This window comes from Chrysemys picta, chromosome 9, assembly GCF_011386835.1.
Source record: "Chrysemys picta bellii isolate R12L10 chromosome 9, ASM1138683v2, whole genome shotgun sequence".
Classification (NCBI taxonomy): domain Eukaryota; kingdom Metazoa; phylum Chordata; order Testudines; family Emydidae; genus Chrysemys; species Chrysemys picta.
The window spans coordinates 100,255,608-100,327,065 of record NC_088799.1 but is presented as its reverse complement, the minus strand read 5'-3'; the positions used below and the strand labels follow the sequence as shown (position 1 = coordinate 100,327,065).

General features: G+C 41.8%; 3 protein-coding genes and 2 non-coding genes across 21 annotated transcripts in view; 1 reads left to right on the top strand and 4 right to left on the bottom strand.

Annotated features, from left to right (window-relative positions):
* Positions 1-16,657: 16,657 nt before the first annotated feature.
* Positions 16,658-35,695, bottom strand: LOC101941493 (PABIR family member 2). Of its 9 annotated transcripts, XR_010590447.1 has the most exons (11): positions 32,221-35,695; positions 30,058-30,136; positions 28,113-28,169; positions 27,637-27,680; positions 27,504-27,558; positions 27,198-27,299; positions 25,660-25,748; positions 24,855-24,919; positions 21,709-21,864; positions 19,951-20,047; positions 16,658-18,684 (listed from the first exon to the last, which is right to left on the bottom strand). XR_010590447.1 is itself a non-coding variant. In XM_065557343.1 (10 exons), exons 1-10 carry the CDS (start codon positions 32,778-32,780, stop codon positions 18,534-18,536), a joined length of 1,299 nt encoding a protein of 432 aa, XP_065413415.1. In that variant the 5' UTR covers positions 32,781-35,695; the 3' UTR covers positions 16,658-18,533. The 9 variants fall into 9 exon arrangements, 6 of the variants coding, with proteins under 6 accessions (XP_065413415.1, XP_065413416.1, XP_065413420.1 ...); XR_010590449.1 differs by lacking the exon at positions 27,504-27,558; XM_065557343.1 differs by lacking the exon at positions 21,709-21,864.
* LOC112058715 (small nucleolar RNA U109) lies at positions 18,764-18,912 on the bottom strand. The gene has a single exon (XR_002887864.2). It is a non-coding gene; the product is annotated as a small nucleolar RNA U109 (small nucleolar RNA).
* Positions 21,687-21,815, bottom strand: LOC112058716 (small nucleolar RNA U109). Its single transcript, XR_002887865.1, has one exon. It is a non-coding gene; the product is annotated as a small nucleolar RNA U109 (small nucleolar RNA).
* An 87-nt stretch (positions 35,696-35,782) lies between the features above and the next one.
* On the top strand, positions 35,783-63,432 carry LOC101941219 (P2R1A-PPP2R2A-interacting phosphatase regulator 1-like). Of its 7 annotated transcripts, none has more exons than XM_065557349.1 (10): positions 35,783-36,252; positions 44,192-44,270; positions 50,820-50,876; positions 53,287-53,330; positions 53,412-53,466; positions 54,021-54,113; positions 54,964-55,052; positions 56,366-56,430; positions 59,516-59,612; positions 61,321-63,432. In XM_065557349.1, exons 1-10 carry the CDS (start codon positions 35,798-35,800, stop codon positions 61,478-61,480), a joined length of 1,194 nt encoding a protein of 397 aa, XP_065413421.1. In that variant the 5' UTR covers positions 35,783-35,797; the 3' UTR covers positions 61,481-63,432. The 7 variants fall into 7 exon arrangements, with proteins under 7 accessions (XP_065413421.1, XP_065413426.1, XP_065413422.1 ...); XM_065557354.1 differs by having other exon boundaries at positions 35,784-36,252; positions 60,405-63,432; XM_065557350.1 differs by having other exon boundaries at positions 35,786-36,252; positions 56,369-56,430.
* A 7,450-nt stretch (positions 63,433-70,882) lies between these two features.
* Positions 70,883-71,458, bottom strand: part of MOSPD1 (motile sperm domain containing 1) — a 19,974-nt gene continuing 19,398 nt past the window's right edge. For all 3 annotated transcript variants that reach the window (XM_065557358.1, XM_005301063.5, XM_065557357.1), the window contains exon 6: positions 70,883-71,279. In XM_065557358.1, the coding sequence (XP_065413430.1) occupies positions 71,248-71,279 (32 nt within the window). In that variant the 3' untranslated portion in view covers positions 70,883-71,247. The remainder of the gene's footprint in view (positions 71,280-71,458) is intronic.

Genomic DNA, 71,458 nt, shown 5'->3' with positions numbered 1-71,458 from the left:
CCGGTATAAGCTACAATGTGAATTTAAACTGATACGGTTATCAGCTCCACTATGGAGAAACTTATTCTGGAATGAGTGGGTTATTTCAGGTTTCAGCATAGCAGCCGTGTTAGTCTGTAGCCTCAAAAAGAACAGGAGTACTTGTGGCACCTTAGAGATTAACAAATTTATTTGGGCATAAGCTTTCGTGGGCTACAGCCCACTTCTTCGGATGCATGCAGTGGAAAATACAGTAGGAAGATATACTTATACACAGAGAACATGAAACAATGGGTGTTACTATACACACTATAAGGAGAGTGATCAGTTAAGGTGAGCTTTTATCAGCAGGAGAGAAAAAAACTGTTTGTAGTGGTAATGAAAATGGCCCATTTCCAGCAATTGACAAGGAGATATGAGGACCTGGGGGTGTGGGTGGGGAATAAGCATGGGGAAATAGTTTTACTTTGTGTAATGGCCCATCCACTCCCAGTCTTTGTTCAAGCCTAATTTAATGGTGTCCAGTTTGCAAATTAATTTTCCAATTCAGCAGTCTCTCATTGGAGTCTGTTTTTGAAGTTTTTGTTGTTGTAATATTGCGACTTTTAGGTCTGTAACCGAGTGGCCAGGGAGATTGAAGTGCTCTCCAATTGGTTTTTGAATGTTATAATTCTTGACGTCTGATTTGTGTCCATTTATTCTTTTGCGTAGAGACTGTCCGGTTTGGCCAATGTACATGGCAGAGGGGCATTGCTGGCACATGATGGCATATATCACATTGGTAGATGTGCAGGTGAACGAGCCCCTGATGGTGTGGCTGATGTGATTAGGTCCCATGATGGTGTCCCTTGAATAGATATGTGGACAGAGTTGGCGATGGGCTTTGTTGTAAGGATAGGTTCCTGGGTTAATGTTTTTGTTGTGTGGTGTGTAGTTGCTGGTGAGTATTTGCTTCAGGTTGGGGGGCTGTCTATAAGCGAGGAATGGCCTGTCTTCCAAGATCTGTGAGAGTGAGAGGTCGTCCTTCAGGATAGGTTGTAGATCCTTGATGATGCGCTGGAGAGATTTTAGTTGGGGGGCTGAAGGTGATGGCTAGTGTCGTTCTGTTACTTTCTTTGTTGGGCCTGTCCTGTAGTAGGTGACTTCTGGGTACTCATCTGGCTCTGGCAATCTGTTTTTTCACTTCAGCAGGTGGGTATTGTAGTTGTAAGAACGCTTGATAGAGATCTTGTAGGTGTTGGTTATTTCAGTTTCTTGTGTGTCATTTTGGAAGGGGTTAAGTTAAATTAAAAAAAGCCGCTCTTATGCCAGAAGAAGAATGACCAGGGAGTTATATAGGTTTAACTCTTGCAGTTTAATTACACTGATATAACTGGTAAAACTTCCTGTGTAGACAAGCCCGCCCTTTATATGCCATTTGATATATTATATAACAATCTGTTTGCACAGCAGAGCCCAAGTTCTCCGCATCCAGCTACACCACACAATAAAATGGCCGGCAACAAACCAGACCAGGGAGGTGAAGGCATTTTACTGTCACTGTTCTGCTGAGTCGTTTTGAAATCTCCAGCACTTCTCCCCATGCTCTCTCTCTCTGCTGGTCTGATGCTGTACATGCGGTTCCAGTGGGCTCCTATCCAGAAGCTGAAAGTTTTCCCAATATTGTTCAGAGAACAAGCTAGAAATAAGAGCAGGCATCAATTTTCCAGCATCAGGATTAGAAACATGTGACCAGGTGCCAACGTAAAGAACCTTCCTCTGATCCAAAGCTGGCCACATACCTAGCTTACTGAGACCAAAGGAATGCGCACACAGTCAGATTTCTGTTAACGCGCATGGGATAAATATTCTGTCCTCCAGCAGCGTGGCATTTGCCAGGAGTTGAAAGTTGCATTAGCCATGCTTCAGTGGGGCGCAGCCTTCCGTCTGCAGAAATGGTATGTCCTAGCAACAGACGAAATAATAAGTGTTGTCAACCACTACATTTTTACGTTATTCATTTAAGTGGCACGGTGTGGTGCCCTGGAATGAATCCTCTCTGTGGCCATTGCATTTGTATTTAAGATGAATAACTCGGAAATATCCTTTGATGGCCACACATGCAGTAGAGCGGAGGCTACCGGTGGGGACCCTTTGGTGGACATGAGTGAGTTCAGGGCTAACCATTCACAGAAGTTATATCTGCCAAAGAGCAGCTTTAAATCATGCACCAGAATTTTCCCCCCCCACTGTTTGTTCACTTTCTGGAAGAGGAAATCTATGTAAGTTTCTCACTTTGGGCATTTCCACCCATTTTTGTGTCTGTTTCCTGATTCCTGTAGAAGAAGTTCATCTGCTTTCCTTACCCAGCTCTGTGCTCAACACCAATTGTTTTTCTTAAAAAAAAAAAAAAAAAAAAAAGTGAATTGATATCTTGGCGTTTGTTTTGAACAGAAATAATGGCAGTGAGGAGATGCTTTTCAGTTACATCATTTCACAGTTACAACGGCGTTGCCTCTTCTCTTGTCAGCCATCGCACTAAAGTGTGGACAATGATAAAGGCGAGATATAGATTAAAATAAAAAATGCCAGCAACAAGGTGAAATCAGCTTTCAAATTCTAAAAAGGGATCCATCTTATGTTCAGTAAATATCATCAGATCCTAGGATGGTTCTAGACAACCACACAATAATCAGTATATTTTAACATAGTATTATTTATTTATTTGTATTACTGTAGCACCTAGAAGTTTCAGCTGAGATCATGGCCCCATTGTGCTGGGCACTGTAAAAGACAGTACCTGCCAGGAAAGGTGTGAGAGTGGAAATATTATTATCCCCATTGAATGGCTGGGGAACTGAGGCACGGAGAGGCTAAGTGACAAAAGGGCTGCCAGTTATGAGAGAACCTCTGCTTACCACCTGAGATGTCTGCTGGATCTAACAAGGACTGTACCAGGGGAAAGGATTGGGCCCAGACAAGGAAGGAGTCTAGTCTGTGAAAGGTTTCAGAATAGCAGCCGTGTTAGTCTGTATCCGCAAAAAGAACAGGAGAACTTGTGGCACCTTAGAGACTAACAAATTTATTTGCGCATAAGCTTTTGTGGGCTACAGCCTACTTCATCGGATGCATGTAGTGGAAAATACAGTAGGAAGATATATATATACACAGAGAACATGAAACAATGGGTGTTAGTATACACACTATAAGGAGGGTGATCAGTTAAGGTGAGCTTTTATCAGCAGGAGAGAAAAAAAAAAGGTTGTAGTGGTAATGAAAATGTCCCATTTCCAGCAATTGACAAGGAGATATGAGGAAATGTGGGGGGGAGGGGGTAATAAGCATGGGGAAAATAATTTTACTTTGTGTAATGGCTCATCCACTCCCAGTCTTTGATCAAGCCTAATTTAATGGTGTCCAATTTGCAAATTAATTCCAATTCAGCAGTCTCTCATTGGAGTCTGTTTTTGAAGTTTTTTTGTTGTAATATTGCGACTTTTAGGTCTGTAATCGAGTGGCCAGGGAGATTGAAGTGCTCTCCAATTGGTTTTTGAATGTTATAATTCTTGACGGCTGATTTGTGTCTATTTATTCTTTTATGTAGAGACTGTCTGGTTTGGCCAATGTACATGGCAGAGGGGCATTGCTGGCACATGATGGCACATATGTGATGTATGCCATCATGTGCCAGCAATGCTGAATTGGAATTAATTTGCGTGGACCAGACCCTGGGTCTGTGTTGCAGCAGGCTAGCGTGTCCGGCTCAACAAGACAGGGTTCTGGAGTCCCAAGTTGGCAGGGAAAACGGGCTCAGCGGTAATTTCAGCACATCAGGTGACAGTCCCAAGGGGGTCTCTGTGACCGAACCCGTCCCAGCGTACAATAGTGATTCAGCCCCCCCTTTACACAGGTAGATGGCCTGCTTGCAATTATTCACAAATGGAAATGTAATAAGGCTGATTATCCCTTTACAGCTGGGTCACAATGCTCCTTTCGCTCTGAAAGAGACTTGCATACAGCAAACGCAACATGAGTCTGGCTTTTCTTGCTGCCATGGCCCAGATGATTTTTCGGTGGTGTACACAGGGGCATCGCATCACAGAGATGGGAGGACTCGCAGCCGGTCTTCTCAGCCTTTTGTGTGAGAGCAAATATAATCATTCATAGTCTCCATTGGGGGACAGACTGCATAGGAACTAACTCTGGTAAATCTGGATCCTTCTCATCTCTAACTACTATAAACCTATGAACAGAGAGCCTTACACACACTAGGGCATGCCACTCTGCCTTTATACTTAAAAAGGTGATGGGGGGGGGAGTCCTAGCAAACCCTCTAGTGGTCTCAAAATATAGAGACGTGGGATGTTAATAGACTGGTACACATTGTAATTGTTTGTTAGGCATTGTTGATATTCAGAGGTAATGGAAATCAGTGGGAGGATCTGGGACAGTGTTGCTTCATGTTCTGAAGTAATGAAGAGAGAGAATTAATGTTCTTAAACACTCTTAATTTGATGTCCAGTGGCTAAACTCCACCTTCATTTAAGTTGTGTATAGTAATAATAATAATAAACTACAACACGGGTCAGCCAAGAACTGTGCACAAGGTCACACACGAGTAAACCCAGATCTCCTTACTTCCCATCCTGTGTTTAGACCAAAAGACCATCCATCATCCCCTTAACTACTTTCTCTCGATTGCTGTGTTTCCTAGTCTGTTCCTTCACTGCTTCTGTGTCCATATACCACTCAGTCTATTGATCTAAGGTGCTCTCTGCTCCAGCAGTTTTGTAAAGGTCTGAGAAGCTCTGACAGTTATTAGTGAAAAGTTCCTTGCAGTAAAGAATGAGACCTTAGTGTCCAGGGGGGGTTGCTGTGTGAAAGCAGAGATTCATTTCCAGCTGCTGATCCGTGGCAGTACTCAGCCTTTGGTCAAGTGCCCCCACTGTGCACAGATGACTTGCATTGATGAGCAATAATAGTCTGTTCAAAAATAACAGTAACGGTGCCTGCCCGCAACTTTCCTCGCATAATCCCCTTACATTCCATTTGATTTTGATTTATACACACGATGCAATAAAAGAGAGAACATAAGAACGGCCATACTGGGTCAGACCAAAGGTCCATCAAGCCCAGTATCCTGTCCTCTGACAGTGGTCAATGGCAGGTGCCCCAAAGGGAATGAACAGGCAGGTTATCATCAAGTGATCCATGCCCTGTCACCTAATCCCAGTTTCTGGCAAACAGAGGCTAGGGACACCATTCCTGCCCATACTAGCTAATAGCCATTGATGGACTTATCTTCCATGAATCTATCTAGCTCCCTTTTGAACCCCGTTATAGTATTGGCCTTCACAACACTCTCTGGCAAGGTGTTCCAGAGGTTGACAATGAAAAAATACTTTCTTGTGTTTGTTTTAAACCTGCTGCCTATTAATTTCATTTAGTGGCCCCTTGTTCTTGTATTACAAGAAGGAGTAAATTACACTTCCTTATTTACTTTCTCTATACCACTCATGATTTTATTAGACCTCTATCATATCCCCCCTTAGTCACCTCTTTTCCAAGCTGAAAAGTCCCAGTTTTATTAATCTCTCCTCATACGGAAGCCGTTCCATACCCCGAATAATTGCCTTTTTCTGAACCTTTTCCAATTCCAATATAACTTTTTTAGATGGCGCAACCACATCTGCACACAGTATTCAAAGTGTGGGCGTACCATGGATTTATATAGAGACAATATGATATTTTCAGTCTTATTATCTATCCCTTTCTTGATGATTCCCAACATCCTGTTGGCTTTTTTGACTGCTGCTGCACACTGAGAGGAGGATTTCAGAGAACTATCCACAGTGACTCCAAGATCTCTTTCTTGAATGGTAACAGCTAATTTAGACCCCCATCGTTGTATATGTATAGTTATGATTATGTTTTCCAATGTGCATTACTTTGCATTTATCAACATTAAATTTCATCTGCCATTTTGTTGCCCAGTCACCCAGTTTTGTGAGATCCTTTTGTAGCGCTTCACAGTCTGTGTTGGCTTTAACTATCTTGAGTAGTTTTGTATCATTTGCAAATTTTGCCACCTCACTGTTTACCCCTTTTTCTAGATCGTTTATGAATATTTTAAATAGCACTGGTCCCAGTACAGATCCCTGGGGGACACCACTATTTACCTCTCTCCATTCTGAAAACTGACCGTTTATTCCTACCCTTCGTTTCCTGTCTTTTAACCAGTTACCAATCCATGAGAGAACCTTCCCTCTTATCCCAGGAGTGCCTACTTTGCTTAAGAGCCTTTGGTGAGGGACCTTGTCAAAGGCTTTCTGAAAATCTAAATACACTATATCCACTGGATCTCCGTTGTCCACATGCTTGTTGACCCCCTCAAACAATTCTAGTAGATTGGTGAGGCATCATTTCCCTTTACAAAAACAATGTTGACTCTTTCCCAACAAATTATGTTCATCTATGTGTCTGACAATTTTGTTCTTTACAATAGTTTCAATCCATTTGCCCGGTACTGAAGTGAGGCTTACTGGCCTGTAGTTGCCAGGGTCACCTCTGGAGCCCTGTTTAAAAATTGGCGTCACATTAGCTATCGTCCAGTCATTTGGTACAGAAGCTGATTTAAATGATAGGTTACAGATGACAGTTAGTAGTCCTGCAATTTCACATTTGAGTTCCTTCAGAACTCGAGTGAATACTGTCAGGTCTTGGAGACTTATTACTGTTTAGTTTATCACACGTTCCCTGCTGTAAGCACGCCTGACCATGCCATAAGCATGTAAATTATGATATAGACAGCGCCTCTCTTCCCCTTTTCAGTGAGTAATCAAAGTATCAACAGCTGATGGTGGCCCAGCAGCAACAGCTGTATTAGCATATGCCTTCTGGGGGATGAATGAAATTGCTGGAGCACGGGCACCATGGGCCCATATAACTCGCCGCCCCTGAGAGCACCAGCTCTGCACTGCGGAGGCCTCTCCTTTGCCCTTTCTGGGAGCACAAACATTGATTGTGTCTTGGCCTTTGCAGGAACAGAAAGGGGGAGATAGGGAGGCCAACTGCACCCTCTCCTTCCCTTGCATGCATGCACCGGTCCTTTGGGACTGGGAGTAACCTGAATATTATTGTGATTTTGGGCAGTAAGGGACCATCTATCTCAAAGGCAAATTTGCCTGTGTGGCAAGAGAGACTGGAGTACCCAAGAGGCCTGTCTGTGACTCCATGGTTAGGCTGTTGTAGTGCTTGAGGAGTTCACACTTGAAACTTGGTTGGTGAAATCTAAGAATAGAACTCACAACCAGTTTGGGGTTTGTGCCCTGCTTCTTGACAGTTTGCCCTGGAGTTGGTATTCACGCTCCTGAGCTGCTCCAGACAGCCCGACATACACATTTCAGAGGATAGGCCAATGCAGATTTGAATCACCAATGAATGACCTTGTGGGGTTTCTCACTCCAACCAGAGTGAGGCAGCACCTGAGTTCCATTCAGATTGTTCTAATCGATATAATAATGGATAAAATTTAAATGGTTCAATACACAGGAACACTGCACTGGATTCAATAACTCAAAGTCTCCACAGAACAGGGACATTGCCTCTGCTAGACAGTTTTAGCTGATTAGGGAGGAGCCTTGGAAAGTTGTGATCATCCATAAAACTTTCTTTAACCAGTTTTAACTTTGGGGCAAGTTGGCTATAATGTGTTGAATTCATCCCTAGGGCAACTCCACCAAATACAGAGAAGCTATAGCAAGGACAGATTTGGCTGATTGCCTTTACATTTTTCCTCTTTAATTTCCATTTTTAATGTGCACGCACCTGTGCTGAACTATCAGTCAAGGAAGGGGAAAGAAATTCTATGGAATGAAAGGAGTATGGATGGATGCTCCACAATGAAACTACGGATTCTACCATAAATGTATGCTATTTGGAAGGCCTGACAACAGAGAAGGTTGCACTTCTACAAACATACAATATACAGAGATTGTAACTGTAAGCCAGTCGGATACTGATTCCACCAGGCAGCACAATCAATCACACTGCCAGAAGTGGAAATGTCTAATATAGTTTGTTTTAGCATGGAATGGCCTAATTCATCTGTGTGATTCTATTGGCTCTGTGGTGTTACACTAGGGATTCGTTTGCCCTTATAGGTCTACAAGTTCTGGGCCTGTAATATCAAACACAGGTTGTTATGTAGAGCAGGTAAACCCAGTTTGGATTTTACATAGATCCCTTCTTATAAGGAGAGCTATTTGCATGTCAAGTGAGGAACTAAAATCTCGCACAAAATCCCTTTCATCTGACTCTGAGATCATCTTAAAACAAATTCAGAAACCACGCCGGACCAGACGTCAAGGTGATGGAAGTTCCATTTCAGTAAGGGGTGTGAATCCCTGTAACTAACAAGCCAAAGGGGTGTGAGGGTGAGTTTCTAGTAGACAAAGCAGCCAACAGGAGGGTGTAAGAATGTTCAAGCGTGGGCTGGCCACCTTTTCACCTCACACTTTAACACTCTGGGTGGTTGCCTGTCAAGCGACCAGCCCCCTTCTGCTCCCCTGGGGCATAGTACGCTCACTCCCCACCTTGTGACATACACCAGCTTTTAAGTTGCTTCAGAATTGGGTCTGCTTGTCTAACCCTGCTCATGATCCAACAACCTGAGGATGCAGTCGCCCCTGGTCCGCTCCTTATGTACTCCCTTTCGGTAGTTACCATGTAGTTACCTTGAAAGGGGGAGAGTTTAAATGGAGAGTGGTGTGTAGTGATCAGAGCAACAGACTGTGTGTCAGGACTCCTGAGTTCAATTCCTAGGTCTCTTGTCCACTTACCCTCCTTGTGCTCCATTTACTCCTCTGTAAAGTAAAAATACCGACTTTTGTGAAGATTGTCCTTCTCTAGCACCTTTCGTACATTAATCAAAGAGTTATAGCTGTGAGCTCTCAGGAGTTAACATTTAGCTTCATGTGGCTGGTGAGTTGGAAACAGGAGAGCTCAGCTCAGTCCCTGTCTAGGTCAGAAATCTTTTGGCATTATTTTCAAACTTATCAGGAGGGACTTGAATTGTAAATTAACTTTGGTGAGGCAGCTGGCAGCCTGCTGCAGTGTGCAATGCGGCTGAATCTGCACTTCCTGGCGTAGACGTGCAAAGGAGAAGGTATGCTGTGAAAGAGCAGAGGAGCTATTCCCAACTGACGCTGCACTGAGGACCAACAGGGCTGTCCCTTGACTTGGGCCGCAAGCACAAATCCCAGATTTGCGTTTCCCCGTCACTCACCAGTCTGAAAAGGAGACTTGCTTGGTATGCAGGGGGCAGGGGTCTGACAATTAATAATTGGGATGGGGACCCTTTTAGATATAGCCTGAACCTGTACTCTAGCCAGGCCTGCTGGGCTGGTGTGCACAGGATGGCGGGTAAGAGTTTACCTCCTTTTGCACCTAAACGTGCAACAACAAAAATCTTGGCATTACAAATAGTAGCACTCAGGTCATGTTCCAGGCAGGGGCAGCCAGACTTGGACCTGTTGTCAGTGCACACCTGTAACTGGACACCCATCCAGTGCAGTTAGCATAAAAAGTAGGGGGAATGTCCAAGTAGTTATATCCATCTGACATTCTTGAATGATACGGTGTTGTATGCGTCTAGGGGGGAGAGCTGGGAGCAGAAAGGGGTCACGCCCAAAGTAGGAAAACAGGAGCATAAGAACATAAGAACGGCCATACTGAGTCACACCAAAGGTCCATCTAGCCCAGTATCCTGTCTTCCGAGAGTGGCCAATGCCAGGTGCCCCAGAGGGAATGAACAGAACAGGTAATCATCAAGTGATCCATCCCATTGCCCATTCCCAGCTTCTGTCAAACAGAGGCTAGGGCACAACAGCACTCGTGATAAAATCTAAGCTTGTACTTACCCTCCAACACACATCAGTTTATACTGATATACTAACAGGCTAACTGTAGAAGTATATCAGTGGACTTCTAAAAAACTATTCACAGTGCTTTAAACATATTTAAGGAAAACAAATATATAGCAGATTCACAGCTAGGCTCACAGTCTCGGAATAGCCTTTTAATTAATTCAATCACTAGTAAATTTGAGCATAATCTCCACTGGAACCAAACTGTGTTATTTTTAGAACAGAGAACTTCTACCCTTTAATTCTGATCAGTTTTAATCCCTTCACTATAAGTAAATCCATCCCTAGCTATTCAAATTGACATTTTTTCTAGAACGAAGCAGCTAAAATTCCAAATGAGAGAGAATCAAACTGGCCTAAGACAATCCGACATCAGTAAAATGAACGCAACTCTTAGCTGTACTTTTTGGACATTGCTATTGACATTATTTTAAGATGCAACTGTGTGCTTTGCAAACTGTGGTACGCCCCCCAGTGGTCACCTAGATAACATGATTAACTACTTGCTTCAATCAAAGGAACCAAATGTAATGAAATCAGAAGGCAGTAGCATAGTACCATTTAGTGAAAATGTCTCACAACATCTAGAATAATTGGGGAATCCTGACAAGCAGGTAAACTTGGTTATTGCATGCTTAGGTTGCTGTTTGTTTGTAACAATGACAACCTGTCCCCCTATTCTCTTCCAAGGCCTGCTGCCAGGTGACGGCCCTACTGCCTCTGAGGACAATGTATATATTTTTGACTACAGTAAAATGAGTGACCAGCAGCAGTAACGCTTTTTAAAAGCAGCTGCCTTTTAGTATGATTCCAGTTCCTTTTAGTTCTTTGCTGTTGCTTCTCCTGCACAAAGCTTTTTCTTTCCCAGTCTGTTTTCACATGAAAAATGTGACACACACCACACCCAGAACATCCTTAATTCTTATTTAAATACATTTGTCCCAACTCACTAGATAATGGCAATTCCAATAGTACTCTGGCACTTCTCCTCATTCAACTAGAGCAAATTAGTCAGTGATGGAGGCAGTGGCAAACTGCAGAATGGCTGGTTTGGGAGCAACATAAAGGGTAACATATTCAGCACCACATTCAGATGTAAAAAAAGGTCAAGTCATTGCCACCAAAGTTCATTAACTCACACTGTTTGATAAATACAATGCACCTTGATTTCATATAGCATTCAGCACAAGCCGTATGTCCAAATGCTTTACAGAATTAAACTTCACACTGCATAATACACAGTGGAGAATTTGTTTAACCTTCTCTTTTAGAGCAAAGCCATCATATTATCTTAAAAAACAATCAGTACCAAAAGCCCTACCCCAAAAGGGAGAAGTGTCAGAATCCATGGAGTTCACTAGGGACCTTGCTATTGGTTTTATGTGGAAGGCAACTCAATACTACAGTGATGGGCAGCAGTATAAAATCCGTAGATAGATTTTATATTAAAAATCAGAAAAACGCCTTTCCCCAAAATCAGAACCAAGCGGTTTTGAAGGAGGGCTAAAGTGTTAAACACCAGGAGAAAACAGATGAGACTATTTTCTTGTATTATAAGCCCAGCCATTGCGTCCAAGAAAACCACAGAAAACACAAGGAGAGGAAGTCTGAGACAGCTTGGCATAATGACCAGACTTATTGAATCATAGGGGATTGCTACTTCAAAATATTACTCAGTGACCTGAGATTGGCTACATCCTCTTTTTGTTCTAAATGAAACTGTTGTGGCCCTGTATTGACCAAAGAAGTGCTTATCTGCTACCTTACAATAAGGGGGGGATCATAATGGATGTTGTTCCGAGGATGCTAGGAATGCCTTCAAAAAACTCTTTCCTACAGCTTAGATAAATAGGAGCTTGGGCAAACAATAAACCGGTCTGGTTTCTAAAAGCAGATGTTTGTCCTCTTTTCCCACCACCTCTTTTACTTCCATCCTTTTCAAACTGCATCTTGCAAGATTATTCCAAAGAGCAACACAAAGGGACCCTGACGCCCTCAATTGATTAAAGCAGTTGCTTACCCTACCAGAACCGTGGTTCCTCAAGAGGGTGTAGTTAGTGTGCAGCTCACTGTAGGTGGGCATGTGCCTCATATGAGATGGGATTTTTTTTTTTTAAATAACCTTGGTTGTTGGAGCCACACATGCAGCCCCTGCCTCTTTGTGCACCATGTGAGGGCCAAGGGCGTAGAGGATGGAGCAGCCATGACCCTCCCTTAGTTCCCTTGCAATTAGAAATCCAAGGTAGGTGAAGACTCCAAAAAGCAGGGATGGAGAGTAGGTCATGAGACTCACACTGACTACATCATCTCAAAGAACCACCCTACAGTAACTGGGGTTAACCATTCTTTCTTCAGGACTGTGTCAGCGTGGATCCCATTGTAGGTGACTGGCAGATAGCATCTCCTCAGGACAGTGGGAATGAGGAGTTTCATTTGCAACAGTCCAAATGTGATTGCAGTACTGCTCCCCCAGACATGGTATCTGGCCGTGTAGCTAAGTCCAAAGCATAGCGTTTGGCAAAGGACCGTGTATTAGTCCACCTCACCACATTGCAGATCTCTGATATTGGCAGCTGTTGAAGTAGGCGGAAGAAGTTGCTTGCATTGTGGTGGGGTGAGCCTTGATGTTTGGTGAGAAGGTACAAAGATTCACTGCGTGATCCATTTTGAGATGGTGTGTGGGGACATCAGGGCATTCAAAAGGCCAAACTCTAGCCAAAGAGATGGAGTAGCAGTTTGAATGGTTTAGTTCTGTTAACGTAATAAAACAAAGTCCTGGTGACATCTAGTGTGTGTAATTTCCTTTCTCCTAGAGCAGTGGTGAGCAACCTGTGGCCCGTCACGGTAATCCGCTGGTAGGCTGCCAGACCGTTCATTTACATTTGCACAGCTGCCCGCAGCTCCCAGGGGCCAGTTTGCTGTTCCCTGCTAGTGGCACTCCCTCCCCATCCCCCATGGGAGCAGGCCTGGGCTCCTAGGGAGGTGTGCCCCTATTTGGGGACCACAGGTTTAGGCCTTTGAAATGCATGTTTACAGGAGATTGTTAGATTCATTGCAAAGTTACGGGGAGCTTGTGATTAAGGCCTGTAGCTCTTTCCTGCAGAGGTGGATGGTACAGGGCCTTGCAAGTTTTGCACTTGCCCTTGAAGAGTCCTTTACCTTTATCAGCAAAACCAGTCCAGTTGGCAGGAGTCAATTTCCTTCTGTTGTGGTGTCTGAGCTGCTGCATACAAGATAAAAGAGGGTCTCGCTGGGTGTTCAACAACGACATCATCAGAACACACACTAGACTTTTAATTTACAAATAGGGTTGCCAACTGTCTAATCACACAAACACCAACACCTTGCCCCAGCCCTGCCCCTTTCCTGAGGCCCCGCCCCCTCACTCCATCCCCCCTTGCTCTTCCCTACCCTCACTCACTTTCACCAGGTTGGGGCAGGGGTGCAGGCTCTGGGCTGGGGCTAAGGGGTTCGGTGTGGGAGTGGGCTCAGGCAGGGGGTTGGGATGCACGAGGGGATCTGGGGTCCTGCTAGGCAGTCAGCATATCAAGCTCCTAGGGGGTTCTGCGCATTGCCCCTGCCTGCAGGCACCCCCCTCCAGGGTTCCCAGCCAATGGGAGTTGTGGAGTCAGCACTCGGGCTGGGGGCAGTGCACCTAGGAGCCAGAGGGATGCGGCGGTCACTTCCAGGAGCCACATGGAGCCAGGGCAGGTAGGGAGCCTGCTTTGGCCCTGCTGCGCTGCCCACCAGACTTTTAGTGGCCTATTAAAATCTCCCAGATGGCTTTCAATAGCTGCCAGGAGATTGAGACCCTATTTACAAAGCTGTGGTAATCCTAACAGTCCTCTACAGCTGCGAGTCTTGGATGAGCAACAGAAAATTCCTGACAAATCTGGAACACCAGCACTTTCTCCAGAAGTTCCTCAACATAAAGTAGGAGGATCACCGTACTGTTGTCAGAAGCCAACACCTTCACTGGTGAGGCCCTGATTATCCTGCACCAGCTGAGGTGGAGCAGGCACTGTGTGCGCATGCCTGATGCATGCCTACCACAACACTCCAGGAGAAAGGAAATAGGAAGGCCTAAAAAAAATGCTTCAAAGACACCCTCAAGACATATATCAAGAGAGGTGGCATCGATACCATGCACTGGGAGATAATAGCCCAGGACAGGGCTAATTGGCGAAGACTTGTCAGAGAAGGAACGACCATTTGTGAGGAAAATCGCCTTGCCCTGGTCACAGAAAAATGCCAGAAAAGAAAAAAAAAGAAAGGACAGATGACTGTCATGCAGCAATCGTGGCATAACCCTGCCTTCTAACATCACCTGCAACATCTGGCACCGAGTTTGCAGCTCAACAAGATTGGACTCCTCTGTAACCAAAGGACCCATAAAAAATAAAACCTGTGGAAGAGATCGTTCTCGACCCAGAGGTACTGCCACCATCACTGACGCTGACAAGATAAAAATGTAGGTTTGGAGAAGGTAATTTCAGATAGTGTAAGGTTTCTGTTTTTAAGGGAGGGGGAGGGAGAGAATATATAACTCCTACAAGTGAGCAGGACATCACATGCTACTTCTGAACTACACACTTGAGGTCAACACCATTTTGCTGCAGGCCTACTACTTGGTTTGGAGGGAGATCCCCTGACATTTGGGGTTTTAAAGTCTCCCCCGTTGAGATGTGCTATTAACATTGGTTTAAAATGATCTATTTGAACTCATTCTTTAGAGTAATAGACTCCAAAATGAGAACCTCAAAAATTCAAGCCAAAGGCACCCTGTCTCCTTGAAACATTAAGCTGCTAAACAAATGTGATGGGGGTGTTCAGCCCACACTAGCCTAGAAGGTGTTAATGAGGCTGAATTGGGGGCAGTTAATCAGATAGACCACTTAATTCCCCTCAGCTGTGGCCTAAGTAACCCCTGACTGATGATGGAGCCCACCTGAGAAGGCTGAGGGACATACTGGCCACCTTTCCAGCAGCCCCCATTGGCCTGGAGCAGTGAACCGTGGCTAATGCTATGGCCAGAAGAGGCACCCTGTTACAGACAGAAAAGGGCTTTTTTTGGTGGTTGCTAGAGATTAAGTGGCATAAAAGTGAATATCCTCCCAGTCTAAAAGGCCTTTCTCAAGACACAGGTGGAATATTTATGTTTAAGACAGATGAAGAAAAATGCAATACTGCTATTGACATTGGCTGTATCATGGTCCTGGAAACCAAGAAGCTTTTCTTACAATAACCTTACCAAATAGCTCTAAGGCAATATTTTTTTAGCTTTTACTCTAAAGGCAAAGTAATCAAAGGCTGCAAAAGCTTATGTAAGAGAAGCAAGTTAGCTGTACTAGCCCCTCAGATAGTAACGTCATAAAAGGATTATGCAACTTTAATACAAAATTACTTTTTTATGGAGTTGCCAGGAAGGGTGTAGGTGGATATTCCTTCAGGGAAAAGAGGATCCCTCATCTTTGCCTTTGCATGATAAATGGATTGGTGGTTGGCTCTACAAGACGCGTAACAATTTGCATCTGCACACTAGCGAACATGAAGCAGCTGATTCCACCTTATCTATAGACACAACAGAAAAACTTTTGTCCCAATCCTGCAGTGAGATTTGCTCAAGTAAACCTACACCGAGCTCCATAGCTTTAATGAAGGCTCTGAGGGCAAAGGAGTCTGCCCACACAGCTCTCAGGTAGGATTGAAATCAGACTTTCTGAAAAATATTTAAATGTGAAACATGCTGGTTAGTGCTGGGACATATTTCAGTTTAGTCAGTGACTAACTCTTCTCCCTTCAGTGTTTCTACACTACGCAGCAGCAGGATTCAGTTGTCTTCTGCATGGTAAGACTTTCTTTCAGTAACTCTAGCTAACCCCTGACCATTCTAAGTATGGATAATACAGAAAATAAGGTACGCCACATATGCAGTACTCTATATTTGTTTGTTTTCGTTACCCCCTTTGGCTGTCTAGAGCTGGGTTAACAGATTGGGGTATCCTTTCTTTAGCAGCGTTAGAGTACAACTTATTCAAAATTGGTTCATAACTGGATGTGTATATCCTGGTCACTCATATGCAATTTATTCTAAAGTGTATTTCAAAGAAAGATTGACATGTCTAGTTTTAAAAGGAAGTGGTTTTACATACAGCTAGTTGTGTGAAACAAATGTGAGTGTCTGAGACGACATGTATTATCAAACAAGTGGACAGTATCTTAGCACAGTTTTAGTGAGCAGTAGAGACCTCCAAAGAGTGGAGAACAGCCAGACCATTTAAAAAAAAAAAGTTGTAACAAAATTGAATAGTTGTGCATTTGTTTTATGAAGATTACATTCTACAAAGGCCAGCATTTTATGACTCCCCACTACTAACAAAAACAGAGATCTTGAATACAATCACTTGTACAGAGAGATTAGTCAGCCCAAAAAAAAAAAAAAACCCCAACACCCCCTCCCCCCCCACTAGCTGTGTTCTCAGCTATAAGAAAGCATGCAGAAGCTTTATTGTTTTGCTAGTGGTTGTGCAGATTTCAAAGTCAGTCGTAGTACCAATAAACGCATGGGATCATGAAATGGGGCAATGATACGTTGTACTTTCACAGACTATTGATCAATACTTTCCAAAATGTCAAAACAGCCTTGCACAGTATTAACGGATAAAAATTCATTAAGTTAAAGCCAAAACGCAAGAAATAGCACTGTGCATATACAAATAATGTTAACATTGAATACTGTAGAGCTCATTTAAAAATGGCACCACTGGACAATATTTTACAATATGCACATTTATTTGAGGCAGGGAAACTAATGCTCCACAAGTGAAGTGATAATACAGATAAGTGCCTCTATTGGCCATTTATGGTACTTAGTACAATTTAAAACAAACACTTGAAAAGTAAAATGCTATGTAGGACAGGTCTATTGGAAACTAAACCTCTTTAGAGTGGAAAAAATATGGTGCTCCCTCCCCATTCTTAGCCAGACAGTATTGCCGGGGACTGTGCTCATCTTTAAAGCACACTTACTTTAAATTCAGTGCTATTTTCTTTCAGAAATCCGAAGTTGTACTTTTAGATAACAAAAGCATGTGTGTTACCTTACAAACATTCAAAACTGGAAGCTTATGATTCCGGCAAACAATGTTGCATATTAAATAGAAACCAACCAGCAATTATTACTGAACATAAAAAACCTTATTCAATCATAAAAAAATACTATAATTCATCACCACAGACTTTTTTTACATAGTTTATAAATAATAAATAACAGTAGATTACAAATGGATTTATTTTAGCCCAGTTAGGTCTTCTTAAAAAGTATACTATTGTATTACCTCAGACTGACCAAGGTACTGTATCAAGACTACTACTCAAATGTAACTCCTTAAATGGTATGCAGAGCTAGTATCCAATCCAACCTTAAAGCCTTTCCCTAGAAATTAAAGTTAATTTAGTGGCCTGCCCTCTGTAAGGCAGACAAAGGCATAAAGCTATACAGCAGCTGTGACGGGAACACATACACTGCTATCTTACAGAATACTTGGAACTCTCCATAGCACCTCCCAATGGAAGAAACACCTTGAAAAAGAGCAAGCACTAAGAGAAAGCAGCACTGAAGACAGCATCTGGTAAGCACTCTACAAGCAAAGTCCTTTGCCCACCCACCAGTTTTACATTCTTTAATTTTAACAATGTCCCCTAAGGCACGAAAATACCTATGGCTTCAATGCCACAGGAGACATTGATGGCGCCATGCACATTCTTCTTTCCTCAGTAGTTTAAGTAACTTAGTTACTTGCACCATGCATTTTAAATCAAGGCAGGGATTATTTCTCCTTGGCCAAATATTTATGAATATTTACCATATTCCATAGAATCTCCTGGATGAAGGGTGTGGGGAGAGAACTATGCAGTTATGTTAACCATGTTTCACACAGGGTATTTGTATTTTCCCTATTGATAAATATGCTAGTCACCCTAGAAATGTCTGTGTTTTGTTTTAAACACAACAACTTCCAGAACCATAGTGTTCAACTGCAATGACGCAATTACCAGTAGCACTAGAGACAGCCAAGCATTTCTTCCCCTTCTGTGGGAGAAATGGCTGGGGACAGCTGCAACTACAGAGTGGGGGAAATAATTTTACTTTGAGTTAGTGGGAGAAATTAGATATTTACCCCTAACCAGAAATTGTTTATGAAATAATCTAATTTACTACTAAAAAGAATCTGTCAAAGAATAAATGAGTATTTCCAGACATCTCTGCAACCACCACGTGTTTCTCCAGACAAAGTGACCATGACAGTAACAGTACACAGTATTTTCCTAAAAATAACAACACTCATATTGTAAAAAGATGCCTATTCAGGAATCAAAAGGTTTTTTCTTTAAAACAAAGTTAGTATAAACTGAACAGACATCTTGTTTGTAAAATAATCAAAACCAGACATTAATATGGTCTAAAGTGTCCATTAAGGCTAAATCAAAACCATTGGGAAGAGTTGTCAAGAAATAAGATTACATTAATTTCCATTAGTATTTTAATCCTCATGTGAAAGATTCTCAAGGATCGGAATTCTTCATTTCTCTGTAGAAATGTACAGCAAGGAAACAGCACAGCCAAACACTGAGTCAGAACAGATTAATTCACTTAGGTGAGAGATCATCCATCAAAATGAATGAAGAGCATGAGTTTGAGCATGTTACTGGAGATTCTGTGGTAATGCTGCCTTTAGCCAGTGAATCAGAGGAAGAACCAATACTGCTACTACTCCTATCGAGAATATCTGAAGACAAACTGAAGACAAAGGAAAATGGTTACTTAAGAATATGTGAACTATGAATTGGCATACCAAGTTAATGCACTTTAAAAAAAAATATGTAGGAGAGACATACTACCACTCAGCCTTTACTGCAAGACTGGCAGCCCTGAAGACTCCTTATTTTCCTCTAGCATGTTATGGATACATTCATGCTCCTTAAGAGAAAGAGGAGCAGAATTTTTTTTTTTTTTTTTAACATGCATTATAAATTGACACCAAAACTTCAACCAGCTGTAGAATAGAAAAGTCAGTTAATAGAAGTAGTGCCTTTAACAATTATAAGGGAAATAAGGAAATTTTTTTCTGATGAAGATTCCAATGATGCAGCTATTTTGATGCCACTGATTAGCCAGTTTGCTCTCAAATACATCATTCAAAGCGGGATCTTGCAAAATAGTTTTTTCTCATGAAGAAAGTTCTCCCACACTTGAATTTTAAAGGCTATCATGATTCCAGATTTTTATTTGCAAACCGGCACTTCATAACTGTTGAAAAATGCCACAATTCTCGCTTATTCTAGGTGGCTTTCCAATTCTACAAAACTTGGGAAGAAGTTTGTTATTTTAGAACCACTTAATTTATCTGATGTCTCTCCTTGGAAAGAGACAAGACTCAAGCCAGACAAGTCACCTTCCTGTTTATATGAAACAGACATTAGACAGAGATACATCAATAAAATGTGAATGACACATCAATATAATCTTAACTGTGGAATAGCATCATAAGAATTTGGCTTCATGTCAACTACTGGCCTCTGGGAATGCCCAGGAGATATGTGGTACTGTACTATAATTACACAAATATCATTCTGCTCACTATACCATTCTGGAACATCAGGGCACCTAGCAGGTGAGGCAGACAGCAAATTATAGTCAATATTGAGTGATTTCTGCTTTGAGGGAAAGTAAGGACACCACAGAACAATAATTTAATTTACTATGAAGCATCTGGCATGTGAGCAGCAAGGATTCCCTGCCTATTCCAGGTATCAAAAAAGGTTCATGTGAGATGTTTAGATGTGACCACAAAGAGTGAATCACTTATGGGCAGCTTGTCAAATCAGCCAAACAGCAAGCAAGAAAACTAATTCCAGAGAGTTGAGGAACCTTTACTTAGTTTCTACTAGTCTGTAAATGCAAATTATTTAGCACAAGTTAAAATTCCTCTGAAAAACCAAGGTGCTGAGGATTTCTAAATGACCTCCGCTTTGGCTTTTCAGTGTTTATAATACAATATTTTACCATGAACTGAAATCTGTCAGATGTGTAACATCAGGAGAAAGCATGTTGGTAGTTCCTTGGAAAAGTCTCTTTGGCTGACTTTCAGTTTCCATTTCACCTGAGAAAAGTAATTAACAGTCAAACTTGTTTGATTCTGTGAAATATCTTCAGCAGCATAACTTCAAAGTTCTTTCTATCCAAGACTATTTTGGGTGTCCCATATAGTAAGTAATTACATGCACAACATCTTGCACTCTGATCTCGTCAGATCTCTAATTCAGCCAGGTCAGAGCTTGGTAAGAGCCCTAACACTCGTAAAGCTACAGGAAGTGATTTGATTATTCAGTCCACCCGCTGAGTCTGTACTGAACTAATGCTTCAACATTGTTTAAGGGACACAATGCTGCACTGAAAGTGCAGCAAAACAAAGGTTCTGGTCACTCAAGATCTCACAGCACTTTTCATAAGAGTTTGGATCTAGAACCAGTGTCTTGCCAAATTCAAACTCTGATTTCATTCTGCCTATATCAACTCCTTTTGCAGTTTCATTTGCATACTGTATTCTTCATTCCCTGCCCTGAAGTAATGTGTAGTGTTGCACTGTGCTATTAAATAGGTGCTGGGTTCCAACCCCGAAGTGAGCACTCTGCAATGTTTGTTGAAATGTTGAAGAGCAGTTTGCCTCTTGTGCAGTGTCTCATACTCAATATTTTAAAAGGTTATTTGTCAGAGATGTTAAGCTTAAATTGTTATATATTTAGAATTATATAGCTTGTATATGCTTTAAACATGTTTTTAAAAGCAATATAAATGTCAAATGTGATTTAAGAAGGACTCGTTTTTACAGCCAGCTGTATAACTTGTTTAAAACTGGGCTGCTATACGGACCAGTTTCCTGCTTTAGTAAATGGAAATATATGAACTTGGAGCTTCTGGCCATCCGCATATCGTGCTCTTAAATTAAATATTTAAGAGCAGGCAATCGCTCCCATTTTGTTCACTTAAAAAAAAATTATCTATTGTCACAATATCAGTAACTTTGAAAACTTTAAACAGAACGTGTCCATTTTGGACCCAAGAACGCCCTTCTGGATATTAAGACCAATATTGACAAGCATGAAAGCACACACACAAAGCCTAACACAAAAAACATTTGGCACAACACCTGATCATTTCTCCTTCCTCACTGTGAGACAGATTACGTCCTCACCCCCATATAAACCCATTGACTTCTTTATGATTGTAAGTATGAAAGGCAGAATTGGGTCCTATATGTTTAGTATATTATACCAGTGGTGGACAACCTGCGGCCCATCAGGGTAACCCGCTGGCAGGCAGTCAGACCCTCCATTTACATTTGCACGGCCGCCTGCAGCTCCCAGTGTCCGCGGTTTGCTGTTCCTGGCCAACGGGAGCTGCAGGAAGCAGTGTGGGTACAAATGTAAACGAACGGTCTGACAGGCCACAGCTTGCCCACCACTGTCTTGAACTGGGTATCATCCCACAGTATATTTATCAGTTTCTTATACAAAGTTCAGTTATCTGATACTTTAGTATTTTTCAGTTTCTTTTTTATTGCCAGGTTCATGAGATTTTTCAGATGTAGTTTAATTCACTGTCTGCCAGCAAAAGTGTATTTGAAATTTGGGAACTACTTTTTCAGCTTCCAGTTAACTTATAGCAGTTCTAGTGCCAGCTTGGGGAACTAATTGAAAGGCTTCACATTAAAAACATACTATAAATGAACTTTGTGTACATAATGTAGGAGAAATACACTACCACTCAGCCTTTACTCCAAGACTGGCAGCCCTGAAAACTCATTTTCTGGAGCATGCAAGGAATGTTCATTCTCCTTTGATGAAATAATGATGGCTTCCATCATGCAGATTGAAGCTAAAGAACACAGATGTAAAATACTCTGGATCCTCACACAAACTGAGAAGAAAAAGGTCAGACAACTCTTTCAAGAAATGTGAAATTCTACAGGAAGGCTGCATAGTAACATGTATCGTTTTTACCACTAGAAGATATTTTAACAGCTAGCAGCATTTCACGGTTGTACAATATAACACTTTGATATGCCGAGTCTTTCCTATTAGGGATTGTTTCAGTTTAGGGCTATGACTAAACATGTTACCATGTAATAACTGCAGACTAAGAACCACTAAGCAATTTAAGAGTTTAAAATTAAAGAAACAAGAATTATGTATTTCAGGAGGATATGAAGGAATTAGGTGTAGTTAAGGTGACATTTATGATTAGGGACTATTCATAATTAAGGCTAAGATTCTGTCGGATACTTTTAGTAAAAGTCAGGGACAGGTCACAGCTTCTGTGAGTTTTTCTTTTTTGCCCATGACCTGTCCCTGACTTTTACTAAAAATATCCATGACAAAAGTGGGGATCTGCATCTGCAGTTGGGCGGTGGCTATGGTCCCCCACGGCAGCTGCTAGAGGCTACCGGGGAACCCAACAGCTCCCTGCCGGAGACCCTGCAGCTCCCAACCACCACAGGCTGAAGACACAGAGGTCACTGGAAGTCATGGATTTTGTAACTTCCGTGACCAAATCATAGTCTTTAATTCCTAATTAAAACTGGTTTGTGTTTCCAGTAGAAGAGCAAACTCATATTCCAAAAAGCACCAAAGTGGAGTGGGGAAATGGGAAACCTGGCTCCTGCTTGGACTTTACTTGTACTGTGCTTTTGCTTTAAGTGGTCCACTCTAATGTATTTTGGCGTCTTACATTCAGTGAGTTTCACTATGGGTGCTAAACTTCTTCACTGCTTCACATTCCCCCTCAAAACTAGGTAAGTGGCATCTGGAGCAAAGGTAGGGCTGTTTTTTTTTTTTCTTTTAATCAAATTTGAAATAAATTTGACCTGATTTGACAGATTAGAAGTAGGTCAATTTTGCCACTTTTTTTTTTTTTTAAAGCAAACAATGAACTTCACAATTTCATAAATACACACTTAGGGAGAATAAAAGGAGATGTCACTGGTATGGTTGAGTAAGGAAAGATCAACCGAATTGGATGGGAGTAGATGGAGAAGTACTTGCTACATAAGTATTGATAAATTAGTTTTTTTAATCCCTCAGTTTAATGCAGTGTCCATTAATAATAGTATGGAAAATTTTTCTAAATTTTACTTCAACCACCGTCATATTTCTGGTTCAGAAATGCAGATTCTTAAAGGGAAAAACACTATCATGTACTCTATGCTACTTCCATCCCTCTAATTCTCAAAAATATTCATCTTTTGAACTTTCATAGTATAGAACAAACATTTGGTATAATATTTCAAAGATATTCAGTAAAGATATAAAAAGGAATACTTCTAGAATTAAAATAAACTTTCAAAATGTATCACTATACAATGCATTTCCTTCAGAACATCATTTATGGAAGCCAGATATAGTTCTAATATAACAAAAATGGTTAAATACAGAGAGCGCCACAGTACTGTAGTAATCCCAGAATACAGGGCAGACACCAATTTTAATAACTATTTAAATCATCAAGCCAGAAACCTTGATTTAAATAACTGAGTTTTATGATGTTTTGCATTTGTACTTTTGTTATTTTCTTAAGGGCAGGCTGATTCTCATTAACTGGTATCCACTGAACCATGGGGATCTGCAACTAAATATAGCTTTTTATATTAAATTTGGTATTTCTTTTTGCTAACCAGAAGGATACTCTATATTTAAGCAATTAGATAGTTGAATTTATTTTTTTCAGGTTACATTTTATGCTAAATGCATAATTCATAAATTTCTATTTACCAGATTAACTTTTTACTTGTGGTTTGTGTCAAGATCTATTTGGCTAGAAATTCAAATTCTATTAAATGCATAAAACCAGCATTTTTTAAAATAAGACTACCTTAAAATGTTGGCTATGTAAGAGAAAAATCAAAACATGTTTTGTATTTAACAAAAACTGATTTATTAAAACAAAGGAAGTATTATCTGTAGTTAGTGAATTGAATTGATTGGTTGGTTGCGGTCACAATGTCCTTCAAGAGTTTAGAACTGGTAGACCTCATGCTCTCTCACATACTTTTTGTTCATAGAGTGGAAGAGAGAAACAAGCTTTCCTGCTTTTTCAATTCCCAACTAGTTTCTTAACTTTGAATGAAGTAGTAACTGAACTGGATGAATAAGCTAAAAAGAAGAAAATATTCTCTTTATACCCTCAGAAGAGCCAGTCCAAACCTAGCTTAATACTTAGACTCTGGCTCCAGGTGCTTAACCTGACTTCCACCAGTTCGTGGTATAACAGTCTTTAAAATGTGGCAGCAAACATGTACAGCTTAATAATTTTCGTATTTAATTTAAATGTTAGAGTATAAAGTAGCCTTGTAAAGCATAGGGTTGTCAATTTCAAGTTTAATTTTAAATAGGTTTAAAGACATAAGCCTGTATTTAATTTAAATCAAAATCCAATTTTGATTTTTTAAAATGTTTTGATCCACCCTGCCAGAGAATCTAAAAAAGCCTCACAGAAGGTGAAGCATATTTATCTTAGAATTAGTCTTAATTTACAGCTTCCTGCAGCTAAAAATGATTGCCCATCTAGCATAGATTTTGATTTACATCTGATTTTTAGAAGCCAATCTTTCCAGTCTCCAGCCCATTTTTATTAATAGTCAAAGGTGAAAAACATTCCAAGTTTTAAATAGTAAATACAAGTGACTAGTCAGATTTATAAATTAATGTATAGTGTTTTAGGCAAGCCCTTTTGTTTTATTTTACAGCTGGAAGTCTGGATTGTTAAATTCCAATACATCATGGAGGAGCGTGCACTATATTTTGAGGAAAGGCTACTGCTTAGCTTAACATTAGGATTTAAGGGCAGAAAGTCTATCTAGTGACTACAATTCACAACAACATCTCTAAAATATCAGAAGTATTTAAACATACCTTTCCTTTTAATGGGACCAAGAACACTGGGCCTGATACAATTGATTGGACTCTGACTCCTCCTGCTAAAAGAGCCAAGACTGGTATCAATACATTCTAAAAAATTTAAAGCTTGAACAAAATGTTTTATATACTAAATCAATATACAAATCACATTTTAAAAACTGAATTCCTGTTTTAAAACAGTTCTGTACAGTTCAAACACTTAGGCAATTGGGAGTCTGATACTGTAGTTAAACAGAAAAGTTAGCTTTTGAAAGGTGTTGTGTTTCCTTAGAGAAGGATATCTACCAAATGATCTTTGGTAGGCCATTTAATTTATCTTTAAATATGGAAAGTCAGCCTCATTTTATCCATTTGTAAGTTAGATATAATACTGCTTGTATACATCTGGGCGGTTTAAAGATTCTCTATGAAGGACCCAGTCTAATCTAAATTTAAAGAGAATTCAAAGAACGCTAGCATTCAACTTCCTCTTACAAAGTTTAACGTTCAAAGATTTTTGGGTGTGGGGCGCAATGGTGGAGTCTCTAATTTCAACATCAGGGCAGTTTAAAAAAAAAAAGCTCTAAAGATGACCTGTTGACAAAATACTGAAAGGAAACTTCAGCCACCTTTTAAAGCAGGACAAAACTAGAACCATCCAGAAGTCACTTTATTAATGGATTCTAGTTGAGATCACAAATGAAAATTGCTTCAAACCAATTTCCAGGCCTGAATTTTAACACTGAACTGTCTTAAACTGCCAGACTACTATTGAAACTAGGTCAGTATGCATTTGTTACTTTGAGACACTTTGACTTACTTTGAGAATCGCCTTGTCGGACTAGGAATAGGACTTGGAGGTAATCCATTACTACTCACAAACATTTGTAAGGATGGTGAAAAACATTGCTGGGAAAAGAATTACACAGTAAAATACTTCTGCAACTTCCTTTTTAAGTAATCAATACTTTTTCCCACCCCAACCAAAACCCCCAGTGAAAGTAACAAGGCCAACAATACAATAACCTACTGGAAGCTTGAACAGGAAATTAAAACCAAATCCAAGAGCTCTGTAAAACTGAATTTACAAAATATTCTAAAAGCATCACTTCATTCAAATTAACAGTCAAAACGCTTCAAAATAAAAACTCTGAAATCAAAAGTTAAGACAGAGAAAGAAGCATGTTATCCAAATAGGATTTGGTTCCTGTTCTGCCCTTATTTCTAAAAGCATCAGTTCAGAGGACTATATTAATCTTTAAACCACGCTCCAAAAAACAACCCATGCTTATTTAAAATACTCCATATATTTTTCTCGTATTGAAAAAAATTGTAACATGAATTTGGCAACACAGAGTCTGACTCTTTGCATCCATTCTGTGCTCCTGCAGCTGAACTCAGCCCAAGGAGCTGCATGCACACTGATGTTTGTCAAGTTTGCTTTGAGACAGTTGTAATCCTCCCAGTACAAACACTACTATCCAGACAAACAGCCATCACATACACCAGCACTGCTTAGAGCAGGTTTCCCTGACAGTGGTAAAAATACTGTGGCTGTTCTACACTAGCAATAGTGTGAGTGCTAACATTGGTTGAGCTTCCATGATACAGTAGCCATGGAAGAATGTGATTAACTTTAATAAAGACAAGGCCAAGAAATATACATGGTTGCTGATGTCCACCTCAATCTCTATCGGATTCTCACTCGGGGGGAAAAAAGTGGTGCTATGGGGAGGGTCTTTGTCTCCACTCCACCCTTCCCGGGTCTGCAATGAAGAGACCCAGGAACAACGCAGACTAAAGGGAAAGGGCCATCCATTTAAACTTAACATGGCCACAGTTGAACTCCTAATCTTTCCTCCCAAAAAGGCTCCAACGACCCCAAGCTGTCACTGCTGACACCATCACCTTTCCCAGCACTCAGATCTGTAAATTGGGATCTTGGACTCCTCCCTCTCTCTCCTCCATACATATACAGCTTGTATCCAAATCTTGCTGCTTCCTCCACAGTATTTCTAAGATCCATCCTTTTCTTTCTGTTTAGACAGCTTAAGATCTCATCCAGGCCTTCAACTTGATTACCACAGCCGCCTCCCTAGCATCTTCCCTCCCCAAAGCACACAAAATGCAGCTGCTGAAGTCACTCAGCATGGTGAAGGAACCAGCAGGTCAGATTTTGCAAGCTTAGGTAGTAAGTTTTAGATATTGAGAAAAGTCAACAGTAGTTAGATTTAACAATGGTTATAGACTTTTTTCTTTAAAAACAGTAAATTAGTTTGGGGAGTTTAAAAAAAAATCCTTTGCAGTTTATCTTAATCTGAAATTTGTGTTTTCTTTCTTGTTCTTCATTTATCCTACCTTCCCTATTCCCCGGGTGGGTGAAGGTGCTGGGGAAACTGGGATGAAGTCTATTCTCTTTGGAGAGGAAGATTTCTCGGACTTGTCCAAGTCATTGTCACTCTGTAAATACAAAATTTAAGCTGACATAGTACATTGCCTTACAACCTGAGCCACAACATTTCAATGGCCAAATCAGTGGAGCAACTAGAACACTAAACTTATGTTTTCTAAAATTATTTCCCAAGTTATTTCCACTTTTTCCTTAAATCCAATGGTTAAGTGTAGAAGTAGAATAAAAAATTTAAACATCTGTAAAGAGATTACCAGACTCAAGCTTTCCTCCCATGACTGGCTTATCTGCATTGCTGTTTGCACTTCCCTAAAACACAAAAAATCCCATCAGTGGCTACAAAGATGACAAGTCTGGCTACTTTTTTATTTAGTTTGTCACACTCACCTTTCATGTGCTGTTTCTCTGTTCATTAAATCCACTCCTTCCTCCTGCAGAAGATAAGTGCTATAAGCTTTCACAATATTTAGTTCATCATGGTACTCAAAGCTGAATGAACTCTTCCTAGTTCAGTCAGCTGCCTTTAGAATTTAAACAAGCAGGAGTAACACTCCAGAAGAAAAGGCCTGTCATCCATCCCAACTCACCACTTCTCCCTGTTCATCCCAGAGCCCCATAGCTAGACCATAACAATAGCTTTATAAGTGCTGAAGCACTTCAATATGAAGAAAGAACAAGCCCTGGGAGGACACCACTCCAGACTGTAGGTGACACTGTAGGTTAGGGGATGAACCAGAGCTAAACTGATCTAATGGAGAAGGAATGCCAGCAGTGTCATTTCCATATCAAATACTGCATGAAGAGAAGGAAAAGTTAAATGTTTTGATAAAATATCACATCTGAAGTAGAACAATGCAATTTACCCTTCTGATTTGATGAAGTCTGCTGCTAGGGATTCGAATTGGAGATGATGACAGCAACTAGAAAAGAGTAAACATCCACTTCTCAATCATAAATCAGTAGTCTGCATACAGCCTATTCTCAGTCACCCATGTTCTCTTTAAATTAGAATTAAGATAGCCAAGTGTCAATAAGTGCTCAGAACTCAGACCACATTATAGTAAGATGATAGTTGACCTTGGTAAGAAGAGAGCACTAGCTATTAAGAAAGGTGGGGCACTGCAATAAGAATGTGAGCACGAGTTAGAATTGTGGTTCTCAACCAGGGTTATGCATATCCCTGGGGGTACGCAGATGTCTTTCAGGGGGTACACCAACCCATCTAGATATTTGCCTAGTTTTACAACAGGCTACATAAAAAGCACTAGCCAAGTCAGTACAAACTAAAAAGTTTCATACAGACAATGACTTGTTTATACGGCACTATGGACTATACACTGAAATGTAAGTAAAATATTTATATTCTAATTGATTTATTCTATAATATGGCAAAAATGAGAAAGTATGCAATTTTTCAGTAACAGTGTGCTGTGACATTTATATTTTTACGTCTGATTTTGTAAGCAAGTAGTTTTTAAGTGAGTAGTACGCAAGACAAATTAGACTTCTGAAAAGGGTCCAGTAGTCTGAAAAGGTTGAGAGCTACTGAGTTAGAACATTACAAAATTAACTTTGTACTTAAAAGTGGTAAGATTTTGTTCACAAACCTTAAACCCAATAATTTATCTCAGATAATCTATAGAGATGAAGTCAAATCAAATGGTATCACAAATTTTCAGACGTGCCAGTGGGAAAAGTTGTAGGGAATTTAAATATTGGAAATAGCCCTTTGCAGTAAACTTAACCCCTTTGGGGCAAAGACTTGTAGCTAGGTCTGTACAGCACATAGATCTAATCGAGGGCTTTGGGCATTATCATAAAATAAGCATTTACTATGATTACTAACAATATTAAGCACAGGGCAGACAGTGAAGTGACAGCTCCATAACAAAAAGCTTAGAACCAGAATTCTATCACTCTTTTCCTAGGTTGAATATAAGACAGAGGCAATAGATATTTTATAGATTTTTAGGACCTTTTGAGTCCCATAACCTCTCTAAAGAACCAAGACCTAATCTTTACTTCCGGGCTCCGCTCCAAAGCCCTGGAGCAGCTCCAGAGCAGTAGAGCTGTAGGTTTTTGCCTGGAGCACGGCTCCAAAGCCCTGTTTACTTCCTATAAAAACAGGAAAAAGAAAATGATTTTAGCTGAAAAACAGTAATGATATTTTCCGTGATTTGTCCAAGTTAACAACTGATTGGGAAACACGTAAGAGTGACCTACAAACTTCTTTGAAAAGTGAAATAAATTACAGGACTGTATGCTGAAAGCCCCAAACAGTAATGAGTAGAGTAACATTCAGCATATGAATTACTTTAAAATTACCTTCTCTTAATCTGATCCTGTGAAGCCAGCTGTCCACCTCTAGCTCTAGACACCCTACCAGAGAGTCAAGTAAATGGAAGGTTTTTGGGGTGTTGTTTTTTAGACACAGTTCAACTGTGCAAGGTTATTTTAAAATGAGACTGCAATTACTCTTTCCCACAGGCAAATTCCATGCATTGAGCTTTGAGACCAGAAGAGATGCTGGGTTCCACTCTGTTATGGTATCCCAACTACAGGCAATTTTAACCAAAACAAAAAGACAGGGTATTAATCAGTAATACGCTTTGTGAGGTATCCTGCTTACATCTAGAAAATGTCTTATTTTTCAGAGGAAATGTGCAAGTAATTAAAAGAAATCCATTTTCCAGCCAGGAGGTCCATAAGAATATTTCAGAACAGCTTTAAATGAAGTTTAAACTTTTTATTTCCCCTCACTCAATTACACATTGTTGAGGTGTGAACACTGTGTTTAAGATTACTTACCATACTGTGACGGTTCATAACCGTTGTACTGTTCCTGCGGGTTCGCAACACATAAGGCTGAAAAACCTGTGAATTATCACTGAAAGAGATTACAATAGTTACTTTAACTTAAGGCACACATCAGTTATACAATCTTTTTGTATTACATTTTTCAAGATACTGACATTTTCCCATTTTAATTGGCGTAGTACTTCAAAAACTAAAGGTAAGGGCATGGGGGATACTAGCACGTCATCTTTGAAGAGCTAGACTCAAGTTTCTCTCTAGCTGAGTGAAATTAGTGGTCTCATTCTACTTTTCAGTATCTGAAACGCTAGTGTTTTTTGTTAAACTGCTCAGGGGCCTTTTGTAGACAGCCATCTTCCTTAAGTCTTTAAAAAAAACAGCTACAGATATGATCTTCAGAAAAGGTTTGGTTACACATTTCTAATTACGGTGTGGTATTCAGCAGATCAGTCCCCAGGACTGAGATTAGCAAGCAGACGCTAGGCTGGGACTCACACTCTTGCTTCCCCCAACTAGGGTTTATACAAGAGGTTTGAAGAGGTTACAGTTAAACTGAGCCTAACCTACATGGAGAACCTGGGGAATTATATGGAATTAGTTGTCCATAAGCAGCAACAAAAAGTGAAGCAACTACTGACAGTATGGAAGGGGAGTGCCTGTCTTGCTTGCTCATCCAAAGGCTTAGTGCACCCCACAAAAACACCGTATAATTGACTCATTTCAGGGCTAGCCCAAAGCATTATGGAACTCCTGATTGCACAGCGCACTGCATCATGGTTGGGAGGAGCCACTTGTGGACATTCTCCTAGCTGGAGACTGTACTCAAGTTGGAATAAGGATCAGTTGAATAAGCATCAAGACGGGGAAAGACGGGTTGATAGATCCATTAGATCCATCCCCTCACCTGACGGGAGGGAAGCAACCATCAAAACCCATAGCTTCCTCTCAAACATGGGGAAGACAAGCCACTGGATGGTAGGAAGATGCCACGGCAGGGCCCCCATCTCACCTGAGACCGGGACTGGGCACACGCCAGGCCAAAGTCTCTCAACCCAAGCTTATGGATCATAGATGCGAGGGAGGGGGCGGCTACCGCTCCCCCCGGCTCGAAGTGGTTTACATTGTATATAGCGTTTGGTTCAATGGCTCTCAGCACCCCCACCATATAAATTGCACCTCAGCCCGGGGATGAGGGGGTATGGGGGGGGGCAGGCCCGGGTCTCTACCCTCAGCCCGGGGATGAGGGGGTATGGGGGGGGGCAGGCCCGGGTCTCTACCCTCAGCCCGGGGATGAGGGGGTATGGGGGGGGGCAGGCCCGGGTCTCTACCCTCAGCCCGGGGATGAGGGGGTATGGGGAGGGGGGGGGCAGGCCCGGGTCTCTACCCTCAGCCCGGGGATGAGGGGGTATGGGGAGGGGGGGGGCAGGCCCGGGTCTCACCTCAGCCCGGGGATGAGGGGATATGGGGGGGGGGGGCAGGCCCGGGTCTCACCTCAGCCCGGGGATGAGGGGATATGGGGGGGGGGGGCAGGCCCGGGTCTCACCTCAGCCCGGGGATGAGGGGATATGGGGAGAGGGGGGGCAGGCCCGGGTCTCACCTCAGCCCGTGGATGAGGGGATATGGGGAGAGGGGGGGCAGGCCCGGGTCTCACCTCAGCCCGTGGATGAGGGGGTATGGGGGGGGCAGGCCCGGGTCTCACCTCAGCCCGGGGATGAGGGGGATATGGGGGGGGGCAGGCCCGGGTCTCACCTCAGCCCGTGGATGAGGGGATATGGGGGGGGGGGGGGCAGGCCCGGGTCTCACCTCAGCCCGGGGATGAGGGGATATGGGGGGGGGCAGGCCCGGGTCTCACCTCAGCCCGTGGATGAGGGGGATATGAGGGGGGGGGCAGGCCCGGGTCTCACCTCAGCCCGGGGATGAGGGGATATGGGGGGGGGCAGGCCCGGGTCTCACCTCAGCCCGGGGATGAGGGGATATGGGGGGGGGGGGCAGGCCCGGGTCTCACCTCAGCCCGGGGATGAGGGGGTATGAGGGGGGGGGGCAGGCCCGGGTCTCACCTCAGCCCGGGGATGAGGGGGTATGGGGGGGTGCAGGCCCGGGTCTCACCTCAGCCCGTGGATGAGGGGATATGAGGGGGGGGGCAGGCCCGGGTCTCACCTCAGCCCGTGGATGAGGGGGGCGCTGTTCGATCTCCTCAAGCTCCCCCCGTCGCTCGGGGCCGGCGCGCTCCCCGCCGGCAGCTCCAGGTCCAGCTCCATTTTCTCTTGAGCCATCGCGGCGGCTCCGGCTGCTCCCGCTCCGCCGCGAGGCCCATTCACTGGGGGCGGCCGCAGCGGCTCCTCATGCCGCCCCCTGCCCCTGCCCCGACCCGGCCCGGCCGCCCCTACAGGCCCCGCAGAGGCCGCTGCAGGCAGAGGCCGGGGGCGCTGCGAGCCCGGCGAGCGGGGCGGCACCAGCAGCGCCCCATGCTGGGGAGACGAGAGGGGGCGGCTCCTCCCCCCAGCCGCCGCTTCCTCGGCTCCTCTCGGCGCCCTGCGCGCGGGGCCGGCCTTGCCGCCTCCTCGGGGAAACAAGCGACCCGGCCTAGAGACCCACCACACCGAACGCGCCGCCGCTGGAACACTGCGCATGCGCCACACGCAGCCGGCAATGGGGGGCAAAAGCTGGTGTGCTGTAACTGCGCATGGGCTGTGTAGCTGCATCATGCCACTACGCATGCGTAGAAGAGCCGCGTCCGCCCAGCTTTGATTTCAAGGAGAAGCCCAGGCGCCTGGGCAGGGCGGGTTCGCTGATTGGCTGAACAGGGAGGGCGTGTATTTGAAATGGCCCAATAGGCAGTAAGAAATGTGACGTTGTGGAATGGTTGGAGCCCGAGTTTTTGAATTTTGGATATATGGACGTGGGTTCGAATCCCACTATTACCACTAGTCCCTTGTGGCATTTTTTTGGAACGTGCTAATTAGGGGTTCTGCTTGTGCAATATTTTTACTATATTATCCATGATGGCAACACCTCATAGCAGCTTTCCTGTGGTTTACTCTACTAGACTAGAATATGACCATAGCCACATCACATAGTCTGGTGGCAAGTATCAGAGGGGTAGCCGTGTTAGTCTGAATCTGTAGAAGTGAGGTTCTTACCCACGAAAGCTTATGCTCCCAGTACTTCTGTTAGTCTCAAAGGTGCCACAGGACCCTCTGTTGCTTTTTATAGTCTGGTGGAGCACCTTTGTGTATCCAGCCAATCTGGTAGGTGTATAAATGATTGCCAAAGACGACAGACATCATCAGGGATTTGGGGCACTAGTGGGGCACAATTTAGCCCTCATCTTCAGGAATTTGCTACAAAAATTTGCCAAAATGTGTACAATGTGATTCCTGCAAGGATTTCTCATGTCGTTTTTGGCTGTATGTGATCATATCCTTTGTTGGCCAAGCAAAGAAAAGTCAAACATTCAACTTGATTGCATTTCTATCTTTGTCTGCCTGCCCTGTAACATGTTAAGTGAGGAACATCACATCCACTAGTATGCAGTATGGTTTACCAGCACCTTTATGAAGATGCAGCAAAGAGTCCCGTGGCTTTTATATACTAACAGACATATAGGAGCATGAGCTTTTGTGGGTGAATACCCACTTCTTCGGATGCATGTGAAGATGCTGTCTTTTTCTCCAAAATCTCAGTGTTGGTTTTTTTTTTTTTTTTTTCTGAATCTGCGGGAAGCCTGGAACAATTGTTCCGATAGGGTTGCCAACTGTCTAATCACACAAACTCAAACACCTTTGCCCTACCCGTTCCCTTCTCCCAGGCCTCAGCTCACTCACTCCATCATCCCTCCCTGTGTTGCACGCTCTCCCACACCCTCACTTAGGCTTGCCAACCCTCCAGGATTGGCCTGGAGTCTCCAGGAATTCAAGATTAATCTTTAATGGAAGATTATGTCATGTGATGAAATCTCCAGGGATACATCCAACCAAAATTGGCAACCCTACTCACTAACTTTTACTGGTCTGGGGCAGGGGGTTGGGGTACAGGCTCTGGGCTGGGTCCAAGGGGTTCAGAGTATGGGAGGGGGCTCCTGGCTGAGCGTGGGACAGGGGGTGTAGGGTGCAAATTTTGGGAGTGCTCCACCTGCCCCCACAGCTACCATTGGCCACAGTTCCCAGATAAATATCCATGACAACAGCTATATACAAAAAGGAGTATGTGTCATATGAGGATTCATAGATAGATATATAAACAGTTATGTATGACCATAGATACATGGATGAGTATATATTTATGGTAATAAGCAGATAAATAGCTATAAGGATATATAAGATGATAGGTAAATATAGATACAGGAGTAGGTATCACAATATATAGAGAAATAAGTTTGGCATAAATAAATATTTTAGGGGTTTGTACTGCCAAACATCACTGTAGTATCTGAGTATCCTCCATATGAAATAGACTATCAATAATGAAGTCCCTAACGGACTTAATGGAGTCTCTACTTCTTTTTCCTTATCAGATTATAGGAAGATCTATTTAGGTAGCTGTATTAAGGGTAGGTAGGTGGTTGATGTGTTATGTTGTTTATGCTGGAAGAGGTTTAGCAAACAGAAAAGTTTTGAGCATTTAATAAAAGAGTCAGGATTTGTCTAATCTTTGGAAGATAGCTTCACCGCTCAGAATGCTTTGTCTCCAGCTTTTACACGCTTCCACTATTGTCAACTCTTAGAATTTCATTGACAGTCTCATGCTGATTGATATTTTTCTTCAAGCTGCAGCTCCTGAAGTGATGTGCTTATGGTTGAGTTTTTTAAAAAGGCATTTGTTATAAGAACATAAGAACGGCCATACTGGGTCAGACCAAAGGTCCATCTAGCCCAGTATCCTGTCTTCCACCAGTGACCAATGCCAGGAGTTTCGGAGGGAATGAACAGAACAGGTAATCATCAAGTGATCAATCCCCTGCCGCCCATTCCCAGCTTCTTGCAAGCAGAGGCTAGGGACACCATCCCTGCCCATCTTGGCTAATAGCCATTGATGGACCGTTCCTCCATGAATTTATCTAGTTTTTTTTTTTAAGCCTGTTAGCATCTTGGGCCTTCACAATATCCTCTGGGAAAGAGTTCCACAGGTTGTCTTCATGGTTGTGGAAAAAGCTTGCAAACATGACCCCTAAACACTAAGAACCCAGAGGCTGATATATAGGTATGTAGTATGGCAGTAGATGGATAGATAGATAGATGAGCGGGAACATGGCCACAATACATGGGGTTATATCACTTGATTCTTATGAAAAGTGCCCTGGGATGTTTCGTGCCCCTGTCAGGTAAATTCCACAGCTTAATTATATATTGCATTCGTGAGACAGCAGCTCCCAGACCACTGAGTTCCTGCCTCCAGCCCACGGGCTCCCAGCTAACAATCCATAACAAAGTCCCACTGGATCTGCATGGGTCAAGCACAGCCCATCAGCACTGGGGAGGGGGACATGCACACACAGTAGACCACTTCATACTTGGCCTATTCCGTTCGTGCCCTCTGAAGCCTCTGGCCCTGGCTACCAGACTAGCGGGACCATTGGTCTGACCCACAACGGCCATGCCTATGGTCTTACCCACTTTCGCGAGGCGTTGGTGTATTGCGCAGGCGCAATGGCAACTCAGGCCATTACTACGGTTACACTGCGCATGTGCGGACACCTCTTGACTGTTGCGTCTGTCAGTCAGTTTCGCTATGGCGCATGCGTACTGCTTCCCAGCGATTCTCCGGGCCCGGTCGCTTGTTTCCCCGAGGAGGCGGCAAGGCCGGCCCCGCGCGCAGGGCGCCGAGAGGAGCCGAGGAAGCGGCGGCTGGGGGGAGGAGCCGCCCCCTCTCGTCTCCCCAGCATGGGGCGCTGCTGGTGCCGCCCCGCTCGCCGGGCTCGCAGCGCCCCCGGCCTCTGCCTGCAGCGGCCTCTGCGGGGCCTGTAGGGGCGGCCGGGCCGGGTCGGGGCAGGGGCAGGGGGCGGCATGAGGAGCCGCTGCGGCCGCCCCCAGTGAATGGGCCTCGCGGCGGAGCGGGAGCAGCCGGAGCCGCCGCGATGGCTCAAGAGAAAATGGAGCTGGACCTGGAGCTGCCGGCGGGGAGCGCGCCGGCCCCGAGCGACGGGGGGAGCTTGAGGAGATCGAACAGCGCCCCCCTCATCCACGGGCTGAGGTGAGACCCGGGCCTGCCCCCCCCCCCCATATCCCCTCATCCCCGGGCTGAGGTGAGACCCGGGCCTGCCCCCCCCCCCCCCATATCCCCTCATCCACGGGCTGAGGTGAGACCCGGGCCTGCACCCCCCCATACCCCCTCATCCCCGGGCTGAGGTGAGACCCGGGCCTGCCCCCCCCCCATATCCCCCTCATCCCCGGGCTGAGGTGAGACCCGGGCCTGCCCCCCCCCTCATATCCCCCTCATCCACGGGCTGAGGTGAGACCCGGGCCTGCCCCCCCCCTCATATCCCCCTCATCCACGGGCTGAGGTGAGACCCGGGCCTGCCCCCCCCCTCATATCCCCCTCATCCACGGGCTGAGGTGAGACCCGGGCCTGCCCCCCCCCCCCCATATCCCCCTCATCCCCGGGCTGAGGTGAGACCCGGGCCTGCCCCCCCCCCCCTCATATCCCCCTCATCCCCGGGCTGAGGTGAGACCCGGGCCTGCCCCCCCCCCCATATCCCCTCATCCCCGGGCTGAGGTGAGACCCGGCCCTGCCGGCCCCCCCCCCCCCATATCCCCTCATCCCCGGGCTGAGGTGAGACCTGGGCCTGCCCCCCCCCCCCCCCATATCCCCTCATCCCCGGGCTGAGGTGAGACCCGTGGCTGTTGGGAGCAAGCTCACTTTTGATATTTGATCACAGTTGTTCAGTTAAATGCAGGATTTGATTTTCCTGATGAAAGTTTAAAACGCTCCCTCCCCTCGGAATGTGTTTTAATGCACTTCTCACTGACACATAGGTTTTCAAATACATAACCATTCCCCAGGGATCAGGAGCATATGCCCACTGCATCATCACCAAATTAGTTTTTCTGTGAGAGCCAGAGATGGAAAGAGCCAACTGTCTGACCTATCCTCAGGGGATTCCCGGACTGGATTTAATGTGCAATTTCCCACCTGAGCTAATGTAACTGGGCCTTATGTCAAGGTATCTGCACACTGCCATACTACGATTTTGTTGCTTCTGAGGCAACAGCAACTTAGAATCATAGAATATCAGGGTTGGAAGGGACCTCAGGAGATCATCTAGTCCAACCCCCTGCTCAAAGTAGGACAAATCCCCAGACTGTTTGTTTGGATTTTTTTAAACCCCAGTTCCCTAAATGGCCCCCTCAAGGATTGAACTCACAACCCTGGGTTTAGCAAGCCAGTGCTCAAACCACTGAGCTATTAGTTTCTATAAAATGTAGTGGAGTACAGTCTCTCTCATATTTAAAACAGAAGCATGTTTTATATCCAGTTGCATCTTAGTAGCTAAGCAGAGTTAATATTTTGATGAGATATGCTGTTGCTTCAGAAAGTAGTAGTATGATTTGGTATGTTTTTTCCATATCAAACTGTAAATTACTACTAATCCTTCGGAGTGGTATCTGGTGCTCTGTTCTCTTTTGGATAAGATGTAAAATTGAGACCTTGTCCACTATTTTGGCCCTTGTATCTTTGGAAATATGTAGGTAGCTAGTTAGAATTTGCCTGACTAAATTTTCCCTGATGTTTCAATTAGACACTGTATTTTTCACTTCTTATTCTAAACTATTTTGTAGTGGTGCTATGTGGAGTTAAAACAGCTGTTGCATTCACCTGCAGAGGTGGGGGTGACATTTCAGCAGTGGACGAAATAGTAATCACTATTATTTGTGTTTCAGTTTAAGATTGTAAGCACTCTTAAGATCCTTCATGATGCAAGGCACTATACAAATGTTAGAATAATAAATTATCTGAGAAGAGTTTAGTCAAATCATGAGGGAACATTACTTACTGGGCCTTTTAGCCTTTAGGGGGTTCACTCTTCTGCATTAAAGATGAGGACAGTTGTGGGTGGTAACAATTTTATTTTGGACAATTGTAGCTTGTGTTGGCAAATGGAACACTATAGTGAGAGATTCAGGAACTATATTGTAGACAGTAGACTGCTTAAAATGTAGCCTTGTACATGTATCTTTAGTATTTTTTCTAAATTCATTTTGTAGATTATAAACATGAGATTTATAAGAAAGCTATTAGTAGATGGCTAGCCCAGTGAATGGTGTAAATCTTTCTACTCTTAGGGACTAAAGTTACTATTACTGGTTTAAAAAGAACAGTAGAGAATTTTGTGCTTTTTTTTTTATCCCCAGTTGTCATTAATGTTAAGTGAATAGCAGACCATTTAGTAAGAGTTTGACTCTTACTAGTTTTCAAAGTGTTTCCCATGAAAGGGAAATTCTGAGCTTTGACCAGTGCTGCTGTGTGTGCAGAACAGTTTGCAGATCAGGGCCTTTGTGTCTAGTCTTCTGATTAGCATTTAAATTTTAAAGAAACAGTCAGTAAAAGAGAAGTAGTTAGAATTGTCTAACCGTGGCCACTCTTCAGGCCCTTCATGGCCCCTTAACTGTTTTTCTCTGGGTTTTGGTTCCATTCCTAAAAATCTAGGATGTATTGTCTATGACAGCTGTCTGTCTACCTATAAATTAGATGCCATAGATATTTCTTCCCTACTAATCTCAGCTGAGGAAAAAGCTCATCTCTGAATTTTGGGTCAGAGCCCCTTTCAACTTCTCCCTGACCCACTTCCTATATCGGATGATAACTAATTGGCACCTGCAAGAGGAACAGCTGAGAGGGTTTTCTTCATGATTGCCTCAAGAACTGCGATTGTAAATATGGGCAAATAGAGATGGGGTATAATTTTGGTGAAAAGGGCTGCACTGAATTCCTAATGAAGAATGTAAAGTTTCTGAAATAGCTTCTGTGAAGAAGTTGATATTAGCTTTTTTCTGCAGAATGGAAAGCCTTATTTAGTAGCTTTATCTTATATTAATTTCCAACATAATGTCATTAAGAGTTATTGAAAAACAAATGGGTGTATACATTGTAATGCCATAAAATTCTTGTTTTGTATGTTTACTACAATTGGAATAGTTGTCATCATCTAACATTTAGATTATTATATTTATCAATATGGCACGATCCCTGTTTGAATCTTAAACCTTGACGATTTTTTAAAGGACACCTGATCGTATGACTGAACAAACTAAAAATATTCTAAAGTTCTTTTTGTCTAACAGATACAACAAGCATTTTGAACTGTGAGAGTTTCAGCTTCTGAAAATTTCTTTTCTTAACTAGAGCTCAGTTCCCACCTTGGAGAACAAGCTAATGCCACTGTCCAGCTTGTATTTTTAAAAACAAAAAGCTTCCGTTTGAGATCAGAAATGAGTTAAGATAGCAAAATATAAAGTGGGTGACTTTTTGCACTTCGATACAAATGTCGCAATCAGGTTGACACATTCAGAAGTCAATGGGGCTGTTTGTGGGCATGTTGACCAGATTGCAGGACTGGGCTTTAACTATAGTATTAATTACTGTAAACATTTGTTCAGTTCCTACAGTCTGCTTATTCATAAAGTTCAAGGTTTTGGTGATCAGGAATGTAGGGAATGGCAGAAAAAACTTGCTACTAGAGTATATCTAAAAATAGAGCACTTTGCATGAAGTAATCTAGTCCACTAATCTTAAATGAGTCTGCCCTTTCTTCGAGTGATGGTCCCTATTGTATTCCACTGTGGGTTATGCATGTGTTCCATGCACCCGGAGCTGGAGAATTTGAAAGTCATGTCTGTTGGTCTGTGCATGTGCCCTGGCTCACCTCATGACTCTGACCAAAGTGATAAAAGGCGAGGCAGACTGACTGCCTCTCCAGTTCCTTCTCACTGCCGCATGGTCCAGATTGGAACTTCTCTGTGTCCTTAGCTTCAGCTTCATCCCTTAAGATAAGATTTAGATTTGTAAATAGTTTTTAGCATCTTGTACAGTTTATAGTTTTAGTGTTTTCATAGTTTTTGTGCTAGATTAATTGTTGGGGGAACACTCCCTCCGGTCACATCCCCCTGCCCCATGCTGGTACTAGACTATGCCCAGGACTCTGGCTTCAAACTCTGCACTTCCTGTCCACGATCCTTCTCAGTCAATGATGACCACCAGCACTGTGTACTGCCCCGGGGAAGCACACATCACAGTGAGGTGCAGTATCTGCCAATCATTCCCCAGCCATATTTGAGAAGGGCAGGAACTCTCCATTCAAAAACACCTCATGGAAAAGGGCCTGAGGCTGGGACACACCCACACACACACGCATTGCCCTGACTTGGCAAGGAGTGAGCCTCCAACACTGGTGCCAGATAATCTACTTCTACAGAACCCCTGGCGAGATCTTCTCAGGAACCCAGGAGGGACTCTCATATGCATGAGATTAAGTCTTCCTCGAAATCCATTTAGAAGAAGTTGGAGTCAACTCCGAGCAAGCCTGGCACCTCATCCCAAGAGGACTTAGCATGTCCTAAGTCCCAGAGGCTTGACAAGAAAGCCCATAAATATTGGGCTCCATCAGTACCAAAATGGGATCTGTAGGTACCGTCATTCTTGGCACCTCCCAAACCTCGGGATCCATTGGCACTGATGAAGACCACTCACTGCCTACCAATGGCGCCATCTTTGATAGCACCCTCTCAAGCTACAATGATCTGGGCAGAGACAACTCCTCTCACACTGGAGAGACGTGGGTCCCATGCTGCTCCACAGAACATCTTCACTCCCCCGGATCTGGAATCCCCTCCATTGGGTCCGTTTCTTTCCAGAGATGTCATAATACCACCGGGGGAGTCGACCACTCGGAGAAGTTTATCACCCTCTCCTTCCCTGAGGTACAGCTTTCCTTCAGTAGCACTGATGGTACCACCTCTGGAACAGAACTCAGCTTTCTCCTTATCAGGAGACTGATCCATCCAAGGAGACTTTGTTTCCTTACCCTATATATCCTCCATCTCCCAAAAGACTTACACCAGCTTGGGACAAAACTCCATGTTTAGCTTGGAGTTGTTGGTACCCCATGAAAATGAAATATGCTCGCACACTTTCTCAGCAGACATTTTGCAGTCGACCATGAGTGGGAACTCCACAACTCGGTACTGCACAATGTCTTTGATCTATGGGGAATCCCATCCAGGGATCTGCTCACCTTCATAACAAACAGAAAATGCATCAAATACTGCTCCAGGCGAGCCCTAAGTCACCACTCTCAAGGCAACCCTATACTTTTTCCTTGGTCAGATCACCTGAACTACGCATTCCCTCCACTACCATGCCTACCGTCAGGACAAGGCATGGGTTATCCTGATCTCCCCCTATTGGCTCAGACAGTTTAGTATCCTGAATCTCCTGTGCATGTCATCCTGAGCACTGATCATCTCCCAGCATTTCCCGAGCTACTGACCCAGAGAAATGGCAAGATCAAACACACCAATCCATGTTCACTTTACCTCAGGGCTTGGTTTTTGCATGATCCTCCTCAGAATGCTCATGTTCCACAGCCGTATGAGACATACTTTCTAACAGTAGGAAGGAGTCCACCAGGTGGTTTTACCTGGCTAAGGGCTTGTCTTCACATACAGCACTACAACACTTCAGTGAAGATGCTCCTATGCCAACTGGAGAGCTTCTCCCCTCAACGTAGTTTGCTACTGCCTCTTGGGGAGGTAGATTATGTCGGTGGGAGAAGCTCTCTTGTCAATGTAGTGCTGTCTACATGGGGGGTTAGGTCAGTATAACTACATAATTGTGGTGTGAATTTTTCACACTCCTGAGCGATATGGTTATACCGATATAGGTCTGTAGTGTAGACCTGGCCTTAGTGGAAATGTTTTCCTTTTTGGGCACATCAAAGGAACATTCTTCCAGAAAATGCAGCTATTCCTCTCATTTTAGTCTGTATGCTTTCTCTAAAGGCATCAGACCTATCCATTAGCTCCTTCTGAGTCCTCCTGGCAGTGATTAATGTATATCATCTTCCTTCGCATGGTTACTCTGTCCTCACTCACCCTCTGACCACCAGATTTTGGAAAGGCCTAATCAGAACCTTTTCACCTGTTCATAAGCCTATTCCTCAGTGGGACTTGAATTTTGTTCGCTCAGGTCTCACAAGGCCACACTTTTGAGCCCCTATCTTCCTGCTCCATGTCCCTTCTCTCCATGAAGGTTGCATTCCTTGTAGCCATCACCTCAGCCAAAAGGATTGATGAGCTTGGAATGATGATGGTGGCTCCTGTTGACACTGTGTTCCATAATGATAAGGTTTTGTTATGTTTATACCCCACATTCAGCCCAGAATTGTTTCTGAATTTCATTGAACCTATCAATCCACGTATCTGTAGTCTTCCCTAAATTGCATGCTTCCTTAGAAGAACAGAGACTCCATGCTCTTGATGTCTAGTGGGCCTTGGCCGTTTACTACACAAAACAAGCCCAATCAGGAAGTCCCAGAGACTATTCATCACTATAACAGAAAGAATTGGGACAAGCAATCTCCACTCAGAGGATCTCCAAATGGATCTCTGTCTACATTCTACTGTTATCAACTATCAAACCTTCCCTGCTCCCCATGGAATCAGAGCTCATTCCATGAGAGCACAAGCAGCAACTATGGCATTGCTTCAGGAAGTATCCCTTTTTGTAAAGCAGCCAGGTAGGGCTCCGTTCACACCTTTGAGACATACTGGGCCTTAGTCCAGGACTCTTCTGCTGATGGCTCCTTTGCTCAGCCCCAATGTCTGCGTCGGTGTTTCTCAAACTGGGGGTCCTGACCCAAAAAGGGGTCTCCAGGCTATTGTGGAGGGGTCACTAGATGGTATGGTGTTGTCACCTTTACTTCTGCACAGCTGCTGGCGGAGGCGCTGCCTTCAGAGCTGGGAGGCCAGAGAGTGGCGACTGCTGGCCGGGTGCCCAGCTCCAAAGGCAGTCCCACCCCAGCAGCAGCGTAGAAGGAAGGATGGCAGAGTATGGTATTGCTGTACCCCCCCCCTCCAGTTCCGCCTCCCTCCAGCAGTGTCCTCTATTTGGGAACTTGAAATATGGTCACCCTACTTTACACTTTTTGAAAGGCTTCAGTGCCTTTGTCTGAAATATTTTCAAAGTGGGGGCCCAGTGAAAAAAAGTTTGAGAACCCGTGGTCTACATCCTTGCACCCTTCTCCTTCTTATTACAGCTTGTTAATCACCCACAGTAGAAAACAATAGGGACCATCACTTGAAGAAGAAGAGGTTTCTTACATGTTCTTTGAGATATGTGGTCCCTATCTGTATTCCACTACTCGCCCTCCTCTGCTTTGGATTGCCTATGATTCATGATAGGGAAGGAACTGGAGAGTTCCCCCTCTCTTTATCCCCTTGGATAGAGGCATGAGGTGATCCAGGGCGCGTTCGTGGACCAGTGGACACTACTTTCAGATTGTCCGGCTCTGGGCACATGGTGCGCACACACAACCCACACTGAAATACAGATGGGGACCACACATATCGAAGAATGTCCAGTTACAGATAAGTAACCTCCTCTTCATCTTTCCCAAGGTACCACTTCAAAAAATAATTAGGACTTTCTAAATGGATATACTGAGTGCTTAATTTAACATTTTGAGTGCTGTATCAGCACCTTGGTGAAGAGGGGTTGTAACTTATAAGGTGCTCCCAGAGACAAACTTCTGACCTGCAGTGTGATTTGTCTTTGATACCACTGGTATTGAGGCTTGCATCAGTCCATCTATTGATTATGCGTACTCTCAAATTCTAGTGAATGAATTGTGTTTGGTGCTAAGGACTGCATATAGAGAGCTACACTCTAAAATCATACATTTCCACAGAAGACACATCTCCATAAAAAGTTTGCAGCCACTCTAGTGAGGACTCAGCATGATTAATGCCATTAAATGGGGTACTTGGAACTTGTTTCGGGGAGAGAGACTTGAGTTTTTGACTTTGGGTTAAGAGAGGATGAAAGCACACACTTACATAGCTTATATTGAGGCATTTTTTAGGAGGTGAAGGAGAGGGAAATGGCTCTTGAATTTGACAAGTGTTTCTTTTCACAGTGATAATTCACAGGTGTTCCAGGCCAACATTTTGCGAACCCGCAGAAACAGTACAACAGTGATGAATCGTCATAGTCTGGTAAGAAAATGCTTAGCGCAAACATGTTGCCCACTTGTTATTTGGGTCTAAACAGGATTAAAGAGAAGGGTGTAAATTGAAAATTAACACTACATACACTTCTACCTCGATATAACACTATCCTCGGGAGCCAAAAAATCTTACCGCATTATAGGTGAAACCGCGTTATATTGAACTTGCTTTGATCCACCGGAGCGCGCAGCCCCGTCCCCCCAGAGCACTGCTTTACCGCGTTATATCCGAATTCGTGTTATATCGAGTCGTGTTATATCGAGGTAGAGGTGTATTTTGCAGCTGTGGTGAAATTCTTTTTAAAGATTATCTGGCTTTAGAACACATATTTGTGTCATTCTGAAGACAACCTAGTTCATAACTTATTTAAGCAGATGATATAAAATTGGATAAGAAAACCAATTTGGAAAGAGAATTGGTATATTCAGAAGTACCAGTCAGTTATTTCTAGGTCTCAATAATCTCTGCTTTGAATGTTTGTTTTTAAATAAATCCACTGATTTTACATTTATATTGCATCGTAAATTATAAGCCAGAAAGGACTGTTATGATCATTTAGCTGACCTCCAGTAAAACATAGGCCATAGGACTTCACTGAATTAATGCCTGTTTGAACTAGAGTATATATCTTAGAAAACCATCCAATCTTAATTAAAAAATTTCCACTGTAACAATTTTGTAAACTTAAATGACTTTGTTAGTAAATGTCTGCCTCAAAATTTAGCACAGTACTTATTTATGAACCCAAAGAAGATGCAACTTCTATTTTAAAATATTGTTTCTTTTAAGTAAATCATTATAGTCTGAGTTATGGTCAAAAGGTAGTCTGGACTGATCCAGTAGTAATTTGGAGTCAGTGCAGGCATATTTAAAAAGGATTTCTTGACCATATTGAAAGAACCACAGATACATAAATTGATACATTTCTGGGGGACATGGGGCGGAAAAACAGTTCTCATTTTTTGTAACCAAGTGGAATTTTTGCGTAGATTTAAAAAATATAAAATTTAACCGAAAACTGTTACATTTCTCTTAAAATGTTTTCTAACTTTAAGAAACTGGCATAAGTGCAGTAACATGTCGATTGCATACAATGCACAACTAATGTACTGGATGGATGGAGTATCTTGTGTTAATGTCAGTTTATCTTTTTCTTACATACAGTATACAAGATCTTAGACATATGCTAACTTGATTGATTGCTATTTGGGTTACTTTAAGTGGAGATAACTTTTAATTCCTGTCCACCCCTTCCATACAGCCTCTTCACCCTCCAAAAAGCTAAAATTCCATTTCAAAACTAGACCAAACAACTGGTTTGAAGGGCATTTGTTTTTGTAGTAGTTTTGAGATCCTTTATTTAAAGGCCTCAACAGATGAGCACAACATAAAAGCCATGTGCTTGCTGCTTAAGAAGCAAAACATGATATAGTGCCAGTAACACTGTAATTATGGTTGAGGAAACATTTAGTCAGAAGTCCTTCTATTTGGGCATTCGTTTGAAGTTAAATTTTAGGCTGAAATTTCTATCCTTGCTTTCAGACCAAAATAAATTGCTTTCCTTTCCAGCAGTTCACTTGGGTTTCCTTTGGTATTGAAGAGATTCACTTAAACAGTGGTCAGCAAGAGTCAGCACTTACAAAGAGGGCAGTAGCCCTTTAAGAAAAACAGTTTTGAAACACTAAGGTTCTTTTTCAGTTGACCTGGATACAAAGCCAAAGAGGAGCAAGTGGGGTGATCTAGTTCCCTAGTCTCTCCTGAAGATTAGCTGAACTAAAGATATTTCATGTACTTCATAGAAGTTACCTTTTTGATTTTGTTACTTTTTTTTTTTAATAAGATCTACAATGGTTTAGAAAAGGGCATTGGTGATCTCTCAAGTGACCCAAAACATGAAGATGAAGCAGGCAATATAAATAAGGTTGGGGCACGAAGAAAAGTAACTGTTAGTAATGGACCGCCATACCAACAGCAGCAGTAAAAATATTCCAGAGAATGAGGTATCTGCTTACTTAGTAAGAGACAGATATTTCCCAGGAAAGGGAGAGATGATAATTGAGTATATGCAAGATGCCAGAGAGAACTGCTAAAGGCAAGGAAACGCGTAATTGTTTTTTGGATTGAGAGCCCATTTCTCTGGCTGGGAGCAGAGTGGCCTTGCAGGAAAAGGGTAGTCCTTATTAAGGCCAATAGCCCAACTTCATGACCAGAGAAGAGGTCTAAAGCAGGTCACCAATTCAGCTGAAGAGTCCTCTCTCCAGTCATGCACATCTGGTATTGCTGGGGATCTTACATCCTTCCTTATACCTTCAGAGTGCCATACACTAGGAGTGCCTCACCCCCATTCATTCTGCTCTACTAGTCTGGTCAGGCACAGTAGGAATTGGGTGGAATCTAGCTCAGAAATTGTGGTAGTTGGCTAAGATGTATGCAGTCTCTGTAGTTGATGGTGGCGCACACTTGAATGTACAGTATGACATTCTATGCTGTCTTTCCAAGCCCCATTCAGATCCGCCAACTGGGCCTTTTTAATGTTAGGGCAAGTCACTAGCTGTCAGTAATGCACAGCTGATTCTGCTCATCAAAAAGTCCATACTACCAGTGTTTAATTTGTTTCAGTGGAGATATATCTTTAATATTACCCCTTATTTTAAATATATTAGTTTAAAAGGCATCTAAAATCTGTAAATCCCATTCGCTAAAGTTTCCTCTTTCCTTCGCCCTTCCCCTCAACCTGCCTTTTGTCAGTAACTGATATCTTAAAGTGTTCATCTTACTTAAAAGATTGAGTTGGGAACCCTAAAGCAACTCCTTGTTCACTTTAGGACTTGTCTATTCAGGGAATTAGCTAAGGTGTGAATTTAGAGCACAACAGCTATTCTACACCATTTTCCCATGTCGATGCTCTTATTTTGTACTAAGGGTAGGTCTACACTACCGTTCGAATCAATGTAATTTACATCACTCAGGGTGTGAAAAAGACACCCCCCTGAATAATGCAAGTTACAGCGACCTAAGCACAGTCCACACTGGCACTATGTCGGCAGGATATGCTCTCCTGCCGACATAGCTTCCGCCTCTCGCAGAGGTGGAGTAATTATGCTGACCGGAGAGTGCTCTCCTGTCGACATAGAGCGTCTTCACCAGACGTGCTACTGCCCTAAGAAACCAGTGCAGAATAGCTATTCCCAGCTTTTTTCTTGTGTAGACATCGTCTTAGGCCTGGCCTACACTACAGAGTTAGTTCAACGTAAGGCAGCTTGACCTAAGTATGTCAGTGTCTACACTACAGCCTTGCACCCACCGATATAAGTGCCCTAATACACCAACATAATAACTCCATCTCCCCGAGAAGCATAGTGCATTATGTCAGTGTAATTAGGGTGACGCAGCTGCAACTCACTCTGACCTCTTTGCATGCACCCACCTCCAGCTCTCAGACCACAAGCCATCGTCTCTCTTGGGGTAAAACACACTCTTAGACCAGGCATTGGGCTGCAGTTCCCAGATACTAACCATGACTACATCGACAGCCCTGAGTTACGTTCAGTGGGCTCGTTCAGATTATTAGGACCAGAGTTTGTTCATAGTTTCTAACTGTAAATAATAAATTGCAAGTTCTTAATTCAGTCTGGAGTGGTCAATAGGGAGACAGTGAAATAGAGCACTGAACCGATATGCTTGTGGCATCCTGTGTTGCTCAGCAGGTGGACTTCTGTATTCTGTACCAGTTGGAACTTTTTAAGGGCAAGTAGCTACATTTCTGCGTAGGAGTTTCAAGTTGGGAGGTCACAAAAATATATTTCACTTATCCAGGTCCAAGTCTGATAGATGAGCTGTTGTCTTGCGGCTCTCTGCGGATGGAACAAAATCTTTCACAGTTGTAGCTATTTGAAAATCCAGTAGTATTGAAGTCCAAGAGGAGCTCTTATTTATTATTAAACTCTTTCAATAATTTTTTCTTAAAACAAACCAAATAAATTCTAAGTGCCAATGTATAAAACAAGTAAGCCAGCACTATACATCGGGAAAGAGAAGACCAAGATGTTTACCCAATGCTTGAATTCAGCTTTAACATTTGATACTATTGCTGTCTGAACATCAAAAGGTCACAGGGTGAATAGGACACCCTGACATGAATCCATTAATTCCTCTCAAACTCAGCCCGAAGGATTATAATGGGAAACTGGTTCCTCCACCTCTGGAGCCCTCACCTTGGAGTTTCCTCATGACTCACTGGTCTGTTCTCTGGACTAAAATGTGATTGAGAGTCAGTGGTTCAGAGTGCTGAGTTGACAGTTGAAATTGGAGACTGTTTTCTGTGACCAGCTAACTTGAAAATGAAAATTAGATGCTGGGCAATAATTTGTGAAGTCAGTTGCACTGAGCAGTGGTTTTAAGTTCTAGGTGAGTAGCAGGATTTTGCGTCTTTCACCAGCCAGGAGCTTTGAGTTGCAAGTGGTAACCCAGATTACCATTAATGCTTTTGTGGAAATGTTTATTGGCATTTATTTAATTCTTTGTTGATTGAGTCCTGCTTCCAGGACTAGTTGTAAGCAGGCTGTTTTGTTGGTCTTGTGTTCAGCTTATTGTCCTGAGAGACCACCTCTTAAATATGCTCATTCCCCAAGCAAGTAGCGCGTGCTGCTTGGATTGAGTGTAGGCAGTCCAAGTTTATAAAGCAAACCATAAAAGTTCTATTCTCTGTGTGACTTTTCTACCTCTAAAAAAAATAGGAGGATCTCTGAAGAAGAGCTGTGTCTGGCTCAAAAGCTTGTCTCTCTGACCAACAGAAGTTGATCTAATAAAAGATATTACCTCACTTACCTTCAAGTATCAGGGGGCAGCCGTGTTAGTCTGTATCTACAAAAACATCAAGGAGTCCGGTGGCACCTTAAAGACTAACAGATTTATTTGGGCATAAGCTTTCGTGGGTAAAAACATCTGAAGAAGTGAGGTTTTTACCCACGAAAGCTTATGCCCAAATAAATCTGTTAGTCTTTAAGGTGCCACCAGACTCCTTGATGTTCTCACTTACCTTGTCTTTCTAGGGGGATCAATTTGCATTCTCCATGGCACTAATTTAAGTAAGATACAGCTGGCTGGTGATTGAATGCTGATCTGCATCCTGTAGCTTTGGACTTGTAGAAAACATAAGGCATGTTTTGTGTGAAACTGAGGAAGCCCACCATCTGCAGGGTGACGTTCAATGACTAGAAAGTCCGTGTCATTTATGCTCTGTGATTCCCTTTACTTTTCACCTGTCAGATTCCATGCAGTCTGAAAGAATGATAGACACTTAAAGAATGAGGCCTTCACCCCTGTAATACTCATCCTCATTACAAAGTCACAACACAACTTGGCAAGATTGATCTTTGTTCAAGAGAAATAGGTCATTAGCAAAACTGTGTGATTCATGCCTAAGACTTCTGGTCCCTGATGGTCATGAGCACCATAAATTACTCAAATGTGTTAATGGTAAGGGAAAGAGAAGGACTCAATCATTGATTCAAAGTAAATTTGCTTGTAACTAATTGTAGTATGTAGTGATGTATTAAGAAATTCCACTAAAAAGTTTTAATAAGACCTGTCCTACAACTTGAGAATGGTCTATGCTGAGAATCATTATGAAAGTTTTGCTTTCTTTGATGAACTACAGTAAGTTGTTGGTTCAATGCCTAGGAGTTCATAAATTATCATTTTTATCAAACTAGCAGTCAAGTATAGTATAAAACTAAAGAATCTAGTTAGAGTCCCAGGAGGGTCTGCCAGATTGGCTTTGTATTTGAGCCTTCAGATTTTTCCTTGTTAATAGATATCATTTTATGGGTTTTGTTTTTTTATTTGTTCTATGCAACAGCAAGGGAGAAGATGCTCAAACAGCATGCTCAAATTCACTCCTACTCAGTGAGGCCATTTCACTGTCCTATTTTAACTTTCTGTCATTTTAAGCTGTAGAGCTGTTGAGGGCAGAAGAGCTTGAGAAATGTTTTCACTCTCCTTACACTTTAATGGCTGAATCTCTCTGTCATGTCAAAAATATTAACCTGCCGGCAGAGACCAGCCCTGGAAAACTTCTGCTCAATAGATTTTTATTTTTAGCATCATGAGCAACTTACAACAGCTTTCAGATGGAAGTGCTTATGCTTCCTTACCTATTGTGCTGTTGCAACCGCGATGGGTGGCCAGTATTGCCAATACAGTTCATGGAAGGTGAGGGTATTTAGTAGTGTGAGACTGAAGTGGGATGGAAGTTGGCACACAATAATTAGGAGTTATTTCTAAGCATACAGAGCAATTTCATAATGAAATAGTCTAGTGCTCTCACTTATAAAACTAATATACATTTATAATTGTATGCAAAATGTATTGCATTTAACATATGCAAAGTGTGTTAGATGCTATTTTGGTGATATTGAAGTGGCTATTTGTTATCTTTTTGAGAATGAAATAACATATTAGAGAAAAGGTAGTGTCTAACCTTCCTGATTTTGCAGTTCTTAAAAAAGTTTCAGCTATATGGTGTTTGTTTTCCAGTTGATTCCATCATCTCCTGTACGTATTCCTAGCAGCCGCCTTCATCAAATCAAACAGGTAAGAGATTATTCTAGTTCTGTTTTGTAAATAACAAGACATAGAAAGCTTGCTTTATTGGCTTTACACAAGCTGGTGTATCCTACTCATGATCATTGATGACTTCACTCAGAAGTAATAGGTGATCTGTAAAGAGTGTTCAGCAAAAATCTGTCACTTCAAGATACATTTAATAGTCACAGGTTGAATCAGTTTCCAGAGATACAAACGTTTACAGAAAATATAGAATGTGTCTAATATATTATACTGAAACCAGGATTTTGTCCCGTTTATAAAAGTGGTTAGCCATCAGACATCTTTCTCCCCACGTAGAAAGCTGGTGGTCCCTATCTCTTGCAGCCCCATTTGCAATCTAGATCTTTCCTGGGCTCAGATAGACTGCCTCCCTTCCTCCCAATTGAACTGTGCATAACCATAAAATGATATTCAGTGGAGTCTGTGGTGTTGAAATCTCAGTCTCCGTGATCGGGCAAACCTAAAAGTTTAGTGTAGTACAGCATGGCATGCTGTATTTAATTGGTCAGAGAAACTGACAGGAGATATACCTATGTTCAGCACTGAAGCAGTTGGGTGCAGCGTCCATCAAGGTAAGAAGGTTGCTGCTGATTGCTGCATGTTAAGCTTGGAGACTCTCAAAGCTGACAAGCTAATGTGAAGTTGAGGGATATCCGGATAATGGTATACAGTCCCACACCTTCACACTTTCCGTACCACCTAATCTTCCTTCTTGTGAAACATTGGTGGTGCTGAGTTGTCCACTTTTGTTTTAAAAAACAAACAAACAAACCCCAACCCTGGTTACTATACCTTGCCCAAATCTATTAATGCAGTAAGTTCATTAAAACGGTGAAGTAAGAATGCACTTCTGTTTTGAATACAAGCCTGTTTCAAAGTACAGTTAGATTTAATACAAAAAACAGTTATCTTGGTTTTCTTTTGGAAGAAGAGGAAGAATCATAAAATGTAAATTCCCAGAAGGAAGCCTCTAATAGTAGAAACTCTATTATAGGGATTTAAGCAGTTAAAATAAATGTTTAGTTAAAGCTGTTCCGTATGATAGCCTGCCTTTTAAAGTCTCACTTTGGAAAACACGTGATTTCCAAATGCTTGTAAATCTTGTGAGTTTTATTTTTCTCATTTTGTAAAAGCAATTTAACTCTCCAGGCATTATATTTCCAGGGTACATGTTGCAAGTGGTTGAAGGTACTTGGTCTCCAGCTTCCTGCCGTCTCAAACACTTGAGGCACATAGTAATCCTGAAGAAATGCACTGCCTGTTTTGTTTTTATTGTGTAATTTATTCATTTACTATCTTTAACAAGGACAAGAAGTCAGACGGAAAGTTCCTTTTATTCTTAATATAGGAAAGGACTAATGTTAATATGTACACACAAATGGGTTGGAAGGGAGGTGCAGGGAAGGCACAATATATGTTACTTCATATTTGACACTGTATTTCTATTAAAACATCTAGCTAGAAGGTAGTATAGTAACTGTTTGCTAGCTTTCTGATTTTTGGGAATTTGAGGCCTATATTGTTGCATAGTCATAGTAATTATTCCATATAAATACTCCATTAAAAATAGGTTAAAGTTAAAGCAGGATATGTCAGAGTTAAAGCTGCACTCCTTGAAAACATGTGTTACTATAGGAGGAGATTGACAAAGGCATTAATGGGTGTTAGGCACTTAGTGTCCGTTTGTGCCTTAAAAAAAAAAATTTCTTAATAGTCTTCAATTACATAGACTGCATCATTCAATGCCTAGGATGCCAGCGAGCAGTGGATGAATCATCTAACCTATATTTATTCCTCCTCTGTTCAATAAGTGCATCCCTACCATGTTTCACTGCACTAGGGTGACCAGACAGCAAATGTGAAAAATCGGGACGGGGTGGGTGGTAATAGGAGCCTATATAAGAAAAAGACCCAAAAATCAGGACTGTCCCTGTGAAATCGGGACATCTGGTCACCCTACACTGCACACCATTCAGTCTATACATTGAATGAGTTCTGAGGAATGGTACATGCTTGTGTATTTAAAAACAGTATTGTAATGTATACATACAGGGAATGAATTAAGTTTGTGCATGCAATTTCTTTTTCTTAAAAAAAATGCTGTGTTTTGCTATCTTAATACATTTTAACAAGTTTTTTTTTTGTAGAATTTCTTAGTTTTTTAGAAGAAACAATAAAAAATTCCATAATGTGGAACAATTTACTAACCATCAGTAAAATGCTCTGTTCTGCACAAGTTGCACACTCACTGGGTATGCTAATGGTGTATGGAATGAGGTGAGACTCCCATCCAAATTGTGACCTGAAGAGGAAGAGTTTGTCTGTCTCATTTTAGCAAAAGAAAGCTCTATAAACCAACTCTTAACTGTGTCTGTGTTCTATTATTATTTTTCAGGAAGAAGGAATGGATTTGATGAACAGAGAAACAGTACATGAACGGTGAGTGTTAGTATGCAAATGAGAATACCTAAACTCTGTGTCTCTGGGCCAGTGACGATGCATTTTTGTTCTTCTTTATAGGGAAGTGCAAACAGCAATGCAGATCAGCCAGTCCTGGGAGGAAAGCTTGAGTCTGGTAATGTGTTTATGCTTTAGATTTGAGTTTCTATCTGCAGTGTTCTAACATCTCAGATGGCTGCATTTTGTTTCCCACCGTATCTTACATTTCTTTTAGAGGAAAATCAAACCGATTAGGCTTGCTGTTTAACATCAAATTGTTTCTGTCTAGTAATACGCTTTTTATTGCTGCCTTACAAGAAGTTTTGTACTAATAAGGTATGAAATCACCAGTAGCTCAATGACACATGGCTGTCACTACAGCTATTGGGACATAGTTTTTCCTGATGTGACAAAAGGTAGTTCTAGTCATGTCTATATCTTTCTGTTTTATAGATACTTTAATATTAGGACATAATGTTTAACATTATTTTGTTTCCTCAAAAGTATGAAATTTGTCTCCTAGGTAGTCATAGTAACAAATTCTTACATGTAGCCATTTATGAGGGTGACTTGCATCATGTGATTCCATTCCACAGCAAAGCAATGCTTTGTATAATATTGTATAGCCTGGCCCATGAAATATTGCATTAAAGCAATTGGCTGTAATTACATGATCTGTTATACTTATAGAGTGACAGTGATTTTGAGAAATCATCCTCTCCCAAGCAAATAGACTTTGTCCCAGTTTCTCCAGCTCCTTCACCCACCAGAGGAATAGGGAAGGTAAGAAAAATGAAGTGGTAGAGGTCTTCCTTCATGAGTACCGATAGTTAGATTTTTGTTTAGCACTAACATCAGCAAGGGATGAAACTTCCCATATCCCTGACTTCTGCATGGGCATTCACTGCAGATAGGGAACTAAAATATTAAAAAGGCAAGCTAACAGCTGTACAACCCATGAATTTATCTACAGAATATCTCATAAATGACAATATCCAGTAGGTATATTTATTGATAAATTGTTGGTACATTGGTGATAAATAAAAGCCATATTCTTTGTCTGCCTTTCTTTGGGGGAAAGTGGGATTTTTTTAGGAACTAACTCAGTTGGTTTGTTCCAAGGTAAAGAGATACATACATATTCTGATCAATATAATACACCTCTACCCCGATATAACACGAATTCGGATATAACGCGGTAAAGCAGTGCTCCGGGGGGAGGGTGGGGGGCTGCGCACTCCGTGGATCAAAGCAAGTTCGATATAACGCGGTTTCATCTATTTCAGTTTCAGTAAGATTTTTTTGGCTCCTGAGGACAGCGTTGTATCGAGGTAGAGGTGTACTATCAACTTGCATGCACTCTGTATGTACATGAGAAATCAGCCTAAATTGTTCTAGAACGTTCTTCAAGACTTAACCAAAAGTGATACTTTCCCAGTCAAATAGATCGGGTAGTCATTTTAGAAGAATGATGACGTGCTTGTTTTAATATGGTAAAATTCTCTTATTAAGGCCCTAGTTGTGTTCCTCAAGTCCCTCTAGTTCTCTGTATGTCGAGAATTTGGATTAGTTTGCTGCAGTAAGAAAGAAGCATGATGTTTATTTTAAATACTGCAATATATTTTGATTTCAGCAATGTTTCTCACCGTCTTTGCAAAGTTTGGTGAGTAGCAGTGGATTACCTCCAAGCCCTAGCCCCAGTCCAACAAGACGATTCTTAAAGTACGTACAAGCCTGTAAAATTGACTCTGCATACTGTTAATACGGATTGTTCACTTGAGGCGTCTGAAATATTAGGACTTAACTTAAACATAATAAATCTAAACTATGTTTTTGGTGACTCAGATCTCCAACTCACATAATAAATCCATACAACTTAAATTTTAGTTTATAAAGTACCAAAATATATATTCCCGACATCAGGAAGCTGGGTTACAATGCAGCCTGTATCCGATTTTTCAATAGGTTTTGTTTAGCACATAATCACATACAGAGTAGAATGAACTTCTATCAAAAGATGATGAATTAATTCTCAGGTTTTGAAACTGAGACAATACCAGCCTGTGTAGATTAGCAAAAAGTATTAAGAGGAAACATTTAAGTTTTTAAATTATAATAGCATCTATAGGACCCAATTAGAGATCATGGCCTCATGGTGTTACGGGTTGCCTGTCAGAGAGGTTTCTTATTACTGTCTTTCTCACACTTTAATTTAATGTTGCCAGAAATAGGATAACTTTTGTGGGTGGCCAGGGTGCTGAAAGTCACTGGTGGGCTGTGGAGGGTGTGGTTCTGAGTACAGGTGAAAAGGGACTTAACTGCCAAATCTGTTGCTGTAAGTGACCTTGTATTGCTGACAGAAATGACTGTTACTGCAGGGACCTTGGGCATTTTTAATTTTACTTTACCAGTGGCCAGGGCTGTCTCTCTGTCCTGAAATTCCTGGGTCATTCAGAGTCTTCACCAGTCTGTGCAAGACAAAATATTTTGGCCCTCAGTGTTTTGTCCAGCAACATAATGCAAACAGATGGTGAATCTAACTAGTCCTGCTACTAATCTTCAGACTCAAAGGACAGCACCCTGCTAGATTTGTACTTAGAGGGGTGTCTTACTTTGAGTTACTCATGGACCCACCTTCAGTAGGAGTAGGAGAACCTGACCAGGTTTGTGTGCTCATGGGTTTTAATTGGATGCAAGCGCTAAAAGTACATTGTAGAGAAACTTGCTTGCTCATATAGATGACTGTATTAGAGGAAATGTTGGGAATGCTTTTTGAAGAATTCAGTATGTGAACCAGGCTTTCTGGTATAGTATTCTGCGGTTAAATTTTTAAGGGTTAGTCATGTCTTGTGTTTTGTTTTTTAAAATATTTTTTTGTTGGGGCTATCCAGTCTTATTGCCTACTTCCCTTTATGTTGGTGTTTGCTCTTAAACAGAGCAACTTGCACTGAATATGCTTGTTCCTCACTTGTAGTTGTTTTCCATGCTATTTATGCCAGTTATCATTTACCAATATACTATTTATACTCTTTTAGCAGGAGAAGTCAGAGTCCTATTCACTGCATTCGCCCAAGTGTTCTTGGGCCAATGAAAAGAAAAGGTACAGCATGTGTTTGTAATTGTTAACTTTTAAATAGTTCATATAGCTTTCTTGATAGTCTTGTTTTTGGACTGACACTTGCTAGGAAACAATTGAGTTTTAGCAAAAGGTATGCTATAAAGAAATGGCTGGGCGTTTGGGCTGCTGAAGTACAATAGTTGAAAAATTAACTCTACAATAAATCTATCATTAAAGTGATCACTCTGTCCTACTACCCATCCACTGATGCAAGATTACACGTTTGGTAAAGCACCAATGGGTTCTCTAATATAAAGGAATTAAGGAATTCTTGCTACACTTCCATTCATTTATAGAAAGGTCCCAGCTAATTGAAGCACAGAGATGCTGTAGAGTTAAAATCACAAGCACACAGTTTTCTTGGTAACCATACAGGGGTTGAACATAAGAATGGCCATACTGGGTTAGTTCAATGGTCCATCTAGCCCAGTATCCTGTCTTCCCAAAGTGGCCAATGCCAGGTGCTTCAGAGGGAATGAACAGAACAGTTAATCATCAAGTGATCCATTCCCTGTCGTCCATTCCCAGCTTCTGGCAAACAGAGGCTAGGGAAACTTTAGAGCATGTTTTTGCATCCCGGCACATCCTGGCTAATAGCCATTGATGGATCTATCCTTCATTAACTTATCTCGTTCTCTTTTGAGCCCTGTTATAGGTACACAAACCTCTGCATTCTGATTCACTACAGGCCTCAAAATTCAACATCCAGATGCCCAGAAAAAGCATAGCCACATCATCTTGTAATTTTATTTAGAAGTTGTTTAAGTTTTGGAAGGTGTCCCTCAATCTGTACACCGACACTTGCTTCTCTTAGCCTCCATTTCAACAGTCCTTGTATTGCATCTGTTTTTAAAAGCTTTCTCACCCTTCACTTCCATAACAGTAACATTTTGGCTCGTTAAGTCATGTTTAAAGTACTGATAACCAAGCTGTATTGTTCCATAGAAGGAAGGGAATGTGGTGGGCCAGGTTGTGTGTGAAACACTCTTGAGATGCATCTTTGTCTTTCTGAGAGAATCTGTCAATTGGAACTTGCTGCTGGGAGACCTTCCCTTCTCATTTATCCCCGCCCCTTTGAACTGCACGTATTTCAAAATGGACTTCAATGCGAAAATAAATTATTGTTATTGAGGGAGTTTTACAAATTACTTTGGGGAGTGTTGAAAGCATCTCAATACAATAACTTAAGAACTATTTGAATGGAGGATGCTTTTTTACTGACTTTCAAAGCACTTGATAATTCAATTAATGAAACTAAGAAGTAGGTAAATATTTTAATATCGGTATCTGTAGTACTTAAACGTTCAAATTAATAATTGTTAATGGTGCTGACAGTTTTAATCCACTGGACATTTCAAATTGTCATTGTCTGTGTCTCTTTGCTAATGTTATCCTTTGAGGTTAGTGTTTCATTATATTTAGGTTAATATCATAGACTATCGGGGTTGGAAGAGACCTCAGGAGGTCATCTAGTCCAGCCTCCTGCTCAAAGCAGGACCAATTCCCAACTAAATCATCCCAGCCAGGGCTTTGTCAAACCTGACCTTAAAAACCTTTAAGGAAGAAGATTCCACCACCTGCCTAGGTAACCCATTCCAGTGCTTCACAACCCCCCTAGTGAAAAAGTTTTTCCTAATATCCAACCTAAACCTCCCCCACTGCAACTTGAGACCATTACTCCTTGTTCTGTCATCTTGTACCACTGAGAACAGTCTAGATCCATTCTCTTTGGAACCCCCCTTCAGGTAGTTGAAAGCAGTTATCAAATCCCCCCTCATTCTTCTCTTCTGCAGACTAAACAATCCCAGTTCCCTCAGCCTCTCCTCATAAGTCATGTGCTCCAGCCCCCTAATCATTGTTGTTGCCTTCCGCTGGACTCTTTCCAATTTTTCCACATCCTTCTTGTAGTGTGGGGCTCAAAACTGGACACAGTACTCCAGATGAGGCCTCACCAATGTCGAGTAGAGGGGAACGATCACGTCCCTCGATCTGCTGGCAATGCCCCTACTTATACAGCCCAAAATGCCGTTAGCCTTTTTGGCAACAAGGGTACACTGTCGACTCATATCTAGCTTCTCGTCCACTGTAACCCCTAGATCCTTCTCTGCAGAACTGCTGGTTAGCCGCTCAGTCCCTAATCTGTAGCAGTGCATGGGATACTTCAGAGTCCTATACTTAGGACGGCACTTGTCCTTGTTGAACCTCACCAGATTTCTTTTGGCCCAATCCTCTAATTTGTCTAGGTCCCTCTGTATCCTATCCCTACCCTCCAGCATATCTACCACTCCTCCCAGTTTAGTGTCATCTGCAAACTTGCTGAGGGTGCAGTCCACGCCATCCTCCAGATCATTAATGAAGATATTGAACTAAACCAGCCCCAGGACCGACCCTCGGGGCACTCCATTTGATACCGGCTGCCAACTACACATGGAGCCATTGATCACTACCCGTTGAGCCTGACGATCTAGCCAGCTTTCTATCCACCTTATAGTCCATTCATCCATCCCATACTTCTTTAACTTGCTGGCAAGAATACTGTGAGAGACCGTATCAAAAGCTTTGCTAAAGTCAAGGAATAACACGTCCACCGCTTTCCCCTCATCCCCAGAGCCAGTTATCTCATCATAGAAGGCAATTAGGTTAGTCAGGCATGACTTGCCCTTGGTGAATCTATGCTGACTGTTCCTGATCACTTTCCTCTCCTCTAAGTGCATCAGAATTGATTCCTTGAGGACCTGCTCCATGATTTTTCCAGGGACTGGGATGACTGGCCTGTAGTTCCCCAGATCCTCCTGTCTTTACTGTGGCATAGTAAAGCACTTGTATCCCACCCATTCTTGAGGTGTATTGGGAAAATTCAAATTAATATGCATTTTAGAGAAGGGGGAAAACATCTGAATGTTAAGAATGTGTATAAATGTGTTACAATCTATTATGTTCATCTGCGTCAGATCTAAGATAGAAGTTTATCTAAAGTGGCTATGCTAATGATCCCTCTAAATCAGGACAGAGTTGTATTTTAACGGTTAGTGCATAATATGAATCTGATTGTATGGTTTTGTTAAAGGTGAAATGGATACTGAAGATGAGCCAAAGAGATTTTTTCAAGGAACTACTAGCATGCTTTCTCCTGAAGTTTCACATCTGACAGACCTTGGTGCATGGTAAGCATTACTGTGCCTTGTAACTTTCATCAGAAACTGCTCCAATGTGTTCAGTCTCTTTTTCTAGACATCAGGCATGGGTGGGCATGCTTGAAGTCAAATAGTGTTATATATAATAAGCCTTGGATTTTTGCAGCATATCCAGATAAGTATTGCAAACAAATTGGATATTTGGGTACCAGTGCCTATAATTTAAGGACTTCAAAAACAGATAAGTGACTTCTGTTCTCGTATTGATATGCTTAGCATTTATGGGAGTTAAGCAGGTATGGAGATTAGACCCCCAATGATTGGCTATTTTGGAGCAAATAGCTTCAGATCTTAAGATAATTTGCCTTTTAATTTTGCATATTAATGCAAATTGTCACTTTTTTATACTCTCTTGCTCTTAGTTACATATGGTGAATGCTAATCTGATCTCTCTGCATATGAACTGTGACTGTGCTAAGATAGAGAAAATGAATTATGCAGCAAATTATACTGAACATCTGGTTTAAAGGAAAGAGTGAAGGTTTTTGCTTTGAACGTTCTTTTAGAAAAGAAAATAATAGTAATAACCCTACATAGTTATAATTTTGCTATGATATATACTGTAAAACATGTAATCAGTAGATATGTTTTAATGCCCTTTTTTCCTAATACCTAAGCACCTACTTGAATTTTGGGATGATTGTCAAAAAATTGTGGCTGTGTTGTGAACAAGCCATAGAAAATTGAGGAAAAATAATAATCAACCACATTATTTACAATAATAAAGAACATTATGTCTTTTCCATGATTTTTTGCTGTCAGCCACCAGGGGACTCCCTGTCGGCTGCCCGGGACTGAGCTCCAGCTGTCAAAATTGCGGTAGAAGCCGAATAGTGCGGAAACTGCAATTTCCGCAGTATTGCAAGTTAAGTAGGGTCTTACTAATACCACATATTGTGAGGTATAAGTTGCCATTGCCACTGAGTCTGCTGGCAGTTGTAGTGTTGTCAGGGCACCCAGTTTAAGAATTCCTGTAATAGAAGATAAAAATGATGATAGAGTTGCCTGAATGATTCATTTCAAACTTTGTCATTTCTTTATTTCTACATGTTCCACTGGCTGACCATTTCTAATGTATAAGCAATTCTTTGAGTCAGCTGAATGAATTAACTACTTGATAAAATATTATGGTTTGGCTGGAGAGCAAAATTATTGTAGACTTTTTTGTATTTTTATATGAAATATAAAACTGTGTTTGAAGGTGACTAATATTTGCTTTTAAAGTGACTTTAATAGCTAATCAAAACCAGAATTTTAAACATCTGAAATTTAGTAAGAATTAGAATTCCTCATTTTGGTTAATTAAAATGCAGATGATTGCTTTGAGGAAATTAGACTGCTTTGCATTAGCAATATACCTGTTCCTAATATCTTAAAGCAATCAATATTTCAGTTATTTTTCCATACGACCTGTTTAATGTCATTTAAAATGTAAAATTCCTTCCTGGAATTCAAGCTGCAGTTAGTCCCATGAAACCCTATTTAGTGGAAATCAGGTAAAATTAGAGTCTATAGTTAGGTCACTTTAAAAGACAGTTAAGTGTGTGTTTAAAGCTTGTTTTTTCACATATATATGTTAAAGTTGTTGAATAATAAGCCTATTTAAATTAACGCATTGCCCCAAAAATGCTGCTCTTGTATTTTCCATATCCTCCTGTTACATTCCCCTTTTTTTCAGTCTGACTTCAGGTACTCTTGATGGCAATCTAAGCAGTGCTGGCTCTTCCTGTGATTCACCAGCTGAAGTTGTCACCACCAGAGATTCTCCAGCCTCACTTTCCAATTCCAGATCTCAATTTAAGCCCATAGATTTTTCAGCTAAATTACCCACAAATTGAGACTTTATTACTCCTCTGCCGGAGGGTAAACAGCCAAGCTGGAGAGCAACAAGACAACGTTCTGCAATGTGTGACTGAGTTTATCTGATCCTGTTCCTCATAGGAACTTCCAGAAATGTCTTTATTTCTAGAAAACTTCCATAATAGTTCCTTGAGGAAGTTTATAGTGATTTGTATGACATTTACTAAATACAGTTAGTGTTTAAACTCCAAACGTTCTCTTTAATATGCGAATATCTGCATACATGTTTTGACTTACAATAGATCTTCTTGATTGGCATAATAAATTGCAAATACATATATTATTCTACAAGGAGAAACAAGGCATTTTAAACTACATCTTTTCAGTTGTCACCAGTTTGTAATGGTGCTGATCTAGGTAACAGATAGCTTTTATTGGATTCTGTCATTTTTTATCAAGCTAATCAACTGATCAGTTTATTAATATTAATTTTACTCCACAAGCTGTGGGTATTTCATTTGCTGTTTTTTAAAATGTAAATGTGGGTATCAAAATATAATTGGTGCCTAAGTCCTAATTTGTTCGGCTGCTAATCAATGTTATGTTCTGATTGGATGAAAAGAACCAGAATGGATGAATTGTCCATATGTTACATTTTATTTGTAATCATAATTGCTGGTGTGACTAAATCCAGACTTAACATGGAAAAAATTGCCTGACAAAATCACCAGCTTCCTTTTTATCCCCTGTGTGACTATCTAGAGTGATAGGCATTCTCCTAGCACTGTTTTCCCACAGAAGGAACTTTAATAGTGTGTTGGGACAGTGCATGAAATGCTAAAATCCCTAAATTAAATGCTTCAGATAAGAAAATTAGAGGCAGTAGAATCTTAACAATTGGTTTAATTGGAGAGAAAGGAAGCCTTAAGGAGGGATTCTGAGTGAGTATGTCCAGACTGAAGTGATAATCCATGAACATTTAACTCTGCTACGTGACCACATACCATGTTTTAATCTCTTCTGTATAGTAATAGCAACCCAGTAGAAGCGACCTCCACTTCCTCAGTATCCTAGCATAAAGAGATTTCTCATGTTATAAAGTTAAAAAATTACTGATCACAAGTGTAGAATTGATCAATTTAGAGATGTTGGAGAATTCCTATAATGGATTTGAAAGAAGCTAGTATGTCCAGAAGCACCATGTTAGCAAACCTAGAAGACTCCCAAAACAGAAGCAAGAGTCTGCCAGCCTCCAAGAGCTTAATAATGAAGCAAAACTTTTCCTTCCCAAACAGTAAAACTGTAATGCAGGGCTAAAGGTGGGCACTGAATGTAGTGAGCCTTTCCTAAAACAAGATATGGTGGTAGTTCTCTACCTTGTCATATGGCTGTTTCACAGAGGCAGAACTTTGACGGGGCAGCAGCATACAAGGTTAGGAAACAGAAGATGTGAAGAACCTGGGATGAGTGAGGACTAAGGACTTATTTCTCCTGTATAATATGGAGATATGGGATCTATGTGGTGGTCTCACTCTTAGCTCAAACACTGTGAACATGGTTTATTGTTGACTCTCCATGTTTATCTAAATTATTGCAACTGTCAACTGAGCTTCCTTACTCCACAGATCAGTTTTCATAAAGTTCTGAGACTCATGCTTCCCTTTCCCAATGGCAGACAGACAAAATTGTGTATAACATCTGCTTGCTTGCTTTAATACAGCATGGCTTTATTTTATAATCTCAGCCATATGCCAAAGACTTACTGTGCATTCATTCTTCTGTGATAAGGGCAAAATTATAGATTTTTATCTTGCTTATCTAATTTTTCATGAATGGGCCTCAATATCTGATTGCCAACCCTTTTAAAAGATGCATGAACAGAAAGGTAATTACAGTAGTTGTATTGTGTGTGGGTCAACATGTCTCTTCTCTATTAAATATTTATGCTGGTTTTCCAAATAAGTGCCAATAAAGAGAACTGAAAAAATAAGTAAAGCTGTTATTTCTTCTGGAATGTGCAGTGTCCAGGATTTTAACCATGTTTTTGTTACTTTCACCAGGGGAGCATTGATGTTTTTGTTTCCTTCAATCGAAGTGCTTATTTCAATCAGTGCTTCATCCTCTTCTTAGCAAGCTGGACCTAAATTCTACAACACTTTATCCTAGTTTCTGCAACGTTCCCACACAGCAGACCGGAAGTTCTTGACAGAATTAAGTATATTTAAAAACAAACTAGGTTCTAGTGATTTGAAGAGATACAAAAGCAATCTCTTCCTTGTACTTATTTAGATATTAAGTAAAATGCATGTGATGCTGTCCCAGAATTATCCATGTTCAGTGTGCTGGAGATGTTTGTCCTGAAAATGCATAGCTTATTCTAGAAGTTTCAATAGCTAGGTAATAGCCACTGGGGCTTTTGGCTCCCAAGAAGGAGTGGGGAAGTCTTTGTGATTTGGCATTCGGAATGCAGTTAATACTTTTGGTACTGAGGAAAAGAGAAATCTCCCCTTCTCTGTGTGCTCCCCCTCCATCCCACTTTGTACAAAAGCAGAAATCACTTCCAATTTGTGAGGAAAGAGGTGCTTGGATTCCTCATTGTCCATGGATTCCTCATTGTCCATGCTATCAGATAGCTGCAACACACCTTGGAAACATTGGGAGGAGAATTTTTTCCCCTTTAAATGAAGGATTAAAATCTGGAATGCAACTAGGCTGCAAAATCAGAGAATAAGCAGATTATGTGCTGATTTGCATGGCCACAGAATTGTGTTTACATACACAGCTTTAGTCAGTGGTTAATAGTCATGTTAACCCATATAGTGTTAGTTGCCTTTTACTAATTCCCCATGTAAATACCAAAACCGATGAATGTTGTGAATTTTAAAGCTTGATTTGACTAAAGTCATCATTATATGGCTAGCCTCACCTCTCTCCCATTTCTGGTCTCTGAATGCACTCCGTCAGGTGTCAGGCCTCATGCCTTTACTTATCCTAGAGTGTAATTCTGTAATTTTCCCACTCATAGTCTGGACCCAGGACTACAGTATTCTGCAGGTCCAACTGAATTTGGACACTGGAGTTCCAACTTTCGGGAGTCTGTGACCAGTGATAAACTATAATTAGACAGCCTTCTTAAAACGAAATAATTTTGTTTTTAGCAATATGCTTCTTCTTTGAGTAGTGTCCCTATGGGTGCTCCTACTTCAGGTGCACATGCACCTCTTAAGGCCTTGATCGGAGATTTTTCTTTAGTGTCCATATGTCCTGCATATGTTCCCTATGTCTCCTCATATTGGACACCAAGGCTATATAAGAGTGCGGGAGGCAAACTGCCCTCAATTCCTTGTCAACCTCTGCCTGAGATGGAGCCTTAACGTGTCCACCTTGAGTGTGCCTCAGCTGTCTTTTATTCTGCATTTCTATAGTTCATTAGGATCAGGTAGTACAGTAAGTTGTTAGTGATAGTTATAGTTAGAGGTAAGTAGTAAGAGGATTGTTTTGTTTCTCTCTCACCTCAGGGAGCCTTATTTTCCTGGCCAGGCATTGCCTGGCTCGCCAGGTTTTAAACACTGCCCTTCTCCTGCCTAGAGGTTATAATTGTTAGCAACGGCCACTCCAAGTGTGTCAGTTGCTTTGGGGGAGTCCCATGTCTCTCAAAAGTGCCACTTCTGCCTGGCCCTCAAATCCAGGGCAAGGAAAAACAGGAATGTGAAACTCAGGACTATTGATGATGGAATGCTTCCTTTGACCAGCTTCTGAGGCAGGTCAGGAGGACCCCTGTAGATCTGTCTCAACATATACAGCACCTCTTCAACCTTGGAGAAGGCTTCCCCTAAGAAAGGAAAGACCTTGGAGGCTTCAGAGAAGACCTCCAAAAAGAGGAGCATGTAGACCAGGGGTAGGCAACCTATGGCACGTGTGCCGAAGGCGGCACGTGAGCTGATTTTCAGTGGCACTTACACTGCCCAGGTCCTGGCTACCGGTCCGGGGGTCTCTGCATTTTAATTTAATTTTTAAATGAAGCTTCTTAAACATTTTAAACCCCTTATTTACTTTACATACAACAATAGTTTAGTTATATATTATAGACTTATAGAACGAGACCTTCTAAAAATGTTAAAATGTGTGACTGGCACGCGAAACCTTAAATTAGAGTGAATAAATGAAGACTCGGCACACCACTGCTGAAAGGTTGCTGACCCCTGATGTAGACTCATCGTAAGGAGCCAGCACCGAAAAAGCTCAGCTCCCCTGTGATAATTATGGTCTCTGAAGCCTCAGCCTCTTGGCTCAGTACTGTTGAGTCAAATGACTCCTCCTCCAGTACTGGCAGGGCCAGAAAGTCCCAAAACTAACAGCTCCAACAGGGCCTCAGTACCTTCTACCAGGGACAACGATGGCAAGCATAACCACGAGAGCTCTACATAGATACAGAATTTGTATCCGCATCTGATCTGTGATCCACAAAAATGGTCTGTGGATATAAAGCGGATATCTGCAGATTTGAAGGGCTCTACTAAGCATGCAACGATACCAGACACCATGGGAACCTGCATCTGCACACCCCCCATTACAACAATATTAGCTTTGTCTGCTGCATCCTTGGCTCCCACATCAGTACTGATCCCCTACATGGTACCACAAGAATTCTGCTACACTAAGGATCTGTCTGTAATGGATGAACCAGCCTCCCAACTTCTCCTGGGTATCCAAGCATCTCTCGTTACTGAGACTCTGATCTCCAGACTGCCAACTTCCTCCAGTACCACAGAACTCGCCACCCTTTTCTGCAGGTGCTTCTGCATTGGATGATCTTGAGGAGGATGAATGAGACTTCCAGTTACAGAAGATACAATTTATAGACATGTCTTTGGACTCGTTGACAGCCAGGGCCCACTTTCCCTTAGACAGATTCCTAACTTTGTCAAGTGTGGTGTGGGTAATTCAGGAGAGCTCTCGGACCACAATAAGGAACTGTCTTCAGTTCCTGGAACACACATCAGCTTGCACCTTTGTGACTGATCATGCAAGGCTGTGCCTCCACAGCTTCCAGAGCTGGCTCAGAATGACCTATTCTCCAGTCAGATGCACCTTGGACAGAGAGATGATGGTTTTTGAACAAGTGAGGAATTCCCCAGACTTGTGAAAAGATCAACTCGACATCTGTGCAGGTGTTCCTTTGTTGCTCACCTCCATCCATACCTTTAACTATAGATGCATCACTGTTGGAATGATGCAGTACTTTGATTTGTAAGTATTTGCAACATTTCTGAAAAATGAATTCTGCATTTGAGTCTAAACCTGCTGCCGTAAAGTCAGTTGCTCTTGACTTAAATGAGGGCAGGAGCAGCCCCCTATTCGGTTACGTCTCTATCTTCACACTCAGTAACAGCTTATGCACCATTTGGCAGTGGTCACTCCTGAAATGTTATGCGTTTCATGCTCCTTGTTTTTGTATCCCTGCATCCACTGGTGGAATCATAATTACCTTAAACGTGTCCTTTTTTTCAGAAGATCCCTTTCTGGTCATCAGGTGGCAGCATGAATTCCAGTTAGTGCATTTTTTTCCTATTTACTCTAATTTTAGTAATTGGAAAAGATAATTTCATGGCTTTGGCTATACAGTAACTGAGCTCGAAGCCTAACGAATGCTCAAGAGGCAGACCTGATTTACAAGAACCCCTTACACTGACTGTGGAGGTGAGAATGGCAGCATTGTCCTACTCCAATCCTGATTGAATTGGGGCCCACCCACAGGCTTGTGTGTGGGTGAACACAGATACCCTGGCAGCAAAATCTTCAAACAGGACAGGGTTACAATTACAGGCAGCCAAGATGACTTCTGGGCCAGGTCGGTAGCCCCCATCCCATGGGAGTTCCCCCGCCATCATTCACATCATGAGGCAAATAAGCTCAAATAGCTCCAGTACCAGGAGACAGACCTGTGATTGGAAAAGTTTGTGAGGCTGGGAAGGGCTTATGCTCTCTGTGGCCACAGGTGTTTGTGGTAGATGAATCAGAGAATACGGGAGGGTTAAGGAGGGTGACCTTGTTTGTGCATGAATAGCTAGCTAGGTGATGTGGGGCTTATTGATTGATTGTGCTTAATGTTTTGTGTACATTTAAAAAAAAAAACCCACCTCCACAGTAATCACCTATGCCTATCCAGGGGCCTATCAGACTCACCTGCTTCTGTGCAGCATGGAATTTGTGAGAATTGAGCTAGGAGCCTGGCATACCTGAGTTAGCATCCCCTTTCGGTGCCTCCATAAAATGTGGATAATATTTAACCGCCTCATAACCGTGTTATGAGGATTCATTAGCTAATATTTACTTCTAAGATTCATAGTACTATAAAAGTTGCTGAGTATTTTCCTGGTTGACGTTATATAAGCTTATCTCTCTCAAGGCTGTGTTAAATCAAAACTCCATTTTATGTAATGTAGGCCCTCATTAATTATTACTCTCCCTCCTTGTGGATTTGATGTCTCTTCACACATTATACATAGAATCAGCCTCTCATATTATGAAAACTATGTATTATTTTGATCTATGATCTCTGAACCTGTCTGAATTTTCAGTTGCTTAAGTTAGTGAAATGTGTTCATTATGGTACCTGAAAAATATTACACTAATCCTGACATTGTCACCTGGGGTAACTTTACGTAAGGACTCCTCACATAGCGTCTATACTCGGGCAATACCTCTGCTTGTGTGGCTTTTTTGCATTATAAATAGTACCGTGAACCATGCACCAAGTTGGGAGAATCAGTAAGGGCAACTGAGTCCATCCAGACTCTAACACTGTCATCACCGCAGCTTCCATTGCAATTTATTTTAATGACCAGAATCCTTTCATTTGAACGGTTCCAAGTGCCAGCAGTGGAGGTTGTGCTGCGGACCACTGGCAGGTTCCTGAGGTGAAGGAGTTAATTTGTTTGGTGAGGATGGAATCTGAGATTCTAGTGCTCCACCGCAGGATTTGGCTTCCCAGAGGATGCCGTTTATTGTTTCTTGAATGACACCCAGTGCTGATGTCTGAATTTTGCCTGATAAGCCGCTGGCAGAATCTATAGTTCCCTGAGTGGAAAAAGTGCACCCAAGTATGTTAATTCTCTGTTTGTTGCTTCTTTGTCTAATCTTGTGTGTAAAAACTGGAAACACTGACCATTGAAGATGCCTTGTTCTTTGAGTCCATTTCTTCTGCAACAGCATTTCTGAAACACTGGTCTTGTTTGCTTCTACCTCTATCGCCTCCCTCTTAATCATAAGAGCAGTGTGACTCAGAATGACTACAGTCACTTATTATTTCTGTATTTCTAGTCCATTACCGTAGCATAGCAAAGCAGTCCTGCTATTTGGTTAGCCTTTTCCCTTCCATATGAAAGAGGTCATCGGTACCCGATAGTGCTTCTAAAGTCATGGTTTTCATTAACTACAGTTTCTTATATTGAGTTTACAGCAGAGGGCTCTGTTCAGGATATGGGTATAATGGTTTAGAAAAGGCAAACTAGTAATTCCTCTGGAATTCCCTTGATACTTTCCCTTCTCGGCCAAAGTTATTCCCATCACAAGTGCTACCTATTTGCAACTTCAGCATCCATGTTCATGTCCTATCTTGTATCCTTGTGACTCACTGATGGATTTTCCCTGTGCCCCCATTGCATGTGTTTGTAGCTTTCTTTACTAATCCCCAAAGAGTGTGTAGCATCACTGCCAGTGTTGTCTATAGTCACATTTGGCACAGACTTCTCTACCACATGCCTCAACTCCACGTCTGTTCAGCAATTCATTGTTTATGATGCATCAGAAAAGCCCTAAGAAACTTAACCTGTCTCCCTTGTGGTACAGCTGATTTGTCTTGGACTGGGACAAGAGGTCTTTATACACTGGGTCGGTGGTTCCTGGGGTCTGAACAGCTCACTCTGGAGAACCAGACAAACATGCTTCCTGGAGACACTGAGTGTACAGCCTGAGATGAGGTTATTAGGAGCAGGTCAAACAAACATCTGTCTGAGACGATCTCGACCAGTGATACTCACACTGAAGCTCTCTAGTTGCAAGTGGCTCTTTAATGTGTCTCCTGCTGCTCTTTGCAGCACATATTAAGACACTGTGTGATTTAGTTATTAACCAGTCTAAGTTATTAACCTATTGTAGTTGATAAAATACTTGCTCAGTCATTTTGCTGTGAGAATTCTATAGACACACTAAATATTTCCCTGTCAGACTGTTTCAATAGGACTATATAGTACTAGAGTAAATGAAACAATGAAATTCATGCCACTGTAGCTCTTTTGGGTGATGCTGATTACTAATTTGGCTCCTGAACCACTGAGTATCACTGACCTAGATAATATTTAGTCCTGCATCAGTGGAGGGGACTGGACTAGATGACCTACTGCAGTCCCACGTTTCTGTTATTTCAGGATGGTACATGTCCTCAGCTCCCCTTGAAGTTAAGCTAAAGTAATAACATTATTATTGACTATTCCTACAAAGGCTCATTATGTAAATTAATATCCAGGGCCGCTCTCACCTAAGTACGTCAACTTCACCATCTTTTGTGCAATCACTTTTAAATAACTTGTCATCTCTACATGGTCTTTTCCTGCCCCCTCTATACATAAACTGAGAGGTAACCCATTATATGCGGGGGGAAAGAAGGTTTAATTTCCAAAATGTTCTTTTACACAGCTCAAGGTATGGTATATAGACCTTTCATAAATAAACAATGTAAGATTTTTGTGAAAGAACCAAGCAGAGTCCTACTGGGCCCTAGGTAGGGAACATTCAGCTTTTTTTTTCAAAGTAGACAGATGATATTTGGAGGTCAAAGAGAGAACTTGTTTCTTTTCCAGCATGAGACAAGACAGACATGTATAAATTCTTCCAAACTATAAAAATCAAAGCTGAACTTCAGTTTCTTGCAAAACAAAAATCAAGTATATTTGTCTAACACGTGTCTATAGAGGACCTTGGCTATGTTGCTATACATATTCAGGTCATTACCAACGTAGTGGCAAGGTTTATTTCCGTACTATTTTAAAGTGGGAATCCTGGACATGTGAATTTTCTCTTGCTGGATGTTATGTATCTACACTTAAATATCTTGCTACATTTGTATGTTACATGTATTTATAAAAAAATTAATTACAAAAATGTTTTATGATTTACAGTTATGATGCAAAAATGTCTATAACTGATTCCGCAGTTAAGAAGAACTTATACCCCATATACTTGTTGTTGATGTCAGGAATTGAGAATGAATTACTTCTCCATCTAAACTTAATGTATTTATTTCATAGTTTTTAGTGATGGAATTTCAAATTTCAACTTAAGTGACAAGCCTTATGTAAACTCTGATCATGCTGGTATTTATACATAAAATGTTATGTAGTAACCTCTGTACTTACAGCAATGGAATAAACAAATGAACCTTTCCGAATGAATAGTTTGCTTTTATAGTGCTCAAACACTGATGTGAACATGGATTTAAAATAACAAATGTTGCTTTAATATGTTTTGTACAGTAGATGTAGATATAAAAGTTTCTTCAAAATAATTTCACAGATATCACTAAACATTCCATAGCTGTAACAGAAGCACCTAAGAGTCTTCTTGTTTATTTATAGTTATACATAGTTAAAATATATTACACTTTTGAAAGTATTTTAAATCACTGAATAGCTTTGCTAGCATCTTAATACGTCACATGAGAGTAAAAGGCAGTCCACATTCATGATGTAAATATATAGTAAGATAAGGTTGGGGTTCTTTTTTTTACATCTAATTAAGTCATTACTCATGTCCTCAAGATAACCATGGTGATGAGACCTGAAAGATGAGAAATGAAAAACAGTTTAGTTTAACTGAATAAAACATTCAAAATAGAGATCTAACAGTTGCCTGTCACAGGCCAGAAAACAAGATAAGAGTGCATAAATCTACAGTGTGAAATTTTACATATATTTCACTTAAAATATTTTATAGGAATAACTTTCAAATATTACTCA

Coding starts and splice junctions, on each gene's coding strand:
- LOC101941219 (XM_065557349.1), top strand. CDS start 35,798: ATGCGTACTGCTTCCCAGCGATTCTCCGGGCCCGGTCGCTTGTTTCCC. Junction 44,271..50,819: donor TGATGAATCGTCATAGTCTG/GTAAGAAAATGC, acceptor TTTGTTTTCCAG/TTGATTCCATCATCTCCTGT. Junction 56,431..59,515: donor TGGGCCAATGAAAAGAAAAG/GTACAGCATGTG, acceptor GTTTTGTTAAAG/GTGAAATGGATACTGAAGAT.
- LOC101941493 (XM_065557343.1), bottom strand. CDS start 32,780: ATGCGTAGTGGCATGATGCAGCTACACAGCCCATGCGCAGTTACAGCA. Junction 27,681..28,112: donor GACTTCATCAAATCAGAAGG/GTAAATTGCATT, acceptor TATCTTCTGCAG/GAGGAAGGAGTGGATTTAAT. Junction 27,559..27,636: donor AGAGAAACAGCACATGAAAG/GTGAGTGTGACA, acceptor TTTGTGTTTTAG/GGAAGTGCAAACAGCAATGC.